We start from the raw sequence: 60,948 nt of genomic DNA, 5'->3' as shown, positions 1-60,948 counted from the left end.
CTTGTGTTGCTTGGTTCCCAAGCATGTTATGAAACCTCAATTAGATAAACTGGCCAGAGTTAAGGGTTGTACCAATGCTAGAAGTTGACATTGCTGTGTCGCACCTTCCTAACCTGTACAAACAGTTCTCTGCAGTCCGGTTTCCCAGACCCCCGCCTGACCCTTTATTGCGGGCCACCAGGCTGACTTCCCCCGCGTCTGGAGCTGGGCTGTCGCTATAGAGCTTCCGCCAACCCAGATACCCTGGGGTGTTGTTCAGTCAACCCTCGGCAGCCCGTTTGCTTGCTGGAGGCGGGAAGGTACGCTGTGGGCTCCACCCCAGCCAAGTCCCTGGGATTGGCGCGCCCGCGTTGCTACGGAGACGGGGCGGGGCCGCCCCCTGGGTCCCGAGCGCACGCGCCCACGGCCACGGCCACGTCCCGCCGCGAGAGGGGGCGGAGCGAGCGTGAGCGGCGGGCGCGCGCAGGCTCCGCGACCGATCCCCGAACTGCCTGTGTAGGGCGGCGTCCGTGGGATGGCTGCTGAGGTGAGGGCCGGGCCATAGAGGCGTCCCCGCCGGGGCGTGGGCCTGGGGCCACGGTCCTCCCAGGCGTGACCTCAGGGCTCCCCGCGACCCTTTCGTGGCCCCCTGCGACCTAGGCCACCCTTTGCATATCGTCTTGTCCACAGCTGGCCCCGGCCAGGTCCGAGGCCCTGACTGCGACTTTGGGCCAGCCCTTCCCACCTTAGGTCACCCACTATCTCAGTCGCGGGTACGGGGCTTGTCTAGGGGCAGTGGAGCTGGGGAGGAAACGGAGGCATGAGTCACCTTTCAAGTCCATCTAATTCACGAGGCCGCGCCTCGCCGCCCCGCTGCAAACTTTAATGTCCCTTAAGTTGCAGAGGTGCGTGGAGCTACAAGAGCCGTGAGCGGAGAGAAAGAGGCTAGACATATAGTCAAGGCTTCGGGCCAGCAAGGGCTGGAAGCCGAGAGCGAGAGGCGGCGCTCTCTAGAGCGCGCGGGCCCCTCAGAGCCGCTGTCTTGCCTCTTAGTTATAGAGCCAAAGTTTTGCCAGCGCGGGGCCCTTTAAGGCCGGCCGTCCAAGGACCGGCCCTCCTCCAAGGCGCATGTGAGCGGCCTCAGGAAGCTCGCGCCGGCCGCCAGCCCCCATGCTCACCCAGCCCCCATGCACACCCGCTTGAGTGGTTAGGCGCCTGAATCTGGGGCCTCTGATCCGAGGGTAAACTGAGGCCAGAGAAAGGGCACATCCTTCCCAAAGTTAGTGGCAGGGCTGTTTGGGCACCAAGGTTGGTGGCTGGAACCCACCAGGAAGAGGGGTATGAGGAAGGCTCTAGAGAAGATCCAGACGTTGTGAGGGTGGGTTTGGCTTCTGATTTCCCCGAGGATTTGAGTATGGGGTGGTGGGTGCTTGCAGAGGTCCTGGTGGGCTTTCCTTGGGAAGGGGTTAGTCAGGGCGTGGAGCCCTGCCCAGTGGTTATTTCCTGGGCTGGAGTGACTCTTCCTTTCTGCCCCCAGCACTGGAGCACTTGGCCCCTGCTGCGCTGGATGCCGTGAGTTGCTAAAAGTGAACCTGGCTTTTCAGGTGAGCCTCCCCAGCCCTTCTTTCCTTTATCTTTTGTGTAAGGGGGAAATTAACATTTCCCTTCTTCCTTTCTACGTGCTTTAAAGCTCTGCTCCCACACCCTGCAGGAACATTTACCCCCTTTCTGAGCGGTTTGGGAGAGGCAAAAGAAAGGTGGGAGTTAAATTCCTTTGAAATAGAGGTGTGCAGCAGAGAGTAGCACAGAGTAAGGGCTTGTCACTCCCAGAGCAATCGGTGTCCTTGATGCTGAGAGCTTCAGGTCTTGAGTTCAGAGATGTCCAACCTGGATTAAATGCTTGGGACTTTCTGGAAGCCAGTCATCAGGGAGGAGAGAGAAATTGGAAATGGGGGCTGGGTCATGCTGCTTGGGTTCCCATTGCTTACATTTTGGTTCAGGTGACTGTTAATACCTGTGTGATCTTGGTCAAGTAGCTTAATGTTACTTGAGTCTTTGGGTGAAGGTGATGGCCTCCATGATTCAGTAGAAGAGGCTAGCTAGGCCACCCGTCCCAAGATGACAAAGACTAGAGTAGGGGTGAAGAGCAGGAAAGAAACTTTAATGAGCATGGCCACTTAGGGAAGGACAGATATGAGGGTACTGTGACCAAAGGTTTGTTTTCAAGGGAAAATTTTAGGGTTTTAAATTTTAAGGGTCTTGCATGGTTGGGGAATTTGCATAGTTAGTGGAGTAAGTCATCCTAGTCAGGCCATGGTTGATGATTATCTGAGGACTGGTTCTGTGAACTTCCTGGAAGGTCAAAATTGTAAAGTCATCATCACTTGAACGGGCAGTTTGGTTCTCATTGTGAGATGATTACTCCTGCTTTGGGGGCAGCCTTGGTTTCCTCATGGAATAATTGTTCCCACTAAGAGGAGCAATTTCATTTTGAGATGATGCCTTGACTTTGCTTGAGGTAGTATCAGTCCTTTTTCATAAAGAAACTTATCAATTGAGCCTGTTCCTGGAATCCAAGGTAGCTGAAGGAGGAAGTAGCTCAGAGTGGGGAAAAAATAGTTAAAAGAGGAAAATGGAGTCAGAGAGGGACAAAATGAATTTAGTTGTTTAGGTTAGTAACTGGGTCCTCATTCCGATATTTCCAACCACTTGTTCCCTGATCTATACTTAGTTTGTTGAATTGTTCTGGGGATTAATGAAGTAGCTGTGTTTCAGCATTTCGACAGTGGTGTGTGTGTGTGTGTGTGTGTGTGTGTTAAGTACCCAAATCAACTGGAGATAGAATGAATAGGACAGGGAATGCATATAAAAAAGATAATGAATCTGATGGTCAAGAGCACCTGTGAGTGAGAAGACCTGTGGGAGGCACTTCATTATGATACAGTAGGATTATAAGTGTATGAGACTTCTTTGAGATGCAAATGCTGCATGCTCTTTGACTTGAAAAATAATGTTTTAACATACTCTCTTCACATTCACAACCTACAGGGACCAACCTTAGGGATAACTTTTCCATAGGGCAGAAGCATTGCCTTTTCAGCTCCAAAACTTTAAAATTTTAAATATTAATTTTATAATATTAATTTTAAATAATTGGAGTGGGAGTGTTCCCCCAGTAGGTCCCATGCTCCCTTTAAGTAGTTTTCTGGATACTGTGATCCCTCCCTTTATGTTACTGTGCGTAGCCTGTTTTAAAAAGCGCATTCGGCCTCAGTCTCTAAGTTGCTGGGAGGCCTAGACAATCTGTCTGACCTCTGTGGCTCTTGAGCCTATTCCTGTATAGCTTTTTTGCCTCTTTTGAGTAACTGTTACTTCCCTGTCTTTTTGTGTTTCTACTTGTACCAGCCTTTTCCTCTTACTTATTGTTTATATTCTGTGGGCTGGGAAAGAAGAGTGAAGCTGTTAGCATTGGTGGTTCGAGTATGGAAAGTTTAGGGCTGAACTTCGTTCTGGGTGCTCAGGCTGTTTTGCTTTGACTTCTCCTCTGGTTCTGGATGGGTGAGCTTGCTGGATAGCAGGGTCCCTGCAGGACAGATATACTTATCAAAGGAGAGTTTCCTATGAAAAGTCTCCTATGACACATTTTCCCCCTGGGGTTTTGTTCCTTATGATTTTCCTATTAATAAGTGTTTGGATCCTGATGCATGTCTATCCTCTGTCCTCTGAAAGTAGTGCCTGAGGCTTGGGGAGTCTGGGCTGGCAATTGGGCTCAGCTGTGGGAAGGAAGAGGCACTGTGGGGAAAGGCTGCATTGTGGTGTCTGGCCTATCTTAGGAGAGGCTGATCAGGGCCAGGAGTATATCCCTTGCTGATTCATTCTTCTGTCCCTCTATGACACAGTTTGCCCAGGTGTGACCAGGGCTGTTAGCTGCCCGACAGAACTTCTCTGAGAGCGTCAATGACTGTGATTAAGAAATAAAGAAGCTTGTGGCTTCAGTCATCCTTTGTAGCTCCCTTCTAGGTCACCCTATGTGTAAACACCTCTGGCCCCTCCCCCTTCTGGGTCAGAGCATCCAAGACAAGGCTAAGGTTGGGCCAGAACCAGCTGGTGGGTGGGTGGGCACAGTCAAAGCAGGCTACCAGCCTCCTCTCTCTTCTGTCTCCTTTGCAGCTGCCTTGGGGTGCTGTGTGGGAGGCCCAGAACCATGTCGGACCTGCTACTACTGGGCCTGATTGGGGGCCTGACTCTGCTGCTGCTGCTGACATTGCTGGCCTTTGCCGGGTATTCAGGGTTGCTGACTGGGGTGGCAGTGAGTGCTGGCTCACCCCTCATCCGCAACATAACTGTGGCCTACAAGTTCCACGTGGGGCCCTATGGCAACACTGGGCAGCTTTTCACGGAGAGCTGCAGTATATCCCCTGAGCTCCGCTCCATCGCTGTCTACTATGACCACCCCCACATGGTAAGGAGTCTCCATGGGATTCTACTCCACAGATAGACCTGGGTCTGGGCTTAGTGGGGCAGAGGAGTTTGGGTTTCTGGGGGAAGGGTGGGGAAGTCTTTGAGTTGGCCTTGTAGACCATCTCCTCTCTGAGCTTGAAGCCTCTTCCTTATTTAGCTTGGACTATTGCTTTAGGTATCCATTAGCTGACTTTTTATTTGCCCAGGTCTGGTTCCCTTTGCTCATGGCTACTTTTAAGTTATTTATTTATTAGTTGTAGTTGGACATAATATCTTTATTTTATTTATTTATTTTTATGTGGTGCTGAGTATTGAACCCAGGGCCATGCACATGCTAGGCAAGCACTCTACCACTGAGCCACAACCCCAGCCCGACTTGTAGATTTTTGGAATTAGTGGAATGTATTACTGTAAGTCCCTAGTTTCCACTTGTCCTTCTGCCGCCTCCTCTTGCTGTGCCTTTTCTGTGTCCATTTGGGGCCAGTGCGTTAAGGCCAGGCAATTCAGATTCTGTCCACTCTGGGGGATTACATCTTATTTCTGTGCTTTCACTCCTTCAGTTCTCCTGCTATAGTGAGAGGGCAGCCCCCAGACATGGGGCTTGGAATCCTACCTCTCCAGCCATGATAGTGTTTTCCAGTTCTCCTGATGATGTATTTCCTTAGACATCAAGCTCCTGGTTGAGAGTAAGATAAGTGGAGCCAGAGGAACTACTCAGAATGTCCAGGATGCTGGGGTCAGAAATGAACCCAGCATCACTGGCACTCTGTGGGTGTCTGGCTGTACTATAGCCTACAGTGAGTCAGGGCTTGCCAATGTAGCCTCCTGCCATGCTATGGGGTGGTACTGCCCACAGGTGGGTGAGCTGGCAGCTCTGCTAAGGGTTGTTCAGCCTTCATTTCTGAGCCATGCCAAACCAAGTATTTATGAATCCCTAGCTCTGATTTCCTTGTCTGGAGAGCACAAGTGAGCAAACATTATGGCCTACCCACTATTGGCTGACCGGGCATCACTGGAGTAATCGAATGAAACGGGGTATGCTGATTCCCTCTCTCTGCCAGGTTCTACTCTATACCTATACTCAACAGATGAATCAGATCTGGTCCTGACCTCAGGAGATTGTGTAGTTGGCAAGTCAGCCTTTTACAAATGATTCTTCAATAAGGCCTGGGTTCGGTGTCCATAGAAGTTTGAGCTATAAAGGCCTTGACTTTGTTGGGAAGATTTAGAGAAGAGGTGGATTTCAGTTGGGCTTTCCCACATGAGTAGAATTTGGCTCTGCTACAAAGAGCCACATGACTAAGAAAACTGTAGGAACAAAAACTTGGAGACATGGAATTAGAGGGGAAGTGAGGCCAGTGAGCATGTGGTGGATAGAGAAAGTAGTGGAAAGATTCCCTGATCCATGTAGTGGGGAGGTGCAGCTGGTTGAGAGAAAGGGAATGGCACTCTTTGCCACTTTCGTCTTGGGAAGCTAATTGGAGGACAGGTGGAGGATGGAAAGAGATGAGGCAGGGAGGCCATTAAAGAGATTGAACTGGGCCCAGGTGAGAGATGATATAGGTAGTTTGAGAGATGAGTAGACACTAAGGTTTCATAGTCACATGGCTGGGAGATAGCATTATATGAAGATGGGAGCATTGGGGCCCAAGTGGGATGGCACAGGTGCTGGGCTGTGGGCCTCACCTTCAACCCTGCTTAGGGTCTGTTGTGTAAGTCCCTGCCTCTCCTGCCACATCTGGCCTAGATAGAACCCCTCTGCAAGGCCAGAGGAGGGAGGAGGGAGGAAAATTCCTGTAGCTGCCTCTTTTCTTCTCAGTATATCTTCATGTTCTTGAAGTAGCACATTGCCTCTTTGGTAGGAGATCCTAATTCCAAGTTGGGAAGGGCCAAGGCATCAGATATTCTGGGGCCAGTGCTGGAGGCTGGGCCAGGGAAGAATGAGATAGAAGAACCCTGATAAGAGAGACTCTCCCCATGACCCTCTGGCCTGGCTACTGCTTCTAGATAGCTCACCATGCAGCTCTCCCTGAGATGTGGTGGACTCCATAGAGTGGGCCCTGGTTGTCCAGGGTTGGCTGGAAATAGTCTGACTTAGGTGCTTGTCTAGGGGGCCCTGGCCTGAGAGCTAGCTTTGAAACTGGCAGTCCTAGGTTCTGATTCTATCCCATTGCTATCCTGCTGTGCAGTCTTGGGTATATCACATAATCTTTCTGAGCGTCTGTTTCCTCATCTGCAGGGTAGTGGTAAAATACATGTTTCATAGGTAGGCTGACAAGGGCTTAGTTAAGTGATACAGGTGAGGTCTTCACTTCAGTGCCTGGTGATCAGTGGATGTTTAACAATGACAGAGAAAAAGGTGGAAAAAAATTAGCATGTGCTGAGGGGTCTAACCCTTTGTCTGGCTATAGACATCTGGCTAGCTGTGGACTCATCACAGACGATGAATGAGCAGGTGAAGGTGGCCTCTCTGATCCTGCTCCTTCTAGTACGGTCTCTCAAGAAGATCTTGTGTCCATATTCAGAGTTGACTCACACCCTGGCACTTGGGATGGCTCAGGGACACTTGGGTTTCTACCTACTCTGGGAGCTGGGCAGTGCCTTCTCTGCCTGATGGAGATTATAAAAGGTCTTGGGACCCATGAACTCCCAGGCTTTAGGTTCTCATAGCTTTCTGGTCTGGAGGGCTCTGAGGCCTCCTGGTCACACTTTGATACATAGAAGGAGAGACTGAGGTGCAGAGAGCATTTTCTTGTTTTCATTCAACAAACATTTGAATACTAGATGTGTGCCACGCTGTGTGCTGGGCAGTGATGTGCCATTGGGACCAAGGAGCCCAGCCTTTAGGACCTCTCAATGTGGAGGTGTCAGGGAGACCTGGAGGGAGGTCCCATTCCCATCCTAGGCTGCTTCTGCTAATTTGGTCCAGCAGGGGGCCCTGTGTATTCTGATTCTCTGAGAAAGACAAGATAAAGGCTGACCTGTTGAATGTCTCACCTCAGCTCATCCCTCCCCAGCCCAGCATAACAGGAGTCAGAATGTGGTTTCTGAGTGCGGAGGAAGGAAGGCTGTTTCACACTCTGAGGGTGGAGTAGTAACCAGGTAGACATACCACCTGGCTTTGGCTGCCCCCCCTATAAGATATGGACTGATAGCTGTGCTCCCTAGCCACACCCTTTCCTGGCCTAAGTTGGTCAGCCAGGAGATTGGTCCCTGAGAAAGGTCTGGCAAAACCCCACTTAGGCCAATTCTGGAAATGGCACAAGAAAGGATAGTGGCAGTTTCTGTGGACTCTTTTATATCAGATTCTGCTTGAACTCTCAGCCCTGTGTCCCAGAGTCCTGTATGAAAGGAGTCTGTGAGGTCTTTGAAAATGGTTTCTGTGAGGCAGAAGGAAGTTATTCCCTTTCTTATCTCTGAAGGCCGTGGCATGGCTGAGGATGGGGAAGGGAGGAAGGAGGGAGTATGTGTTGGGAAGTGGACAGGCCCCAGAAGTGGCTAAAAGTGTTGCTCTCCCATCCAGGGTCCAGAATTTATGGCCATTTTCTTTTCAAGGTACCAGAAGGGTTGGGGCTGGTTCCAGAGACCTGTAGTCAGGTGTAGGTGGACCTGCCACACCCTTCATACACACTAGTCCACACTATACTTGCATAGTTAGGTCCTGGCTAGAAAAATTGCTCTGCCCCCAGCTCTGCTTTCAAGGTAGGTACTGGGGTTTTGGAAATTGACTTTAGCCTCCTCTTCTGGGCCTCGTCCTCTGGAAGCCTTCAGTGTTGGAGGGGAAGGAAATTGCTGGGTGGACCTTGTACACTTCCCTTGATCCTGTCCAGCTCTGGCCTTGGACAGGCCCTAGTGTTTGGTGTGCTCTCACCATGCCTGTAGTCTCTCCTGTCTCTAGCCTGTGTCTCTACCTTCTTTCTCACCCTCCACTGCCCATCTCTGCTGCTGTGTTTGGGGCTTAAGCAACCTGCCTGGATGAGGCAAGAGGGTGGAACAGCCAGTTGCATTTACCTGGCCCAGGCAGGCTGCATCTGCTGGTCATATTCACCACTCACAGGTGATACTTTCCCCAGACTTAGAGTAGATGGGGTACTGTGATGCTTTGAGTTCTGTCTTTAGGAAGCTAGACTGTGTCATTGAAACTCCCTTTTCCTTTAGTTCACTGGCAGTCAAGATCTGGGGCCACCAAGTCTGCAAGGCCTGAGACTGATGAGAATTCTGAATTCTGTGTATGGGAGGCACTTAGGTCAGATAAAGTCTGAGAAGGGGTGAGGGAGTAGGATTTCCTAGGATTGACCTCCTCAACAGGGGCAAGAGAATATGGGCTGGGCTGATGCTTTCTGAAGGTTCAGGCTGTGCCCTATCCCAATTTACCCTATAGTTACTTTCTGCTAGGTAGAGCCCAAATCTTTTTTTTTTTTTTTTTTTTTTTTTTTTTTTTTTAAGAGAGAGTGAGAGAGGAGAGAGAGAGAATTTTTAATATTTTATTTTTTAGTTTTCGGCGGACACAACATCTTTGTTTGTATGTGGTGCTGAGGATCGAACCCGGGCCGCACGCATGCCAGGCGAGCGCGCTACCGCTTGAGCCACATCCCCAGCCCGAGCCCAAATCTTTGCTCTGCAGCAGGTTTACTGTGGGACTATTCTGAAAAGGCAAACCCCTCTCTTCCTACTCAATCTGCCCATGGGAGATGTTGAGATGAGGTATGAGAGGAGAGGGTTTTGAATTCACCCTTCTGTGCATACCTGTGTATGACACTAGATGTGTTACTTGGCTTCTCTGAGTCTGTCTCCTTAGCTAGCAGATGGAGATGAAAGAATCTCTATATTAGGGTTTCCTTTTTTGTTGTTGTTCATTTGTATGTTTTGGTGTTGGGAACTGAACACAGGGCCTCTTGCACATTAAGCACATGCTCTACTATTGAGCTATACCCCTAGCCCAAAGTTTTTGTTTTTGTGGGAACTAAATGATGAGGATAAGTCCCAATACCTGACCCCAAATAGGTGCATAGCACCCTTGACATCTATCCCTGCCTCTCAGAGCTTTGTAGGCAGAGCCTTTGTATCTTTAGGAATCCTGCCTACCTCCTGCAGGTTGCCTGAGCTGTGTGAGGAAACAGTTCAGGGAAAGGTCATTGTGCAGCCTGTTCCTAGCCAGAGCCTAATTCTCAGACTTCCAAATGGGAGTGGGTTGTGTAGTGCAACTCTGAAGATGGTCTGCTTAGATTTGAATTTTAACACTAACACTGTTTTGCTGTATGACCTTTATTGAGTGGCTTGGGACAGGGTTGGGTCTCAGGGGCAGGGTTGATAATAGCATGTACCACACATGGCTGTTTGGATTTGATGATTTTATATGTGGAAGGCAGCAGCTGGGGCAAAATGGTGAAGCATTGTTAGGTATCAGCTGTTGTTAGAAGTATGCTTCTTAGAGGGGCTGTTTCTGAAATAATTCTATGTGGGAACTCAAGAAGCCCCAGAACCCCGTCTTTGAGAGTTGACATCTTGCTGAATTCTCCCTTCTGTCCAAGCCTAAAGTATGTGGGTCCTGACTTCTGGCCTGGCTGACTTCATTAGCCCATGTGCTGAATGGTGCTTGCCTTAGTGTGCCTGGGCACTAGCTGCTCAGGGAAGTTGAACACACAAGGCTTAGTGTGTTGACTTGCAGCATCCATGACAATGAAAGAGGCCTACTGTCTAACTTGTGTAATGGGCAGGTGTTGCTGCTGTGTTACCCTGGGAGTACCAGTGCAAGTGAAGGGCACTGCCTCTACTTTTTCCTTTACCTTGGGTGGAACACTCTGAGTTAGGTGGGCTGGCATAGGAGGGATTAAGGAAGCCCTCTGGGCCTGGGCCTGGCAGATGTGGCAGCTGTCCTGATTGATTGTACAGGTTGTGGACCTAGATCTGTCCATTTCTACTGAGGCTAGTTAACACCATTTCTCTTTTCTGGATCCTGGAAGAAGTTTCTCTTATCTGGTTCTTATACTCAGTGACTTTCTGAGGTGACTTTCTTCATTGGCCTTACAACATGGGGTCATAGGGACCTGTGAGACCACTAGAACGGGTTATAGTGCCAGCCTTAGAACCAACTCAGACCTGGAAGCTTGAGGTTTCAGACAGACTGCCCTATTCTCACATTCCTGGGGCTCAGGAGACTGCACAGCCCAAAGGAGATGCATTGGGGCCTAACATGCCCTTGTCTCTTTCCTGGTATTCTTACTTTGAGGGCGGATCCTGGGTTGGCTTTCCTTTTCTCAAAGTGGTGATGGATTTGACCATTGCCCTCTTTCCCTGGTGTGGTTCCTGACTGGTACATTTCTGGTCAAGCTGTTCTTCTGTGCACAGGTGCCCAAGTAAATGGCATATATGGGGAAGAAAGGGAGCATGCAGATGGGAGGCCCAGACCTTTATCCTAGGGTTAGTTGCTAATAAGGGTGTTTCATTGAACCAAGGTGAATGAGGTCTCTTGTCATCAGGAAATAGGCCCTTGGCGACCTTAGTAAGCAATTTTCTTGGAGGTGTACCTGGGCTTTCCTGGGAGTCTGGGAAGCTTTTCTCTGTTACTGGAATATCCTTGCCACTCCCTGGATTATTTTAGGGCCTGTCCTCTCTTCCTTGCTCTTTCCCAACTCCACCAGCTGCTTAGCAGATGGTAGGCTTGCTGAGGGATTGCCTGTACTGCAACCAGCCACTGACTGGGGCCTGGGAAAGCATAAGAAATGTCTTAACTTATGGAATTAAGAGATTGCTCAAGCAGGAAGGGAGGCCCTGTGCCCTAGACACCTCCAGAATCCTGGGAGCTCTGTCTCTATTGTTTACCTCTCTTCATAGTGGCAGAAGCTCTTCATTTTCTTCAGGTAGAAGGAAAGGAGGCTTGATTATTGTGCACAGCTTATATGTGCAGCAGTGTGCATGTATGTACCATCACTGAGCATACCCAAGGGACTTTCTGTGTATTCAGGGATACTGGAGCTTTCGGCTTTGAGACCTGGAGTGTGGTGGGGAAAGATAGGGAGGCCTCATTATAATGTAGCTCAAGACCTGCTTCCTTGGTAGGTATTTGGGATCAGAGGAGGGGTAGCTTGGTGGGGAGCAACAGAAGGCTTCAGGGGGGAGGGTTGAGTCTTATAAAATGGATGGGAGTTTTCCAGGCAGAAGGGACTCTGGAATAGGGTGAGGAGGGATGTTTTGGGCAGAGGAAGTAGCATATAAGAAGGCAGGAAGCATGGGAGGACGTGGAATGTTTGACTGCAAATAGTTCCTTGTGGCTGTGTGTAGGGGTGTGGCAGGAGAAGAGGATGGCAAGGCAGGCTAGGCCAGAGCCTGGATCTGTTCCTCCCTCTACCACCTAGATACTCAGTGGGTGCTTGCCCATCTAGGTTCTGTCCCTTTCTTGGGTCTGGTGCAGCAGAAGGAATGTGAGATGAATGTGTAGACAAGTCCAGGCAGTATTGTATGGGCCACTCTAAAAGAACATGCTGGACTTGGGGGTTTGGTTTCATTTTAGAGGTAAACTGGGAGCCATTGAGAGACTCCAGTCAGGGTTATCTTGTATGTGTGTTCTTATGCCTTTGGGATATTGAAGAAGGTGTTGAGCTGGGTGTTCCATGATTTCCTGATTCCAGGAAAGACCTAGGACCCGGTTAAAGAGTAGAGAGCAAGTAACCTTCCACTCATTCATTTCTCCCTCTAACCTATATTGGATGTTTCTTTTGCATGACATTAGGATATGCAAGTAGGCTTTGTGACAGGTACAGCCCTTTAGTTTGTTAGTGGAGGCCTGTCAGCAGAGGCCTGTAGAGAATGCCTGTGGGAACCTTCTGCCCATCTGGCCATTTGCAAGTCTTAGGGCGTGAGTGGGACAAGTGCACCATCTAGAGACAAGAGGTGGTACTGCAGCAATCTCCTGTGCCTCTTGCCTGGGTAGAGTGGAAGGGGCTCCAGACCAAGAGAAGCGACTTGCTGTAAGTAGATTTGATAATGGGCAAGAGAGTTTACAGTAAAATATTGAGGGGTGGTATTTGGAAGAGGAGACAGTGCTAACAAGCTACCCTAAAAGGATCCCTAAGAGGGTGAGCCTTTGAACCAGTGGGTTCTGTAGGGATTGTATGTTCAGAAGTTAGAGTGGATAAGCATTCTAGGCCAAGGGACAGTTGTTGGGATGGTCATATAGCTATGAATAAACAATCAAAGTTATGGAGTACTTGGTGAATACTGGGCCTAGGCTAAGGCCTTATGAAGTATTTCCTTTAATATGATAAGTCTACATGTAGATATCAAGGAACTGAAGTTCTAAGAGATGTGGCCAAGATTACATGACTCAGGATTCACACCTTGGCCATCTTCTCTCCAGCTGTGGTTCTGACCACTGCACCATATTTCCTGTCACCAATGCTGTGAGCCAGGCTTGATACCATAGGATTCAAGGGGACAGTAAGGGAATTAGAGCCATATAACTGGGTGATATTCTAGAAATGATATCCTGGAATAGGCGCCCAAGTTCCAGGCAGAGCATGATTCTAAGACAGGGCTGGGTTGATCAGAGTAGAGGAGGTAGATCAGGGCTGAGAAAGCCCTAGAGGATTGCTGACAGGGCTTATAAAGGGCTATAATGGGAGGGTAGAGGCAGTCAGGTAATGACCTCACAGTTGTGGGAATGTGGGTTGAGGAGGAGGGTAAGTGGAGATAGAGGAAATGACTTGCTTGAATTTAGGGGTCAGTAAGCTCTGGGTATGGGGAGAAAGGAGCCTTTAGATTTATCAAAACCCAGAATTGAAAGTTCAAGAACTGTGATGAGTGTCCTGGAGTCAGGAACATGAACCCATGGGGGCCCAGCCTGAAAGCTGGTACTGACTTAAATGACAGGAAAGTGGACATGGGAAACAAATAGCAGGAGGTGAGACAGACTGAGGCTTCCTGGTGCTAGAAGAAGTGAATACTAGCCTTGAAAGCTCTGGGTCAGTCCTAGAAAGTGTTGGAGGCTCACATAAGAACTATGTGAACCTCTCTGTCCATCTGGCTAGGGCTTTTGAGTGCCAGGGAAGGAGTATAGGAGGGACAGAGAGAGAGAAGGATAGGAAGTGTAGACACTAGAGGCCAAGAGACTTGGAGGGAACCAGAATTCTGGGGCTTAATCAGGGAGGGACTTGGAAAGTGGAATAGGTCCCAGGATGGGGCATAGATTGGAGAGGAGGTCTGGAGGCCCTGTGCACCTGGAAGAAGATTCCCTTACAGATTTTTTATCTGCTACTCAGAGTTCAGTGTGATCCTACTTCCTGCAGAGTACTTTTCACAGTCCCTCCTCAACTATATGCCAGGTCCCCAGTCTGGCCTGTAACCTGCATGAGTACCTGTGTACACACACATACTTGCTTTCCTGGGACATGACTAGGAAAGCAAGCTGTGGGCTCTTCAGTTCTGCTCCCTTGCCTGCCATAATTTCTCTGCCATTGAAGCTTGCTTCTATAGGTAATGGGAGAGAAACATGCTAATTGGGCTGTGTTGGATCCAAACTTCAGGATCAATGGACTATAGTCCTGCTAGAACCCTACAATTGGGGGCTGATAGAAGGTCACATCAAAAAGATGGGAGTAACCTCTGAATCATGCTGTTGATGGGCCATTTTGAGGATGGCTCTCTGTCCTTCATTCTCTTGGGGTACAAAAACCAAGTCTGATTCCTCACTATGACCCTTATGTCTCCAATATGGGGCATAGCATATTTGTTGAAGGAGTAAATGAAGGGTGGAAGAGAGTCTTGCAGCAGGATGCATAGGTGGACCTTGGTTGGGTTTTGGCAGGAAAATGGCCAGCTTTATTCTGGTACCAGGGGCTTTGTGGCCTTTGGAAGCAGTTGGTTCTCCCAGGCCTAAGCTGGCACAGACCCGGGAGACAGGAGGTCTGAGGGTCTCCTTTCTTTGCCCAACTCTGACCCCCTGGTCTGCCTCCACAGGTGCCCCCTGAGAAGTGTCGCTGTGCAGTAGGCAGCATCCTGAGTGAGGGCGAAGTGTCTCCCTCCCCTGAGCTCATCCAGCTTTACCAGAAATTTGGCTTCAAGATATTCTCCTTTCCAGCACCTAGCCATGTGGTGATAGCCACTTTTCCTTACACAACCTCCCTGTCCATCTGGCTGGCTACCCGCCGTGTCCATCCTGCCTTGGACACCTACATCAAGGTGAGACACACTGGTATGTGTTTGTGAGGCGGGCATCAGCCAGATCCCTTGGGTGGGCATGGGAAGGACTGCCCAGGATGGGAGGAAGAGGTGGTTTGGGAAGAACAACACCCTAGGGTTCCATGAGAGCAGGTGCCTGTGAGACTAGGAAGATGGGCAGAGGCTATTGTCATCTTGTTCAGATGCCTAAGAACTTATAGGGACCTGAACATCTCCCAGGAGATAGTCAGTTTGGCTCTGGTTTGACAACATGTCTCTAGTGTTCATCCTGTACTCTGGGCTTAGATGGATGGACAGGTCCACTCTGTCCTGATTCTACTGGAGGCCTACTGAGCAAGGCCCTGAGATCTCCAGTGGCTAGGCAGACCCAGGTTCTCATTTTTTGCTCTGGCCCTGCCCCCCCCCTCCCTCCCCCCCCCTTTAGTTGTAAACGGACACAATATCTTTCATTTTATGTATTTATTTTTATGAGGATAGAACCCAGGGTCTCACACGTGCTAGGTGAGCACTCTGCACTGAGCTACAACCCAAGCCCTGACCTTGACTCTTTTTGACCTTATGCACCTGCTCCCTAAGCTCAGGACTGGGGCAGCAATAGCAAACCTCTCTCCTTCATTTCCTGATTTGGAAAGGAAGCAATGCCAGCAGCCTAGCCTGTGTTGAGAAAGGAGGAAAGCCAACCACCAGGAAACCTGACAGAGCTCTCTAAGTCAACAGAGTTCTTAAAAACTTGCTCTTTGTCCATTCTTGCTCCTATAACTTTTTTATAAGTTTAGGTGCTGGCAATATGATCTCAGTTTGGGCTTGGAAAAGATTGTTTAATCATTCATTTGACTTGTTTTTGAGTGTCTATATGCTTAATACTGTGTAGGTCACCATATGAAAAATTGGCGTATGGAATGGGCACTTATGGTGAGATGATTAAGTTAGGTAATTAACGTCAGACAAAAATGGGATACACACTAGGAAACAACAGGTTGGGAAGGTCAGGGGACCCACTTGGATGGAGTGGTCAGGTACAGCGTCTCTGTGAAGGTCATCTCAAGGCAGAGTCCTACAAGAGCCTTTGGAGAGGAGGGCTCTCCAAAGAACATTCTGGGCAGAGCAGGGTAAGGAACAGGATCTAATGCATTGGGGAGCCATGTCTGTACAAGGTGGGCAGGATGGGACTGGATCATGGATCAGGGTCGGTTGGACATGCTCAGAGGGCTGTCATAAATCCCAGAGTGAATGATAGCTACTTGGACTGGGCCAGTGACTATAGAGATGTGGACCAACATTGTGTTTGCTCAACTATTTTGTGATAGAACTGGTGGACTTGGGATGGGCTAGCTGTTCAGAGAAGTGGCAGTGTCACAGAGGGCATTGCTTCCCTTTGGCATGGTCAGGTGGGTAAGTGTATAGTGATGCTTTCCATTGAGATGTGGGGACCTGGCCTTGGGGAAAACTGGCTCTGTGGGTGTGTCAGGAAACACATGGTGTCTCCTATGCTTAGGAGACATATTGGTGGGGATGTGGAGAAGGCTGAGTGATGGTGATGTGTGTAGAGTTTGGAGTTGAGAGAGGCCTGGGCTGGAGAATATAGGGACATAAGCATATTAATGGTATTTGATTTGGTAGGCTGCTGTGTGCCTCTTTGCTTCTGTAGGGCCAGAGGGCAGTGGATAGCCTGTGGCAATAAGGGCTGTATAAAGGGCATGGCCACTGTGGCTAGGGTCAGGGAACAGGTTAAGAAAGTCAGCAGGAGTGAGAGCTTGGCAGATTTGGGGGAACCTTGTGACTTTGTTCTCCAGAACAGCTTGGAACAAGAATAGGGCATTAGTGATGGAAATGGGAGCTTAGACAGATCCTAGGTAAAGAGGTGCAAAAGTCTGATGTCAGGGCTGGGGAATGAATAAATAAGGCCCCAGGTCACTGGCTGTGGTCTTGGTGGTCAAGGACAGACTGATGAAGAAACAGTGGTAGGCAGACTTGTAAACAGGCAGACTGTCTAGGTTGTCCATGGTATTGTAGTGTTGTGGTGGTAGGGTGGAGGCCTGGAGAGGATTAAGGCAAATTTCTTTATGAGCTTGAGAGTGATGCTCAGAGAGTACTGGGAAGGATATGGTTTTCTGGGGCTGAAGTTGGACTAGAAGTGCAGAAATAGGGTGACAGTGAGTGTGGGAAGGAAGACATCAATCAGTGCCTTAGGCCTGTTCACATGCCACCTGAGGATGTCATGTCTTTCTTTTTTCATTCAGGGAGAGCTGATGTGTGGTGTCTCTGGTCCTGTCTGTGCCATCCTCAACTTCAGGGGCTAATCTTGAGGAGCAGCCCTAGGAAGAGACTCCCTGGGTTCCAGACCTCAGAACAGGGCGTGTGGCATGTGGTGTGGTGGCGAGCAACTCAGTCACCAAAGCCTTTTCCCAGCGTTAGGGATTTATTTTTAGACACCTTTGTCCAAATTTCCCGGCCTCTGACAGCTTCACACGTTGCCTGGTTTTGACGTCACCTCTTTGATGAAAGCCCTTCCTCCTTCCTCCCCCTCCTGTGGGAGCCTGTCAGCTGTGCTCCAGGATCCATTCTCCTGTGGTGGGGGCTGGGACAAGGAAGCAGGGGTATTAGGGAGAGCAGAGGGCTTCTAGAGATGTCTGGAAGGCTTATTTATGTGGGCATTGCCAGTGGGACAGTGAGAGAGAGGCCAGGCTGCCCACTGAGGAGGCATAGCCCAAGGTCTTCTTTTTGTATTGGTGCTCCTGTGTTTAGTCTGACCTTGTGGCCTGGGGAACTAAGCTGGGGGAGAGATGAGGAAGGAGTTGCCTCTCTTTGCTGGTTATAGCCTACAGTCAGTGGAGACTGGCCTTTTATCTCTTTTAGCCCAGGAGACAGCAATAATAGAGTATAAGGCTGCTTCCCATCTCTGCCTTCTTCTCCATTGCCCTGTGGTCAGAGAAAGGAGGCTACCAATGATATTCTGGATGCTTCTGACTCTCCCAGTGCTGACAGCTGACTGCCTTTAACTGTGGGTGCATACACACAACCCTTTCTCTCTGGCTCTGGGATTGCTTTGAAAGTTCTTCAGATGGAATGACAGCAGCCATCAGCATTCTGTTTGAGGATGGGGAAGGAGGCCAGGAACCCTGCTACTAGAAGAGGAGGGAGGTCTTGGCAAGCTCACCTTGCCTCTGTAGAGGTGAATGAGTCTCAGAGATCTTTGGGTCCAGAAGGTGAAGAGCAGTTGCAGTCCTGGCAATTGCAGGTGTGCTTGAGCCTTGGGACAAGATTGGTCTCATGGGGTAGCAAGGGACATGGGGGTCACTGTGAAGAGCCCAAAGAACAGCATTTGTCAGGCCCTTTTGGAAATTCTGGAAGGGATGTCTAGATCCCAGCTTTGTAATCTGAGAGACAACTTTTGGCTCTCTGGCCAGCCTTGCTCAGTTCTGCAGCTTGGCAGACTGAGCTATAGAAGCTGGAACCTTGCCTTTCTTCACATAAGCTACCGGATGCTCCCAAGCTGAGCACTCTAGAATAGTGTGTGTGAGGGGTCCCTAGATACTGTGTGACCATTATTGTATGTAGAAGATGCCCCAGCTTGGTTAGACTGCTCCACTGGAGTCCAAGGAGGTAGATTTTAGGGCAGGAAACCACTCTCTGAGTCCCAGGAAGGTGGCATCTTCTAGCAGCTATAGGAGGGAACTGGGCTTCATTGAAAGTGCAAACCTGCTGAAGAGCTGGGACCTACATATTATCCCAGAGTGGGTAAATGCCCCCAAATTCACCTTTTTTATTTTTAAACATATTTCTATAGCATTTTGTTTTATTATAGAACTAGTATTAACAATTGTCCAGGGAAGAGTTTGGACACATGGAGCAGACCAAAATCGAATGATTAACTAGGGATCCCACAAGTGGGATTGTGTGTAAAAGGCCCCTAGTGTGGTACTTGGCTCATGGCTGGCTGTAGCAGTTGGTAGGGGGACACTGAGAATGTTAAACTGGTCCAGCTAAGTCCCTAATGCCTGACTCCCCTCCAGGCAAGGTCCAGAATCTTTTCTATAAATCCCCTTCTCCAAGGTCTCTGATTTCTGAGAGTTCTCAGGGAAGAGTCCTTGTAAAATAGCTTGAGAAACTTTGAAGTTTAGGGAGACAGGGCATTAATTTGGTGGTTGATTAATTGGGGCAGGCAGGCCCTGAATTCAGACTTGGATTTCTCCATAGAATTATAGAGAAGGGTTGCTGGAGGAATTGCCAAAGGGGTGTAGTTTGCTCATGAGGGGAACCTGGTGGCTGAGTTCTGGGACAGCTGGTTTGACTTGGGTTGTCCTGCTTGGGATTTAAAAGAGGAGAGGGGGCCCAGACTCCCGCCCAGAATGTTCTGAGGTGGGAGTCTAGAGATTGTGCTGAGATGCTCTGTGGCAGGCATGCTGAGGTGTGGCCTGCACTAGGACCCTTCCCTGCTTCAACTGGAGTAACTCTGCCTTAGGTCCTACAATCCAGATAATGCTTTGGGATTTTGTTTGGAAAAGGGCTTGTAAATCTCAGTGGGCTTAAAGACCTTTGTCCTAAGACAGTTGTACCACCAGGAAGATGCCCTCCACCATGTTAGCTGCATGCTTCTTTGGGATATGGAGGATGCTGTAGCAGCTATAGTGCAAATGGAGCTGGGAGGCATTAGGCCCATCCTTGCACAGATTGGGACTCCCAGAAGAAACAATTCTTTCTGGGAGAGCCTCACTCTGAGTGAAGGCTGGATCTGAAGGGAAGCTCAGTGTAGCTACAAGCTGGGGTTCTCTGGGGTGAAGGTGACTGAACTCCCAATGGTGGGTGATAGCATGGTAGTGTCTTGGGACAACAAAATGGAAACCAGAAGCAGAGGCCTTAGCAGGGTGCTTGCAGAAGAGAGTAAGCTAGATGAGCTATGGACTAGGAGGAATCTCGCAGCATACTGGTCAGAACCTGAGTTCTCACTGGGCTCAGAATCCTGTGCTTGTTTCCTCTTAGCTTACCTCGGTGACTCTGAGCGAGTCAGTGGGTAGGGGAACCTTGGTGGCTGAGTTCTGGGACAGCTGGTTTGACTTGGGTTGTCCTGCTAGGGATATGCCAGAACCAGATCACCAGTGGAGGACAGCAGGGTACTTGCAGTGGGAACGTAGGTAAAGGAGCCCCATGGGAAATTTGAAGTCTGTGGTCATTTCTCTCTGTTTACCACTTTTGCCCAGCCAACATGGAAGAGTACCAAGCTTTATTTTAATAAGGGAGGATGGGTTGAGAATATAGCTCAGTGATAGTGTGTGAAGACCAGTCATTTCTCAGCACCCCCTCCCCACCAAAAAAATGTTGGGGAATGTGCTCTTGGCACCTTAGCTCAGGCTCTTGAGTCTTCCTTTGTCTGGCATTGTTCTGGGCATAGGATCCAGTAAAAAGCTCCAAATCAAAACCAGCATCCCCATTGTTTTGCAAATGGGAAGGCAAAGGACTAGAGTGGGGAGGTTTCCTAAGGTCAAGGATGAAGCAATGGCTGAAACCAGATTGGGTGGCTGGGGGTTTTTCTTATGGCTACTTGCCTTTTGCTCCTCTGCCCTGTGTGAATATGACTCAAACCAAGAGGCAGAGGACTTATCAAGAATTTGGGATATACTTGAGGCATGTCAGAATGGGCCTGGGATTGACAGTAACATGGCCCAGCAACTTCTTGACCCTCTGTCTCCAGCCCTTGTAGTCAGAGTTAGAGGCTGAGGCTGCTGGTCTCTCTGCCTATTTGCCCAGCAGGCACTCTCATTAAGGGTGACTTTGCAGCTGCTTCAGGCACAGGAAGCAGCTGCTAACAGCCACCTTGTTGGACCTCATGTCCTCATCCTCAGTAAGGTAGAGACTGCTCTATTCCCAGGGTTCCCTCACTGGGTCTGTAGCCATAGCCACCACTTGCTAATTGGCCTGCTCTAGCACTGTCAGGACACTGTCAGCTGCCCCAGGACCTGGGGCTTAGAGTGTCAAGCCTCAGAACTCCTTCCCGTCTTTCCTAGCCAGAGCTTAGCCATGCTTGAGGAGGGATGGGTAAGGGGAGGGATGGAGTCACTGGGAAAGGCAGAACAACTATTGTAGGGGGGGTGGCATTTGGGCTGAATCTAGAAGGATGGGCAGCATTCTCTAGGTGCGGTGGCAGATCAGGCAGAGGTACTGGCATTTAGTGAGACTGGAATGGCAAGGAGGAGCAAGAATCTGGGCCCAAGATATTAGGCTGGGTTCTCCAGGTACTAGGGAGCCACTGATGGTATCTGAACAGATAAGTAACAGTGTCTAGTCTGGGCTTCTGAGCAGAACTCTTGAGACTGGAAATGGGAAGAAAGAGCTTGAGGCCATAGCCAAACTTTGAATTAGGGAAATATTCTTAGCTGAGAATAGTTGTGACCCTTCACTCGTAGATATACCCAAACCAAGAGGAGACTCTCCCACCATACCAGGGCTTGGCTCCCCTGTACACCTTAGAGAACTCCTCCTGAAGGTTGGGGAATGGAAGCACCTACAAGAGGCCAGGCCTCTCCCCTCTGCTGGTCTAGGTACTGGAACCTACTCCACGGCCTCTGGCTTCATGCCTCCTGCTTCCCCTCCTCCAGGATTGAAAGCACAAAGCCAGCCTTTGCTGGGGTGGCGTGGGAGCCACCACTCTCAAAATATCAGCTTGGATATTGTAGCTTGGCAGCCCTGCAGGACCCTGGAGGCTGAGGCTTATCTAGATGGTGCTGTGGGGTTGGGCCATCACCAGTCCAGAGGGAGCTACCTTTCCTAGGCAGATGGGACTCATAAAGGAAGAATTCTGTTGTTCTTCTCTGGAGAGTTTGGGATTCATTCCTGGGAGAGGAGGAAGGGATTCTGAAGAAGGAACTTGGCCTGCAGAGAACTACTCTGCCCTTTAGCAGAGCCTTCAGATATGGAGAGGTGAACTGTTTCCTTACATACATAGGAATCCTAAGGCTTTAAGACTGGAAGAACTTCCCTGAGGGAGAGAGAAGAGTTTAGAGTGCCAGTTAAAAACTGGAAAATTCAAGTCCTTCTCCTTCTTTCCCTCCCTTTTGCCCTGTCTCCTCTCCATCTCACTTGTCTACTTGTCCTTTCCCTCTGGCATTTCCTGACTCTTCTGCCTCCCAGGTGCTTGACTTCATGGCTCCATCTGCCCTGAGCAGCCTTCCTGCTGCTGGATAATCAGTCAGCGACATTTTCCATCAGCTTGTGAGCTGGACAGAGCTCAAAGTCCTTGACTGCACAAACACTATAAAGGGCCACTGGATGGTGGGCTGTGGAGCCTAAAGTGGGAGGACATCATCTAGGAGGGACCCCCCCCCCCTGCAATTTGAAATGGAGAGCCATGGAATCCTGGGGCTGATGGACCTAGAAGTCTTACTCCCATGGTTCTAAGCCCTCTGGTCCTATTCCATAAGGGCCCAAGAAGGCCAGAGCAGGGCTGAGCTGGGGTTGTATATGGCCATCTGGGCCCTGAGGAAAAGAAACACTAGGCATGGCTGAAGATCTGGGGCTTCACAGTCCATTTGGGCATTAGGATACATAAGGACTTACGTTCCATGTGCCTATTTAGAGGGAATCATCCTTTTACTGCTCCTCGGTGCCCCAGCCCATCCCATGCTTGACTGCTGCCAGGGCCCCCCCTCCAAGAGCCTCCTGGGAAGCCAGGACCTGAGCAGCACCAGGGAGATGAACAGAAGTGTAAATTGTGTGGCGAGCTGCCGGCTCTGAGGTGAAAATGAAAAGTCTTCAGACAGCAGCAGCAGCAGGCACAGCAGGCTGGGGTGCCAGGCACTGCGCTTGCCTCCCACTGGCTGTGTCACACCTCCCCCTCTGCATCCTTCACCAGGCTCCAGCCTAGGCCTGGCCCTAACTGCCTGGCTCCTTTGCCATCCTGTGCCACTCAAGGGGCTCCCAGACTCCCTCCACCATCCCCTGGGTTAGACCTGACCTCAAGAGGGAATCGATCTCTCCATCTCTTCTTCTTCTTCTTCTTCTTTTTTTTTTAATATTTTTTTTTAGTTGTAGTTGGACACAATACCTTTATTTTATTTATTTATTTTTATGTGGTGCTGAGGATCAAACCCAGCTCCTCACATGGACTAGGCAAGCACTCTACCGCTGAGCCACAAGCCTAGCCCCTCTTCATCTCTTCTTGCTCCCATTATGTTTTGCAGTTAACTGACTAGTGCACAGGAAAATGAGCCATGCTTTAGTTGCCTTTTGACTTAATGTTTATGGTAGTTCCACTGTTGTTTCTTTTGAGTTTTCTAAGTATACAATTTTCTTGTCTTTAAATAATGGTGTTTTTATTAAGCTTTTCCAGTTCTTTACTTTTGAGATTATTTATTCTAATCCCTTTATTTCATAGTTGGGAAGATTGAGGCCCAGAGGGAAGCCACCCATTTGACAATAGCTAGGCCAAGGTTCTGGGCTTCTGCCTGGGGCTCTGTGTGCTATTTCCTGCCCTCTGTTTTCCTTTCCTGGCAGTCTCTCTGGCTTCCTCTCTCCTTTGCTTGCATTTTCAGAGATTTAGGCCTTCCAGCTATGATGGGAAAGGGGAGGGAGAGGGTGCTCACTAGCCCTTCTGCAGGCTCTCCCTGCTGACATGAAGTGCCCCAACAGCACCCCACAGACAAGTCTAGGTTCTGGGCCAGAGACTTAGGAGGCCTGGTGGGGATGAGAGGGAGACAGGGAGAGGGAAGTTGACAGAAGTTCCTGGGCAGAATAATAACAACATGCTGCTTTCTAGCCAAAACTCCCTGCTGTACCTCCCCCAAGCACTCTTCACATGCAGTGCAGACCAGCTGCCTGAGGGGCCTCCAGGGTCTGAGCCCCCACTTGCAAGGACTGCTGTGTGCAGGCGGGTTCATGTCTGTGTCTGTGTAATTAAAAATGTGTATGCATCACTTCACCCAGTGAGGAGATGCCACCACCTTGGGTGGGATGCAACAGCTGCTTGCTGATGTGTGGCTGCTTGGCTGTCCAGCCTGGTAGGGAGGGGTTGGTAGGACTGGGCAGCAAAGGGCAAAGAGAAAGCCCAGGTCCTCTCGCTCCAGTGAGGCAGGAGGTAAGGGGCCATGATGGAATAGGGATACATCCTGTGGACCTCATCCTTTTCTGGACCTAGAGCACATGTAGATGTGTGACCTAGTCCTTGGCCTGCACAAAGTGACACCTCCTTTCGGGCATTTTTTCTACCCAGCTATGAGCAAAACCAGCTCCTGGGCAGCCTGGGAGTAGCATCCATCTTCAGCCTCTAACCTGGCCCTGACCTCTTCTATTTTATATCCCCTATCCCCTTCATACCCATAGCTGAAGCCTGGGCACAGGGTGATGTTCTGAGAGCAGAACACAAAATGAGGATAGTTCAGTTCCTCAGTCTTACCTCCTTCCTTCCTCTCTCTGAATTCACTGAAAGACCTGCCAGGGGAGGTACTGTGGTTCCTGGCAGGGGATGGGGAGGGGAACCTCAGCCTATCATACTAGCCTTGTTTTTTTTGGGAACCCTGACCTGAGTACTTGCCCCCTGTGTCCTGGAGATGAGGTCAGGCTGCTGTGAGGAGTGTGTGATGTGTTCCTAAAGTGACTGAGGCAGTGGTACCATGGCAGCCTTATGTGAGATGGTGAGTTGCTTTTTCCCTTGTCTTCCTGTATTCCTGGGTGGATAGTCAATGTTGGTACAAGGTGGGTTGGTGACAAGGGATGTGCTGTTGGCTGTCTTGTAGAACTCCCTGCATTGTGGGTGATATTCCAGATACTTCTTTTGTTTGTGTTTGTGGAAGACCCAGGTGGGAGGAAAGACTGGAGGTATGTCTAAGGGACTGGGATTCCTGAATCCAGTTTCTAGCCATTCCTGGTGAGATTTTGGCATGATTCACCAACTTCTTTCTGTTAGGTGGAAAGGGCTGTGAATGTTGCATCTCTCCCTATCTTGGAAGAGGACCTGAGAGTCCCATGAATCTATGTGCATGAGTGAATTCTTTTGGGTTGTGGGTTTGTTAGATGGCCAGTGGGATCTAAGTGGCCAGAAGCAGGTTCCCCTGTTCTGGCAATGCTTCCATGTGGCTCTGGCTATCTGGGCTGTGGAAGGGGTATGCCAGGACAGGGAAGACTTCAGGCCCATCCAGGCTCCTTTACCCAGTATTACTAGCCCAGTGTGGCATTGAGCTGATGTCCTTGGCCATTGGCAGTCTGCTCTCCAAGGGCTCCCTGGGGCTAGCTGAGGAAGAGGCAGCTGGCCTTGCCTTCCTCTGATGGTTTTCCAATATTTACCTGCTTGTAGACATGCTGCCCGGACCCTAGTCCTGCTGTGTAGCAAGAACCTGAGAACCAGCCCATGGCCACCGTCTCCTCCCCCTAAGGTTACACCTGGCTGGGAGGAAAAAGGCTTGTCCTCTCTGCCTGATTACTCAGGGACAGGGCATATGGCAAGTCCTGCCCTCTTGCTCTTTATCCCCAGTCTTCACTAGACTTATTCCTGCTTAGAGGGCAAAGCACAGAGGGGAGGAGGTTCTCCAAGGAAGAGGACTTCAAGGACAATGATAAGTCCCATAAGTCCCTTCCCTGCTTGTGGGCTGAGGTTGGAAGTTTGACTTTGCCTTCTTCCTGCCCCTTCTTCTCTGCCCCTGAGTCTGAATTTTGAAAGGACCTGGTATGTCCTGGGGTTGAGCAGTCAATGGGATTTTTTTAATATTTATTTTTTAGTGGTATTTGGTTACAATACCCTTATTTTTTATGTATTTATTTTTATGTGGTGCTGAGGATCAAACCCAAGACTTCGCACATGGGAGGCGAGTGCTCCACTGCTGAGCCACAACCCCAGCCCCAGTCAATGGGATTTTAATTAGCTCTGCGCTTCCCTCTATTAAGGAGGGCCAGGGACCCCTAGGCAGCAGCAGTTAGGATCAGGCTGGATTTGAGTTTGAGGCAGGGCTGGGCAGCTGGTGCTCCCTGTGTAGGAGGCTGCAAGGGGGTAGGGATGGGCAGAGTAGCTGGGCTACAGCTTTTTCTTCATCCTCTGTCTCCCCCGTTCCTCTGTTCTCCCCTATGGCTTTGAGATGAAGGCGACGGAAAGGATGGAGGATGCGGTTTCCATGGTAACAGGGCTGTCCATAGCCAGGCAACTTCAGAGCAGGGCTCTCTGGAGGAGGCAGATGTGCAGAGCAGCCGCAGAGCTGCCTCCTGCCTGCCAACGAGGGGGCTGGCAGAGCAGGTGGCATAGGGTGGCTGCCTGGTCCTACCCATCCTGATGCCCAGTCTAGAAGAGAGAGTGGAAAGATCACTACTCCCTTTTTTCTGTTACTTCTAAGCTCCTCTAGAAAGGAAGCTAGGGAGGTAGCCTGAGTACCAGCAGGGTTTGGGGGTAGGGGTTGCATCTCCATTGTCCCTAATCTCTGAATAGACACAAGCTTTAGTCTCTGGGAACGTCCCACAAAGCCAACTTTCAGTAGCTCTTGAGGTGGCCAGTGGCCACTCTGCTACTGCTCTTTGGACCCTTTGAATGCCCAAAGCATGAGGATGGAGGTGAAGGTCATGCCTTGACTAGATTTGGAGACCCCTTTTTCCCCCCTCTGACAACTAAGGAAGGACCCAGACCTCCTTCAGGAAGCCTCCTTGGCCCTGACCTCGGCAACTTGGCCCAGTTTGTTGAGTTGGACTCAGGTTTGGCAGTAGGCCCTCCTGATGTGCAGGCATTGGAGAGAGCCTAGAGCCTGGTAGCTCCATTTCCTGATGTTGTGTTCTTGGAAGCTTCTTCTTGAGGACTAGGCTGCAAGTGGGCTTGTGGGAGGGTGGAGAAACAAGGGCAGCCATCAAAAAAGGCAAAGACAGGGGTCAGCTCATGGACTCATGAGGTGGAAGAGGCCTGGAGAGTCACCAGGTTGACAAAAAGATTGGATTCAAACATGAAAACTAATGACTTTCTTTTACTGACCTTGGAAGCATCAGGGCCAGGGTGTTTCCCTCTGAAGTTGGACACATGGAAACAGGATGAAAGGCTTTGCTGGGTCACCTATGGAGTTTGAAGATGAGCTGCACCTGACCTGGGTGGGCCATCTTTCTCCCATGTGACCTAGGTGCACCATTCTTCTAGCAGGTGCTGAGGGTCCTCACTAGATACACCTTTTCAGGCTTATTCCTTCTCCCCTTTTCTTTCCATGGGCTCTCTTTACCCCTCTTTACTGGCTTTAATTGGAAGAGATTCCTCAACCCTCAGGTTGGCCAGGAAGGCGGACAAGTGGAATCCTGGAGTGGCGTTTCCCTGCCAGGCGATAAGTCTCTCATTACCATTAAGTGGAAGGCTCATTTCAGAGCTCATGGTGAGAGCTGGCGGGTGCTATAAATAGCCGTGTTGTGAAGGTTGGCGGGTGAGCAGTGACAGGGCAAGGGCCTCACAGTTATCTTGGTGGGTAATTGCACTCCAGCACAGGAAAGGGGGGCGGGCTCAAGAGCGATAGACACTTGACCCCTGTTCTGATTGTTCCTGCCTGTCTCAGAGCAGCTCTGGCATTTTGTCTGCTGGCTTCCTCACACTGGGGGATGGGGAACATTGGGGTCTGTGTCCAGGCATAGGGCAGCAGGGTGCCTGTTAGAACTTCTGGCCCTGGAAGCTGATACTTCACCTCATTGGTTAATGTTCATTGCTAGACTCATGTGTCCTGCCCGCCTGTCTGCCTCCTCTACGTTGTCCGAAACCCTGGGCCCACGGGTGAGGATGTTTGGGAACCATGTTTGAAAGTCTCAGAGGTTTACTTAAATCTAGGAGGGGAAAGGGAGTGGAAAGCAGGGTCCATGGGAATATGTCTGCAGTCAGAAGTCCAAGGCCCTAGTATCGTCTGATATATCTGGATCTGTTAGCATTGCTTAGGATAGAGAGGATGTCAGAGGCATAGGGTTCTAGGATGGAAAGTGTGATGGGTTACACTTTGACTTGGGTACCTGGGGTTCTAGTTCATGGCATCTCAGTGCTGGGTAGTCTAGGTGTGCTAAGTTTCATGGCTGTATGAGTCCATCCTTTTGGTCCCAGATATACATAGAACTAGTAGTGTCAGATTCTTAGGTTTTTTTCCTTAGACTGCTGCATGCTAGAGAATGGGGCCTTGCTCTTAGGGAGGTCTGCATGTGTCTCCCTCATGAAATTTAGAAGAGATTGGGGAAAGATACAGCCAGCAATAAACAGTTCCTAGGGCCACCATGGGACAAAGTGAGTCAGGGGCCCTGTAGTGCTCATTCTACCTTTTCTAACTGGTTAGGAACGGAAGCTGTGTGCCCACCCTCGTCTGGAGATCTATCAACAAGACCAGATCCATTTCATGTGCCCGCTGGCACGGCAAGGTGACTTCTATGTGCCAGAAGTGAAGGAGACAGAGCGGAAATGCCGGGGGCTTGTAGAAGCCAGCAATGCCCAGGTGGATGGCACAGGTATAGAAGGTAGGGGAATAAGGGTGGGGTCCTGCCTGGAGCCACTGTTCTGGATACCTAGGGGCATGGTTGAGAAGGCTATTTCTTCTGGGATGGCACTGTGGATGTCAGGCTATGCTTGGCAGAGGTAGGAAGACATATGCCTACCCCCAGAACCCACATTCAGAGTGCCTGTTTCCAGACATGTGGATCTATGTGCATGTAGATTCACACATATTCCCCTGACAACACAAAGACCCTGTCTGGATTCCCTTCAGATGCAACAGGAGTACCTTTGGAAACACAGATCACTGATGGATGTTCATGGGAGGGGGCTGAGGCTACTCAGGAAAAGAGTCACTTGGGTGGGGCTCAACAGGAAGTAAGATTGGCACTGGATCTGGAAGGTAAGGAGGTGAACAAAGTGTTCTCCTGTACCCCAGTATGGGGCCCCATCCAGAGCCAACTGCTTTCTCCCTGCTCCTGCTGCTAGAGCCTGCCCACTTACCTGCTGGCAGCAATAATACCCCAGGTCCAGGTCAGCAGGCTGCTTGCCTGTTCCCAGCCTGCCCCTCCACCATGACCTTTCATGACAAGTAGGAAAGGGGCCTGTTGGTTAACTTCCCAACAATCTTTGGCCATCCTGGTGGAGCCTTGTGTGACTCTGGAAGTCCATGATTTCTAGGAGTGATGCAGGGCTGTGGGGAGAGAGACTGTCTTTTTCCTCTCTAGGAGAGTTTGCCTATTCAGTCTTAAATAGCCAAGGTCACCCTAGAGACACATGTGTTGGAGGGGGCTAAAAGGGAAGGGTACTGGGAAACAATCTATACTCCCTAGGGGCTTATGTCCAACACAGTTAACTTCATCTGCCACTTAATTACCTCCATGGGGTACTGCTCCCTTCGGCCTAGTAGTACCCAGCAGACACTCTTCAGTGCCCCTACTGTGGGCATAAGACATGGTACAAAGTCATCAGGCCAAGGCAGTCCCCAGGGCAGGAAGGAGGAGGACCTTGACCTTCCCTGCAACCGTCCTCTGCTCCCTGCCTTCCCCCTCCTTGGCCCACCCATCCAGCTTCCTTCCCTCCCAAACACTGCCTGCCAGGGGGTGTTAAAGGACTGCTTGGCACCTGCTACAGCTGGCTGCAGCCGCAGCAATCACACTTCCCAGCTCTTTGGTCTGCCCGCCCACTCCCTGGTGTGGGGGCTGAGGGTCTGCCCACTTCTGACGGCCTGTCCTGACACTCAGGGCGGACTCTAGGCGTTCACCCACCAGGTGCATGCCATTTAACACAGCAGTGTGTAGTGGGTGCATGGTGGGTGCCTGACCACCCAAGGCTTGGCCTGTCCCTGCTGCTTCTCTGCCGCTGCCCCATCTTGGGCTGGGAGGTGAAAGGGGGTGATTAGCTGCCTTGTGCCTGTTATTACATTGATGTATTATTTAGCTCCTGAGAGGCAATGAATATTTGATCTACTTGCACTGACTGTGGGCAGAGGAAGGAAGGACTGGGGTGAAAGTTTTAGCTTCCATGCCCTGACCAGCAGTCCTTGGGATTTAGGTGCTGTCCTGCCTTGCCTGGCAGTCTTTCCCCAAGGATACAGACTTAAGACACTGTGGGTGGGCCTTGGTGGGGCTATAAGGGTACCACTCCCCTGCATTACACCTCTTTGTCCTGAAGTCTCCTATGTTCCCAGAGGCTATCTTTATCCCAGCATGCTGAGCCCAGGGCAGAAGGAGGTACCCCTGAGCCCCTTCCTCTGATCACCCCTAGCCTAGGAGTGGGGAGGGAGAAGGCATCCGACTGGGAAGCAGGCAGGTCCTTGTATCTCTGGGTCTCAAGAGAACTAGTGGGTGGATGGGCTGACAGAATTTGACAGTAATGGAGCCAGGAAGGAAATATCCCCCTTGTGCCTTTCAGGCTTGTAGTCCCTGGGGCACTGATCATCATTTAAGGAGTGAGTGAGGAGCTGGAGTTCTGTCCCAGGGTCAGAAGGAACCACCCATAACTCAAGGCTCAGCCTGGGCTCCCACTCCACTGTGCTCACATTGCCTCCATGCTGGGAGCCATGCCAGGGATCCCAGCAAAAGAAGGGGCCATGGGCTGGTGGTCTGGCACTTCCAAGGCTTACTGCACATCTGCCAGTAGGGCTGAAAGGGAGTCTTCTGGGGGCCAAGTAGATTGGGGGAGCAGGCTCCCAATCCCAGTTGAAGTTCAAAGACGGCTCCAGGCCAGTCCAAATGCCCATTAGTTCCCAGTTGTGCCCTGTTCACCTCTCTATCAAGAGATAGGAACTGGGGTTGCCTTCCTATCCCTTACCTTCTACGATGTTCGACAGCTGCTCCCTTCCCCTCACATAGGAAGGGTGTCACATCAGTCTTTTCCCAAACTGGATTCCTGCACAGTGTGCCTGAACTCCTTGTTCCTCCTTGCCATCTCCCAACTGCATTTAGTGATTCTGATCTGGGAAGATGAACTGAGGGGTTGCTTCTGGATAGGGCAGATGAAGAGCCACTTACTCGGAGGATGTGTTGGATGTGCAAGAGCCAGTTATGGGGGACTTGGGCCATCAGCCAGCTCAGCACTGTTTTGATGCTCCCCAGCCACCAGCAAAAGTGCTCTCATAGCCCTTTTTGCTAACTTGTAACAGAAGTAGTACTAAAAGTTTGTGGATAAGGTGGGGTAGGTGAGGGTTCTTCTGGGTTGACCCAGGCACAGCGGGAGAAAGTCCTTAAATAAGCTTTATCCCTGCACCCTCCTTCTTTGCAATGTGTTTCTCAAGATTTTTCTATCCATATCACTTAGCCTTCTCAAGTGGGGATGCAGTGAGGCCAGGGGTAGGGACCAGCTGATTTCTTGGTTATAGCTGCTCCTTGAGGAGGCCTGCATGGGGGTGGAAGCTGGAGAGTAGACCTCTTGGTCCATTCTTCCATCCTCTTGCCTTATGGGCAGTGTTCTGTAGCTGACTGGACAAACTTCTCTCCAGACCTGAAATGAGAGGTGAAGGGGATAATATTGGGTTTCTTTGTTCTATACTCAGTTCCTTACCCTAGGGCTGAGTGGCTCTTAATGGATGAAGGGGTGGAGGGTAGCAGGCTTTGTGGGAGTGCAGGGAGCTGAGGCTAATTCAGTGAAAGGAGAGGAGTAAATAGCCAGCTGCTCCCCTCTCCCATTCCTCCCTCCCTGCTCTCTCCCTTAGTCTTGTCAGTACAGCCCCAGTTAGGGCAGAGGGCAGCTAGAATGGGCCTCCTGAGCCAGGATGGCTATATAATTTACGAGGGGACTGTGCACACTGAGTTGCTGAGCTGGTGCAAGTCCCTGCCCCTGTCCCTAGAGAAGGGAGTTGGGGAGGGGATGGTGGTGGTCTTGGCTAATCTATGCTCCCTTGTCCTGGCCCTAGGAGCTGACACAATGAGTGACATGAGTTCTGTAAGCCTGGAGGTGGGCCCTGGCAGCCGGGAGACTTCAGCCATCACGCTGTCCCCTGGGGCAAGCAGCCGTGGCTGGGATGATGGTGATAACCGGAGTGAGCACAGCTACAGCGAGTCCGGTGCCAGTGGCTCATCCTTTGAGGAGCTGGATCTGGAGGGCGAGGGGCCCTTGGGGGAACCACGATTGGGCCCTGAGGCCAAGCCTCTGGGTCTGTTTCGGGAGCCTACTACCCCTGAGAAGGATGAGGAGTAACTTGCATCCTGCACCATCCTGTGGGTACTGTTGCTGAGGAACTGAGCAGATTGTCCAACCCTCTTCCTTCTTCACCTCTCCAGCCCAGACTATGGCTGGGGATGCCTGGGGGAACCTGACTTCTACCCCAGGCCTCTAGTTATGCCTTCTCCTCACTGCCCTTTTGGTTCCCAGGGCCAGAGGAGATAGGGACTGTTACCTGTACCAGACTCTTGGGCTGCCACCCCTGTTGTCTTTTTTCAGATTCATGTTAGAGCGCTTCCAGAACCCAAAATAAAGCAAATGATTTTCTTGTTTCACCTGTATTTGGACTGTGTGTTTGTTAGTTCTATATTGGGGAGATAGGCTAGGAGTAGGCAGGAGCCTCCCAAACCCAAGAGGAAAGAACCCTGGAGTTGGGTGAGGAGGATATTGAAGGTTTTCACTCCTTGCTCTGTGGCCCCAGGGGACAGTCACCCCTGCATTGCAATAGCCCTAGGAGCTTCCCAGGCTGCTGAAGAGCAGAACAAGGGGTGTGAGAGCCAAGCAGAGTGTCCTTCAGGGCTCCGGAATGGAGAGCTTGAATTCTGCCTTTGTTTGCTTCCAAAGGAGGCCTTTGTGTCTGTCTTGAGTGTGCCTGTGCTCATGCTGGGACCTTCCCAGCAGGTGAGGCTGTCCCTGCTGTGACTGCCAGTGCCTTTGAACCTGGGTATGTTCATGGACACCACAGATAGGGCTGCTGGTGGTATTCCTGGGTGAGGCTGTGCCCAAGTAAGCATCAGAAAGGATGTGATTGTGGCTGGGCATGACTGTATATGTATGGATGACTATGTAGCTATGTGTGTGTGGTGCTTTGTTTTGTGTGTTTACCAGTATGTGGTTGCATTATAGACGTGTGAGGCTAGCTGGCTGGAAGCATCTTTGGGGGGCTTTGTCTATATACAGTTCTCTCTTTGTGGCTATGTATGTTCATCTGTGCATGCATGGTTATGTGTTCATGTGTAAAGCTATATGTTTTATTATGTATCATTGTATAAAGCTGTGGATTAGTGCAACTGTAAGCTCTTATTACAACTATGTTTGTGAGCATATCTATGTGCATAGCTATTTGTATGTGTCCATATGTATGTCCTGCTAAGGCTATGTGGGTGGCTATGTCATTGTGTATATATGTAGCTGTGTCCACTAGTACTGTGTGGGAGCATTGCATTTACTTTTGGGTGTTATCTACATATACAGCTTTATATTATGGCTGCACTGACCTTTACAGTTACGTGTGTGGCCAGGTCCACTTGTACAGTTGTGTGTGTAAGGCTATGTGTATGTATCCAGTTGGAAGTGGTGGCCACACAGCTGTGTGTTACCATGTGTCTGTGCTGCAGTGGGACAGTACAGCTCACTTGCTGCAGGCCATGTGATGGACTTCTTGGGCTGCTGTTTGTAGCCATATCTGTATAAAGTCCTTTGTCTTTTGTGGGGCTCTTTTGGTGAGTTGCCTGGATGTGTGGCTGGGATTGCTGTGCGGTTTCTTTTACCTCAGTACCCTCCTGCAGTCAGCCTCTCTGCTACATGAACCCAGCCCATTGCTTACTTACCCCAGGGAGCAGTCTCTCGGAGCCAGCTAGAGGGTAAAGGCAGCCGGTGGCAGAGCCAGAGCTGGAAGACAGCATGTCTGTCTCTCCAGCTTCTTCTGACAGCTCTGAACCCTTATCCCACTGCCCATTGTGATCTCATTTGCATTTGGGTTTGGGTTTGATGTCTGTTTTCTTTCAAACCTGTGTTATTTCCAGAGCAGTGGGGCATTAGGTTTGGGTGTACAGGGAAATAGTTGTTCTTGTGATCCCCTCCTATATGCCATACATACATATTGTGGGGGTGGGGGTGTGCTTAAGGGACCTGGGCTAGACATTTTCATCAGCACATAGCTGACCTTACTTCCACTGACACCTGTGGAAGAAAGGGCAGTTGCCAAAGGTGTGTGTAGGGTTGCGTGCCCCTTAGCACTTGTTAATGTATGTACATGTTGGGGGTAGATAACACAGGCTCTTGACCTAGATCTAGGTACAGCCCTTTCCCCAAATCCTTCAGCATAGCCAAGCACTACAACTTATCCACCACCCCTACCCAGGGGCATCCTTCCCCATCCTGCTGGGGGAGGGAAGAGTCAAGAGCATCTTCTCAGAGCTGTCCTCCCTCTGCTTGGGCTCCAGCTCTGGCTTCCTCCTACGCAGCCAGTTCCAGAAGTCTTTCCTCAGCCCCCTCCCCTCGCAGATCCCCCTGCTAGCCCTAGCAGATTCCTCAGGGTTGACCTTAGTCCCTGGTCCTGAAGGCCCCGCCCCCTACAGTATCTCTTAGCCATAAATGCCCTTTGTGCATAGAAGTGGAGGGGAGGGGTAGCAGCTGTAAAGGTCATCTGCAGGAAGGAAGGGGTGGCCCCATCCTCTGACCTCCCCCTCCCCACTGTCTTCCTCTTAGTTATTCAGGCCTGCTCTGACATGGAGCCTGGTATGTGGTCTCAGCTGCAGTCGCTGGATGGAAAGAATGGATGTGAGGACAGGGACAGACTTGCGGCAACAGGCCAAGGGCTCCACCTACCTCACACGTGCCCTTTTACCTGTCCCCCACTGTCCGCTGACAACCCTAGGGCTAACTCCTCCTCTCTTACACATGGGAAACCATATCAGCGTATCAGCGTGCTCATTTCTCCAGCCTCAGTGACCTTCCCAACCCAGTACCCCATACCTTGTACCCACCGCTCTCTGGGACGCAGTCTGACTACGAGGTGGTGGGGGTAGAGAGGCACCTACTCCAGCACAGCGGGAGCACGAGGGGATTCAGCACCACGCGGCGGACAGCTCCTGGTCCGGCGAGGAGCCCGAGTCGCGGAAGGCTTTGGGCAAGGAGTCCTGGAGGTGTCCGAAAGGAGGCGGAGGCCAGATTGGGAGGGGGATACCTAGAGTGGGGAGGACCGGAGGAGGGACTGGGGGCGGGCCGGGGCCGGGGGCGGGGCGGGCCGCGATTGAAAGCGGCAGGGTGAGCTGGCGGAGAGCGCAGAACCAGCGAGCGAGCGAGCGAGCTAGCGAGCTGGAGCCGGGAGCCCTGCGCCCCTTGCTCCACTCCGATTCTCTACGTGCTGGAGCTGGGCGCGCCAGGTAGGGTGAGCCTGTAGTACCGCGGCCGCTGCAGACCTTTTTAGCCCTGACCCCACGTCCTGGCGCCCCCGGGTCCTCGAGTTCTGGGGCACCCAGGCCGGGGCGTACAGACCTGCTCTCTGGGAGCTTTGGGAAGCGGGAGGACAGCCCAGGGCGTCCCGCCTTTCTTCCCATAAAACGCAAGACCTGCGTCCCGCTCCTCGGTTCATTCCTCGTGTTCCAATGTCCTCTGATTCTTTCTGTCTGTGCCTCCGTCTTTTGTCTCAGCCTTCCTGGACTCTCTTTTGCCCCCTGATCGGATTTGTGGCCCTGGCCTCCTGGCTACCCGATTCCGGGGTTCTGTCCCCTTCCTGCCTCTGGTCTTTCATCTGGGCCTCCCTAGTGCTGAACCCTTATTTGCGTTCCTTTCCATGAGTGTTGGTCTTCATTCCGGCTTCTCTCCTGTTTGCCTGGTTGAACTGATTCTTTCCGGTTCCCATGGGATCCCAATCCCCTTGTCCCAGTACCAGTGGGAGATTTAGCTCTGGGGAAATGAGGAGACAAAGTGAGAAGCTCCAGTCTATATAGCCAGGACATGAGATCCATGAACTAGTTGCTGTCTGCTTCAGCCTTAGTTTCCTTTCCTGTTCTGAGGAAAGATTTATATCCCTCCCCCAGCCTTTTTAAGCCAGCATGATTGTAGGAGCCTGTGTGGGGTGGGTGTTTGGGAAGGCTACTGGGGGTATAGATGATAGAATGTAGAGTGGAAGACAGAGAAAGTGGGTGTCTAAAGGCTAGCCTCAGGATGGACAAGCCCCTGAGACTGAGAATGGGGAGGTCTGGAAATGGTGACTTTCTCTGCTGTATTTGAAGTAAAAAGAAAACAGAGGCAGAAAGTCTCAAACAGTATCTTACACAGAGCTAGAGTTCAGAACTCATCCTCAGCACTAGAGATTCTGACCAGATGAATTGTTCCCCAACCTATGACACATGTACTTTCATATGTACTTGTCCTGCTCATACAGGACCCATGGCCGCTTTGGTGCCTTCCCTGGGGAGTCTCATTCAGGGCCTATGGTCTCCATTTCTTTCTCAGTCAGGTAACTGTAGAGATGGCCTTTTAAGAACCAGATGCTAGCACCCTTAGGTATTTATCCAGGTATGTGGAGGCACCCAAATGAGGCCTGGGGAGGGAGGCTGGAGGTGGTGCCCTAGAATTCCTGCTAAGCAGAGGCTCCAGTACTGCCCTGCATGGAAAAGGGGACCAGCAGCTTCTTTTAAGTAGCTTTTTATAGAAGACTAAGAGAATACTCTGTCATGTTATGGGGTCTCCCTAGGATTGGAGATTATCACTTGGAGACTCTTCCCTGGTAGGTCTTCAGACAGCAGGGTCCCCTCTCTGAAAATCTGAGGCTCAGGACAGGGACTGTTTCCCTGAGTTTGTAACTTTGACATGGCCTCTGCTGAAAAGGTACTGACCTTGAGATCTTGTGACGTTTGTGTAGAGTCTTGGACAGACACCCTTTAATTTATAGAGGGCTTGGCATGGGTTGGGTTCTTCTGACTTCTTCCTGGGCCTCCACTCCCTGTCTCTTTTCTCCTTATGCTGAGCTTGGTAGGTGTACAGGGCCCATATCTAGCCCAAATCAGAGCAGGGTTGAGTGAGAGACTCAGGGAGGTATCCCAGGAGCTTCTCAGCCTAGTTAGTTAACACCACTCTCCCCATGACCCCTGAGTCCCTGGGAATTGGATGTGAGGAGGGACAGAGTCAGAAGGGGAAGCTGGGGAAAAAAAGAGGCAGCCACTTTTAGGTTCCACTTTTCTCTTTCTGTTTGTCTCTCTATTTCTCTGCAGGAGCTGGGTCCCTTCTCATCCCTCTTCCTGTCTGTCCTTTCCTGGTCCCTTTCTCCTCCTCTCTTTGCCTTTGCTGCTTCTATCCTAATCCCCTGGAGACCAGCGTCTGCTGGACCTATCCATCCCCTTTGGAGCCATGGGATCGCTGCTTGGGCTCCTGGCACTGCTGCTGCTGTCGGGTGCTGTGGCTGAGGGCCCGGCCAAGAAGGTGCTGACCCTGGAGGGGGACCTGGTGCTGGGTGGGCTGTTCCCGGTGCACCAGAAGGGTGGCCCAGCTGAGGAGTGTGGTCCTGTCAATGAGCATCGTGGCATCCAGCGCCTGGAGGCCATGCTTTTCGCACTGGACCGTATCAACCACGACCCCCACCTGCTGCCTGGGGTGCGCCTGGGTGCGCACATCCTTGACAGCTGTTCCAAGGACACATATGCCCTGGAGCAGGCACTGGACTTTGTACGTGCCTCTCTCAGCAGAGGTGCTGATGGCTCTCGTCATATCTGCCCAGACGGCTCTTATGCCACCCACGGTGATGCTCCCACTGCCATCACTGGTGTCATTGGCGGCTCCTACAGTGACGTTTCCATCCAGGTATGTGGAGGCCACCCAAATGAGGGCTGGGGAGGGAGGCTGGAGGTGGTGACCTAGAATTCCTGCTGAGCAGAGGCTCCAGTACTGCCCTGCATGGAAAGGGGGGACCAGCAGCTTCTTTTAAGTAGCTTTTTATAGAAGACTAAAAGAATGCTCTGTCACATAATAGGGTTGATTTCTAGAGATTGTGTAAGAGAAACTCCCCTAAGGAAAAAAAGAAAAGGGAAACACCACACACTAAACACACACACACACACACACACACACACAAACACTGTGATGATGTTAAACAACCTGAGAGGCCAGACCTCTGGAGTCAGTTTCTGGGTTTAAACTCTGGCTCTCCCACATGCTAACTTGCATGACTCTAAATAGGGTTTTTTTCCCCCCCTGTGTCTTAGTTTTCTCATAAAATGGAATTTATAGCTGGGTGTGGTGGACATGCCCATAATCCCAGCAACTTGGGAGGTGTAGGCAGGAAGATGGCAAATTTGAGGCCAGCCTGGGCAATTTAGTGAGACCCTGTTTCAAAATAAAAAGTGCTGAGGATGATGCTCGGTGGTAGTGCCTAGCATGTGGGAAGCCCTGGGTTCAATTCCCAATTTCCAGTACCAAAATACACACACACACACACACACACACAATTGGATTCAAAATATTTTCTACTTTTAGGTTTCTAGTGAAAATTTAATGAGCAAAGTATGTATCCAAGGGCCTGGAAAGTCATGAGGGCACAAAAAATCTTAACTGCTATTGTGATTAACCAGTTTTATAGATGAGTAAACAGGCAGAGAGAGAGGACGTGTCACAAGCCAAGTTGTGGCAAAGGGGAGATGCAAAGTCAATGCTCTTAGCCCAATTTTTCAAGACCATCTCTTTCTGGATTAGAGCAAGGTAGGCAGATAGAACCCAGGAGAAGCCAGAGGAGAGAAATAAGATGGGTAACCAGGAGGAAGAAAAACAATGTGTGTGGAAATAAGGGATAAGGTACCCTAGGGTCTTTGGAGGTGAAAGATTTGAGGAGGTAATATGAGGAAATATTCCTCACCCCTGCCCCTGCTCTGCCCTCTCACAAGGGGCCAGCACAAGGTGTATTGTTGTGTTGCTGGGCTTCAGCAGAGGTTGCTGGCCCAGCTAACTTCCCTTTGCTGCTTCCTGGGCCGTCTCCTGGGCACACCTGGTTGATTTGACCCAGGTGGGATTCTCTTGCTCCTTGACTGCGTCCAACCTCTTGCCCAGATCCTCACTTGCAAGTGCCCTGTGTAGGCTGTTGGAAGATGAGGCCAGAACTGGGGCCCTGGCTGGGGACCATATGGGGGCCTTGGCTAGGACCTCAGCTTCCTTTAGGAGACCAGCAGAGAGCATTGCTATTAGACCCCTGACCTGGAATGCTTGTTTAAGAGAAATGAAGCAGAGGCAAGAACCATCGAGTGGTCCTGCTAGTCCCAACTACTGGGAGTAACTGGATGGCAGTTTGATCAAGGGTGAGTGTGCCAGCATCTGCAGCCCTGACTGGGGACAGGGGTGGGTGGGCATCCTCCCATCTGTTGATGTCTTCATTAGGGGCCTCTGAGGTGCTTTCCCAGCCCTGCTCCTTTACATAGTTCTTGTCAAGGGCCCATGAATTTATTTCCAGGAGCTGGGTTACCTGCTTCCCATCCTAGGCTGCCAGCCTTCTGTAGCAGGGACCACACATCAGCATTCCCATCTCTTCTCTCTTGCCCATATCCCTATCAGCTTCCATATGCCAGGAGCTGTAGTGTCTGTGCAGTATCATTTTTATGTGCTCAGCAGCCTTGAAAGGATAAGAAACTGAGGCTCAGTGTGCAGCTAAATGTCAACCTTTCTTAGTCCCCTGCCTTGCATCTGGTTGAGGTGTGATTCAGGACCCTGGGGCCTTAGCCCTGGATCTTCTCCCTCATCCCTTGGGAAGGAGCAGAAACTTCCCACTCCTAGGTTGAAGACACGTCAAATTAAGATTTGATTTTAGGTGCCCCTCTGTAATTCCAGGAACTTGGACTCTGGGACTGAGGCAGCAAGTTTGAGGCCAGCTTCAGCAACTTAATGATACCCCGTCTCAAAAAATGAAAAGGACTGGAGATGTAGTTTGATGGTAAAGCACCCTGGTTCAATTCCCAGTATTGCACACACATACAAAAAATTAAGATTTGGCCTTTTGAGAAAGGGAAACTTCAGGGCTATCCTGCGTGGATGCTTAAGTGCTAGATGTGGGGATTGCCCTGTTTCTAGTGTTCATTTGATCTGTTCTCTTATCTTTGCCTTCTCTACCCTGCTTCCCAGGTGGCCAACCTTCTGCGGCTATTTCAAATCCCACAGATCAGCTATGCTTCCACCAGTGCCAAGCTGAGTGACAAGTCCCGCTATGACTACTTTGCACGCACAGTGCCCCCTGACTTTTTCCAAGCCAAGGCCATGGCTGAAATTCTCCGCTTCTTCAACTGGACCTATGTATCCACTGTGGCATCCGAGGGTGACTATGGCGAGACAGGCATTGAGGCCTTTGAGCTAGAGGCTCGTGCTCGCAACATCTGTGTGGCTACCTCAGAGAAGGTGGGCCGTGCCATGAGCCGTGCAGCCTTTGAGGGTGTGGTGCGTGCACTGCTGCAGAAGCCCAGTGCCCGTGTGGCTGTCCTGTTCACCCGTTCTGAGGATGCTCGGGAGCTGCTTGCTGCCACCCAGCGCCTCAATGCCAGCTTTACCTGGGTGGCCAGTGATGGCTGGGGGGCCCTGGAGAGTGTGGTGGCAGGCAGCGAGGGGGCTGCTGAGGGTGCCATCACCATCGAGTTGGCCTCTTACCCTATCAGTGACTTTGCCTCCTACTTCCAGAACCTGGACCCCTGGAACAACAGCCGGAACCCCTGGTTCCGTGAGTTCTGGGAGCAGAGGTTCCGCTGCAGCTTCCGGCAGAGAGACTGTGCAGCTCACTCTCTGCGGGCCGTGCCCTTTGAGCAGGAGTCCAAGATTATGTTTGTGGTCAATGCAGTGTATGCCATGGCCCACGCACTGCACAACATGCACCGTGCCCTCTGCCCCAACACCACCCATCTATGCGATGCGATGCGTCCTGTCAACGGGCGCCGCCTCTACAAGGACTTCGTACTCAATGTCAAGTTTGATGGTAATAGTGCTGGCTAGTGTCCATCAGCTTGCTGACTCTCTTAGAGGAAGAGGGAAAACAGATTTTCATGTTCTATTACTTAGCTAAGGAAACATAGCATAGCACAAGAAGAGAACTCTTCCAGGGGGCTGGTGTCAGAGCCAGGACAAGGACTACTAGGCAGAGGGGACTAGAACTGGAGCCTGGGCTGAGGTTTTGCTTCTATTCTTTTTGTAGCACTGGGAATTGAACCCAGGGCCTCATACATGCTGGGCAAGAGGTCTACCACTGAGATACAACCCCAGCCCTTTTTATTGTTTAGTTTTAGATATGGTATCGCTAAATTGCCCCAGCTTTCCTCTAATTTGTGGTCCTCCTAACAGCCTCTCAAGTAGTTGGGGTTACAGGTGTGTGCTGTCACACCTGGCTTGCTGAGGTTCAACTTCCTGAGAGACCCTTCGAGATAGGAGACCTCTGGCCTGTTCCTGCTACTTTGAAGGTCTTTGGCTCCTGCTCGGTTCTTGCCCTGTCTCCTGACTCCTTATCTTGCTTGGGGTGGAAACCAGGGGATTCCAAATCCATTCTTTTTTTTTTTTTTAATATTTTTATTTTTTAGTTATCGGCGGACACAACATCTTTGTTTGTATGTGGTGCTGAGGATCGAACCCGGGCCGCACGCATGCCAGGCAAGCGCGCTACCGCTTGAGCCACATCCCCGGCCCTCCAAATCCATTCTTAGATAGCTGCGAGAGAGTCTGAATCAGACTAGATTGAGGGCAAGCATTGAAATGACATTCTATTTAGGGAAAACTTCTATTCCTAATCTTTATTTGCCATCTAAAGTGGTCCTGGTGTCTTCAAATCAAAAGTTAAAATGCTTGTTTTAAGAACAATGAGAATCATTTAGAGTCATCACTAGGTTTCAGAAAGAATCATTCTGGGAGCAGTGAGAGAGGCTGCCAGAACTGACATAGCTTGGAAGCACTGGCGCAGGGTTAAGACAAAGAGTACAGTCATCCTCAGTATCCATGTTTCTAGGCTCTCTATGGACACCAAAGTCTGGGGTTGTTTATCCCTTATATAAAATTGTGTAGTATTTGCATATAACCTATATCTGTCTTCCTGTATACTTTAAAATATCTCTCAATTACTTATAATACTAAATGCAATGTAAATGCTATGTAAATAGTTGTTATATTGTAACAACAACAACAAAAAGCCTGTGCATGTTAGGTATAGATGCAACCCTCATAGAACTAATTGATTTTAAAAATTGTTATTTTGATTCTGGGTTGGTTGACTCTGCCGCTATGGAACCTGTGTCAACTATAATTTCAATAAGATTGATGTTCAGAGTTGTGATAGAATGAGAATAGAGGTTAGAGTTGGAATGTGGGCTCTGATTGAGTGGATGTTAAAGGAAGGCTATATTCAGTCTACTGGGCGTGGATAGAATTATGGTTGGGCTAGAAATGGATTTTGAGAACTTTGACACTGACTGGAAAAAGTAAGAGTTTGGAGGATCTTGGGTTTGAATTACAGGCTGAACCATTCACTCATGGAGACTTAAGAATGTTTTCTTGAACTCTGATTTCTCACTGGGATCAGGGAAGGTGTAGTCCTGACTCCTGAGCCTGGCTGAGCCATGTGAGGTTCACAGGGGATGAAGTGGGGGTAGAGAGTGGCAGTGACCATTCTGTGAAGGGAACTGGTTGAAGGTGACACTGAGATTGTGATTCTATTTGTACTGGAATCAGTGTTAGGGCTGGTGGGGGATGGAGCTGAGGTTATTGTTAGGATTAGTGGGACCTGGATTGCACCTGAGGCTGGACTTAGCTTTGGGTTCTCTGTGTTAAGTTTGAGGAGGGAGCTGTGTTGTGATAAAGTTGGGGTTTGGAGCCTGGAGGTTGGAAGGTGTTAGAGACTAGGTCTAAGGTTAGATTTGGCAAGTCATGGTTGGGGATTGGTATAGGCATTAGATTTGTGGAAATCACTTGGCTTTAAGGCTGGGGTTACCTTTGGAGTTTAGGATTGGTGAAGACTGAGGTTTGATGCTAGAATTTAGGGGTTAGAATTTGTTGTAACCTCCTAGAAAAGTGACTAGGGTTAAAATGGGCTTTAGTATTGGGGTGAAGATTGGAAGAGCTACTGATGGCCTTAGCTTTGGGATTGGATCCATTTGAGGGTGAGGGTTGAGTTTCCATTAGGATAACCCACTGATCCAACCTTTTCTTCCTTCCCTCCCCCATCTCAGCCCCCTTCCGCCCAGCTGAAACTCACAATGAGGTCCGCTTCGACCGCTTTGGTGATGGTATTGGCCGCTACAACATCTTTACCTATCTGCGGGCAGGAAATGGGCACTATCGTTACCAGAAGGTGGGATATTGGGCAGAAGGCCTGACTCTGGACACCAGCCTCATCCCATGGGCCTCACCTTCTGCTGGACCCCTGCCTGCCTCTCGCTGCAGTGAGCCCTGCCTTCAGAACGAGGTGAAGAGCGTGCAGCCAGGTGAAGTTTGCTGCTGGCTCTGTATCCCCTGCCAGCCCTATGAGTACCGGTTGGATGAGTTCACCTGTGCTGACTGCGGTCTGGGCTACTGGCCGAATGCCAGCCTGACTGGCTGCTTTGAGCTGCCCCAGGAGTACATCCGCTGGGGTGATGCTTGGGCAGTGGGACCTGTCACCATCGCCTGCCTCGGTGCCCTGGCCACCCTCTTTGTGCTGGGTGTCTTTGTACGGCACAATGCCACTCCTGTGGTCAAGGCCTCGGGTCGGGAGCTCTGCTACATTCTGCTGGGTGGTGTTTTCCTCTGCTACTGCATGACCTTCATCTTCATTGCCAAGCCATCCACGGCTGTGTGCACCTTACGGCGCCTTGGTTTGGGCACTGCCTTCTCTGTCTGCTACTCAGCCCTGCTCACCAAGACTAACCGCATTGCGCGCATCTTCGGTGGGGCCCGGGAGGGGGCCCAGCGACCACGCTTTATCAGTCCTGCCTCACAAGTCGCCATCTGCCTGGCACTTATCTCAGGCCAGCTGCTCATTGTGGCTGCCTGGCTGGTGGTGGAGGCACCGGGCACAGGCAAAGAGACAGCCCCTGAACGGCGGGAGGTGGTGACACTGCGCTGTAACCACCGTGATGCAAGCATGCTGGGCTCTCTGGCATACAACGTGCTCCTCATCGCACTCTGCACGCTCTATGCCTTCAAGACCCGCAAGTGCCCCGAAAATTTCAATGAGGCCAAGTTCATTGGCTTCACCATGTACACCACGTGCATCATCTGGCTGGCATTCCTGCCCATCTTCTATGTCACCTCCAGTGACTATCGGGTGAGCTGCCTGCTGCAGAGGTGGGAGGGGATGGGATGCTGGACTCTTGGTTTCCTGGTATTTCATTTCATCTCCTGATAATTGATGCTCCAAGAGCTTATATGTTCACTCAGGGACCCACAGCTTAGGAAGGTGAAAGGGATGAGTAGGGACTGGGCAGAAAAGTGCGGAACTCAAGTTAGAGTTAGAAGAGATGTCAACCAGGCTTGGTGGTACACGCCTGTAATCCCATTGGCTTGAAAAAGTTGAGGCAAGAGGATCATGAGTTCAAAGCCAGTCTCAGCAATTAAGTGAGGTCCTAAAGCAACTCAGCAAGACCCTGTCTCTAAATAAAATATATATGGCTCTAAATATAAACATATGTATGGCTGGAGATGTGACTCAATGGCTAAGCACTCCTGGGTTCAATCCCTGATACCAAAAAGAAAAGAGAGAGAGAAAGAGAGAGAGAGAGAGAGAGAGAGAGAGAGGTGTCAGTATTCCAATGTCATTCCTAAACTGGCAGGAGATGGGGTGCAGAAATATGTTCCAGGGGCTTAAGGGTTTGACTAGAGAGGAGGTCTACAGATGAAAGATGAAGCAAAGAAGGTAGGGGGAGGAGAGGTAGGGTTGACAAAGGTTAAATCAGATGAAAGGTATATTCCAGTTGGTGGCTTCCAAACAAATTTGGTTTCATCTGACACTGTCTCAGTGGGTATCCTCAGCTCCAAGGGGCAATGGATACTTTAAATGGGGTGAATAGAAAAGGCCTCTCAGAGGAGAACAGGTGAGCTGGCCTCTGACTGACAAGAAAATCATCTTGGTTAATCCTCATGACTCTGGAGTAAGCTCCATGGCTCTCCCATTTTACTGACAAAGAAACAGGGCCTTGGAAAGTCAACCCTGTGCCCGAGGTCACTTAGCTTGAGAATGCAGTGTAGGGTCTGAACCGACAATCTTAACAATTAAAGGAGCAGGAAAATTGTGGCAAACATCCTGACAAAGGTTCTTTCCCCAGGACAGAAGTGTGGTGGTGCAGTGCTGGGGCCCAGGGATCTCTGGGCTTGGCTGCTGTGCTTGCAACTGCTGGGCCACCACCTGGAGGCTAGGGTTGAGAGGGAATCTGCTTTGACTTAGCCTGAATGTGCATATAATTTGCATTTTCATGCCAATAATAGCTAAGGACTCACCCAGGGCATACATATACACAATAGTCAACCATGCATGCACAAACACATATACCAGCACATATACATACAGACACATATACATACAGACACATGCATGCACATTTTTTTACACATCCTGGCACACACACACAGTTCCCTCCCTACACACTCCCTACACAGTCCATACCCATATATCCTACACCCCCAAACACTTGTACACACACAGACCTGTACACTCACTACTGCATATACATACATACACTCAGATATGCAGTGGTGGACATACCAGCTCCTCCACATATGCATACGTCCCTATATATACATGCACCCCAGCATGTTCAACCCCACAGCTGAACTTTGGGATCCCTGGGCAAACAGTCTACCAGGACAGATGCTGGGACTGTGCCCACCAAGGTCCAGTAGATGCTTACTGTCTCTCCCACATCCTGGGAAGGGGGTTCTAGGGGCCAGGCCCAGCCTTTGGGACAGACATCCTTGACCTGTGCCTGCTTCCCCACTCAACCCCTGCAGGTACAGACCACCACCATGTGCGTGTCAGTCAGCCTCAGTGGCTCTGTGGTACTTGGCTGCCTCTTCGCACCCAAGCTACACATCATCCTCTTCCAGCCACAGAAGAATGTGGTTAGTCATCGGGCACCCACCAGCCGCTTTGGCAGTGCTGCCGCCAGGGCCAGCTCCAGCCCTGGCCAAGGTCAGCATCATAAGCACCCCTTCCTACCTGAGTTCCCCCTCCCAACCCATCTCCTCAGGTGTGGTCTACTCCTCCATTGCTGAGATTCCTTGTTGGGGGATGGGGTACCCTCAAGATGACACTGAACATGAGAGGGTGGCAAGGGGACATGCTTCCCTCCACAGCTCTACTTTCCCTGCTTCCTACTTTTTATGGAGGATTCAGGGTCATCTCCAACTTCTGGTTTTCTTTCCCTAGGGTCTGGATCACAGTTTGTCCCCACTGTTTGCAATGGCCGTGAGGTGGTGGACTCAACAACGTCATCGCTTTGAAGACCCTACACTTCTGCCCTGATATGGCTGTTCCCTGGAACCCAATGTAGATAGTGTCCATGGTCAGGAGGAAATTGGCTGGAGCAACGCAATAATACCCACCCCATGCCCACCCCAAAGTCACTTACCCACCTGCTTGTCCCAACCCTTCAGAGTCAGAAGTCAGTGTCCTTGGCCAGGGGGCCTTTGCAATGGCCACCAGCTGCCCTTGTAGCTGTGTCCTCTGCTTGCCAGGCCCAGGGTTCAGAGGGGAGAGTGCCCTGGCACGGGGTGGGGGAGGTGGGGGGAGTGACTGAGGATCATAGGCCCCAATCCCTAATCAGCAAAGGTGCTTCCAGCCCAGCTCCTCTCCCCCCTAGGGCCTTTTTAATTTTTTATATGTTACTCTAGGATGGGCAGGGTGGTTGTTGTGGGGGCTGTCCCTGTCTCTGAACAGTAGTTTGTCCTGTGGTTTATTTTGTATTATCTGTAAATAAAGTGTCTTTATTTAAAAAAAAAAAATCACTCTTAATCCTTGACCCAGAGAAGCCCTGTCCCCTCTCCCCAGCCTCCCAAGTCTTTATTCTGCTAGTATTTGCCTCTGTACTCTGTTCCTGATGTTAGGATTTGGAAGCCACTAAGACAAACCCAGCCCTGTCTTTGGAGAGGTTGAAAATGAATAAACCATCTTCATTTTAAAGGAGACGCCACAGGCTGGCCAAGGCATACCTGGTGTGAGGGCAGGATGGTGTGGAGTGACTGTGATTCTGGGGATCAGTGATCTTTTCCATGGCTGCCTGCCTGGTACTTAGAGGAGCCAGGTCAGCTCAGAGCCAGGCTGAGTGAAGAGGGAACCAAGAAGCAGCATGGGACTGAATGTCATGTGATCATTTGGCACATACAAAGGTAGGAAGAGCTCATAAAGGGGGGCAGATGAAGCAGGGAGGGCAGAAGCTGGGCAGTTTGGAGAGGCCATCTACTGCTGGGCCTGGCAGGAAGTCAGAGTCTGGAGCGCTTCTGGTTGCAGGACTGGGGTGAAGTCCTCCAGGATTCTCTATTTGGAGATCACCAGCAGAGGGCGCCAAGGCCCAGCCTAGGCCACATGGCTCAGGGCACTGAACCCTAAGAAGATGGCAGCTTCAGAAGGGTCTGCAGTATCTCAGAAGGATGGGCAGGCCAGGGACATTTTTTGTTTCTGGTAGCTTCATTTGCTTCTGCAAGCTGGTGAGATTGGAAATTTGGGTTAATAATTCAAAAAAATGGAAATAAAAAAATTTGCAGGAATGACTTCTCCTCCTCAGTCCATATCTGGTATGCAAGAATGGCAAAATGTAGAATACTCAGTTAACTCTGAAGGTCATAAACAGGGATTTTTTTTTTTTTTTTTTTTTTTGGTATGGATATGTCTTACACAATATTTGGGATGTATCTTATATGAAAAGTTTTTGTTTATCTGACATTCATATTTAACTATGCATTCATATTTCACCTGCTAATGTAGGCAACAAGCAAAGGAAAGACCAGGGTTTGTGAACTCCCCCCACTCCAAGTTTTCCTTCCAGTCATGGATGACCTGGGCTAATGTCTGGTTTTCCTTCTCTCCAATGCCACACAATCCATGACCCTGAAAGTTCTGGCACCTCTGCCTAGGAAAGGAAAGGGGTGTTGGGGTTTCTGCTGGGTCTGTTTATGTTAAACTTGAGTTCCCAAAGGAGAACCCTGCTTCTTTTGGGGATGGAGGATCAAAGATGCCAAGCATTTGGGATTCTCCCTGGAGAATCCCATTCATGACCATAACTACCAGGTGCTCTGTCTGAACAGCCAGAGTTTACATTGAGGCATGGGTGTTTCTCCTGTGGCTTTGTTCAAAGGCCCTCCCAGCCCCACTTCTATCCTTTCATCCATTCCTTCCATTGGTTCTGTGAAAACTCCATGGTAGACCTCAGCCTGTGTGGGCCTGCCTCTCTTTTATTCAACAATGAATTCCAATGGCTTGGAAGAGAATGGTTCAGACCTCTTTCTTTTCTTGTCCCTAGTCCTGGCATGGGGGTGAGGGTATAATACAAGGGCAGCTCAGATGAGAGATGCCTTCCCACATTTGAGCCCTTTCCAGGTGCAGACCCCTGAGACAGAATATCAATATCCAAGAGGAAGTTGGTGATGTATTAGGTAAAGGTTCTGGGGACAAAAAGTGAGGATGACATAGAGCCAAGAATAAGATTCAAGTTTTTTGATTCCCCAGAAACCCGTGGGTGAAAGTTGCCCAGAGTGGCATTCAGGCCAGTGCTCCCTCTCCATTGTCCCACTCTGCCCTAGCTGCTCTTGCCTCCTCTGCTGGTGTGAGGGTTCATGGGAGGGAAGGGGAAAGGAGGAATCCCTGAGAGCCTCAAAACCCTCTAGAAACCCCCCACCCCAATTCCAGCAGAAAAAGGAGAGGAGCCCACCCTTCTTGCTCCTGTGGGCTAGTGGGTTTTAAGCACTGAGATGGATATTCTCAGCTTGGAGGAGAAAAACTGGACCTGGTGAATGCAGAGGAAGGAGAAAGGTGAGGGATGAAAGGGAGGGAAGAGAGAAATGAGGGACTTGGGGGAGAGTCGTGGGAGCAAAAGAAAGAAAGTGGAAATGAAAGCTCTAAACCCTGAGGGCTCTTGTCAAGATGTTAGGGTTTTTAAAAAAAAAATAATAAAATTATTCTTTCTGTGAAAACAGTTGTATGCTCCCTATAAATGGTTTAAGCATTGCAGAAAAGTACAAAAAGAAAATAAAAGTATTACCTCAAGTTTCATGATTCAAATATAACCATCATTAACATTTCTGGTACATCATGCTAGACATATTTCTATGCATTTTTACAGATAGGAGAGATAGAAATACTTTCATAAAAATGGGATCATACCATATGTCTATTTTCTTAGTGAAGATTTAATTTTACTTGACTCTAATTGAAGAAAATGAATCTGAAATAAAAACTGAACTTCCCAAACATTTCTTCATCACTAAAGATATTTCCTCCCCTGAAATATCCCTCAAGTTTAAGAAAGAAGATGGAGTTCCATTTAGAGGCAAACATTCTTTCAGTCTCATGGGATTTGAGGAGAGTCTGACCTGTTGTCAACCTTTTTGCACCGGAAATGGAAGGACTGGTTCACTGGGGCAGATGGAGGTCCTCATGCACAGGGCATGTGGCTCTGGATTGTGGCCTGTACATGGGTCTCTTTTTCACTGTGGCCATATTCAACAAAGAGAGGAAGGTAAGCACTGTATTTAAGCATCTCTATAGAGGGATGGCCCGGAAGCTACCTACTCTGCTGTTTTCAGATAACACTTCTCTATTGATTTTTTTTCTAGACATTTTACAGATTTAGTTTTTACATTGAGGTCTTTCATCTTTCTTGAATTTATTTTTGTATGTGGTGTGAGATAAGAGTCAATATTAATTTTTACCTAGATGGATACTCAGTTGTTTCAACATTGCTTGTTGCAAAGATTCCCTTTTCCTGTGTTGAAATATATTGGCACCCTTGCGTGAAGTCAGTTGGCCATAAGGGTGCTCTATTTCTGGATTTTATTTATTTATCCTAATGAACACCACACTGTCTTGATTACTTTAGCTTTAGAGTGAATCTTGAGATTAGGGAGGGCAAGCCCTTCAACTTTATGCTTTTTAAAAAAATTATAATTGTCTTGGTTGTTCTAGGTTCTTTGTATTTTAATATAAATTTTAAAATCAGCCTTTCCAGTTTTGTGGGAAAAAATCAATTTGTGGAAAATTATAATCTTAGAAAAATATTGCCATTCAGTTCATAAATATGGTATATTTTTTCATTGATTTCAGTCTCTAATTTCTCAGCATTGTTTTGTAGTTTTCACTGTAAGAGTTTGGGAGTTATTGTATTAAGTTTATCCTTAGGCATTTTATTTATTTAAAAAAATTTTTTTGTAGTTGTTAGATGGACAGAATGTCTGTATTTTATTTATTTTAATGTGGTGCTAAGGATCAAATCCAGTGTCTCACATATGAGAGGCAAGTGTTCTGCCACTGAACTACAGCCCCAGCCCGGCATTTTTTTTTTTTTTTTTTTAATGCTATTGGAAATGACATTTTAAGTATCATTTTATTTCTCAGCTGTTTGTTTCTAGTTTTTTAGAAATGCAATTGGTATTTAAAATTGTGGTAAATTACACATTAAATTTACCATTTAAAGTATATTTTCATCACCCCACATAATTATCGTGTGTGTGTGTGTGTGTGTGTGTGTATGGTGAGATTTCTTTTTAAGTTCTTTCATCAATTTTCAAGTATATGATTATTATTAATATAGTCATGGTGTTGTATCACTGTGCACTAGATCTCCAGAACTTATTCAATCTGAAACTTTGTGCACTTTCAACATTTCCTTATCCCTGTTCCCACTCCCAGGCCTTGGCAACTACCATTTAATTTTATCCATTTCCATGAGTTCAGACTTTTCTAGGTTCCACTTACAGGTGAGATTATACAGTATTTGCCTGGTTTATTTCACCTAGCATGAATGTCCTCCAGGTTTATTCACATTGTATCAAGTGACAGAATTTTTTTCCTTTTTTTATAGCTGAATAATATGCCATTGTATATACACAACTCACTTTTAAAATTCATCCATCTATCAATGGACACTTAGTTTGAACCCATATCTGGGTTGTTGTGAATAATGCTGTAATAAACATGGTGGTGCAAACTTCTTTTCAATATACTAATTTTTCCTTAGTGTATATACCAAGAAGTGCAATCGATGAATCATATAGATGGTTGTTCTATTTTTAATTTTTGGAGGAACCTCCATACTGTTTTCCATAATGGCTGTACCAATTTACATTCCTAGTGTATGTGGGTGTTCTCTAGTCTCCACATCCTCCCCAACTCTTAATTTGTCTTAATGATAATAGCCATTCTAACAAGTATGAGGAGATGCTTCATTGTGGTTTTCATTTGCATTCCCCTAATGATTAGTGTTGTTGAGCACCTTTTCATATACCTGTTAGTCGTTTGTATGTGTTCATTTGAGAAATGTCTATTCATGTTCATTTTTTCATTGGGTTCTTTGCTTTTTTTTTTTTTTTTTTTTTGCTATTTCATTGGTTCCTTACGTACTTTGAATATTAACCCCCAATCAGATCTATGGATTACAAGTATTTTTTCGCTTTCAGTAGGTTGCTAGTTATTCTGTTGATTGTTTGCTTTGCTGTGAAGGAGCTTTTTCATTTGATGCAATTCCAATTGGTTATGCTTGTTCTTGTTGACAGTGTGCTTTTGATATCATATTTTATAAATCATTGCCAGATCAATGTCTTTCTTTTTCTTTTCTTGAGAGATGGGGTCTAACTATATTTCCCTTGGGGCTCAAGTGATCCTCTCCTGCCTACCTTGCTGGGAGCCAGGATTACAGGTGTGTACCCAGTTCCCTGGCTAAGAAGCTTTTTTCTCATTTTCCTCTAATAGTTTTACAGTTCCAGTCTGATGTTTAAGTCTTTAATCCATTTTGAGTTGATTTTTGTGTATGATGTAAGAATCCAATTTCGTTCTTATGCATATAGACATTGAGTTTTCCATACATCTTTGTTGAAGAGACAGTCCTTTTCCCATTATGTGCTCTTGGCAACTTTGTTGAAGATCAGTTTAATGTAAATGTATGGATTTATTTTTATTCTATTCCATTGGTTGGTGTGTTTTTTTATGCCAGCACAGTGCTGTATTGGTTATTTAAATTTTTTTAAAATTTGTTTAATTAGTTAATATACATGACAGTAGAATGTATTTAGACACATTGTACACATTAGTTAATATACATGACAGTAGAATGTATTTAGACACATTGTACACAAATGGAGCAAAATTCTTCCTCTGGCTGAACATGGTATAGAATCACATGGGTAGTGTAATCATACATGTATATAGGGTAATAATGTCCATCTCATTCCACTGTCCTTCCCATCCCCACACGCCTCTCCTCCCCTCACACCCTTCTGCACAATCCAAAGTCCCTTCATACTCCAACCCACCCCCATGTTGGTTATTATTTTGTTTTATTTATTTATTTTTATGTGGTGCTGAGGATCGAACCCAGCACCTCGCGCATGCTAGGCGAGAGCTCTACCGCTGAGCCACAACCCCAGACCTCCCATGTTGGTTATTATTGCTTTGTATATTTTAAAATCAGGCATTGTGCTGCTCCCAGCTTTGAGTTTTTTGCTCAAAATTGCTTTGGCTACTTGGAGTCTTTTGTGGTTCCATGAGAATTTTAGGATTTTTTTTTCTATTTTTGTGAAAAATGTCATTGGAATTTTGATAGAGAAAAGTATTACATGATTATAATGGTGAATACTTCAAGAAAACAGATACAACAATCCTTAATATGTATGTGCCTAACAATTGCAAGTGTGGATCACTTTGGGTAGTATAGGTATTTTTTTTTTTCAGTCGTAGATGGACACAATACCTTTATTGTATTTATCTTTATGTGGTGCTAAGGATCGAACCCAGTGCCTCACACATGCTAAGCAAGTGCTCTACCACTGAGCCACAGCTCCAGCCTGGTAGTATAGGTATTTCAACAATATTAATTCCTTTAATCAACAAATATGGGTATGGGTATCTTTCAATTTATTTGTATCTTCAATTTGTTTCATCAGTGTTTTATAGTTTTCAGTGTATTGATCTTTTACTTTTTCAGTAATTTTTTTCCTAAATATTTTTGTTCTTATGTTATTATAAATGGGATTGTTCATTGATTTTTTTTGGATGTTTTGGATGTTTGCTGTTAGTATATAGAAATAATATATTGATTTTTGTATGTTGATTTTGGATCCTGCAACTTTACTGCATTTGTTTGTAAACTAAATGATATTTTGGTGAAGATTTTTTTTTCCTTTTTTAAAATTCATGTATAAGATCTTGTCACCTGCAAGGAGAGAAAATTCTTCTTGTTTTGTTTTTATGGTACTGGGGATTGAACCTAGGGGCACTCTATCAGTGAACTACATCTCTGATCCTTTTTATTTTTATATTTTGAGACAGGGTCTTGCTAAGTTGCTTAGGGCCTTGCTAAATTGCTGAGGCTGTCCACAATACGCTGTCTCAGTCTTCTGAGTTTCTGGGATTATAGGTGTGCACCACAGCACCTGGCACAATTTTACTTCTTCCTTTCTGATTTCAGTACCTTTTCTTCCTCTTGACAAATTGCTCTAGCTAAGACTTCCAGTTGATGATGTCCAGTTGATATGTGGTCTTAGAGAGTTCAGCTATGCCCTTACTGATTTTTTGCCTACTGGTTTTGTCCATTTCTGATAAAGGGACATTAAAGCCTTCAACTGTAATAGTGGATTCAACTATTTCTCCTTGCAGTTCCCTCAGTTTTTGCCTTATTTATTTTACTGGGGATTGAACCCAGGGGCACTTTACCACTGAGCCACATCCCCAGCCCTTTTTATTTTTTATTTTGAGACAGGGTCTCACTCTCACTAAATTGCTGGCCTCTTACTTGCACTCCTCTTGCCTCAGCTTTCTGAGTCATTGGGATTACAAGTTTAGACCACCATGCCTGGCTTGCCTCATGTATTTTTATGTTCCATTGTTACGCACATACATATTAAGGATTGTTTTATCTGTTTTCTTGAAGTATTCACTATTATAATCATGTAATACTTTTCTCTATCTATAATATTATCTTTGTTCTAAAATTAATATAGCTATTCCATATTTTTTGATTAGTGTTAGTGTAGTATGTTTATATCCTTTTACTTAAAATTTTTATTTTTTTAATTTTTTTTAAGTTGTAGTTGGACACAATATCTTTATTTATTTTTTTAATTATTTTTTTAATGTGGTGCTGAGGATCAAACCCAGGGCCTCGCACGTGCTAGGCGAACGTTCAACTGCTGACCCACAATCCCAGCCCCCAAATTTTTTATTCATGCATTATAGTTATAAATAATTTTGGGGTTCATTTTGACATAATTATTCATTCTTTTACTTTTAATCTATATGTTTACATTTAAAGTGGGCTTCTTATAGACAACATATAGTTGAGTCTTACTTTGTGATCCACTGTTTATTTTAAATGCTATGTTTAGTTCATTGATGTCTTAAATGATTGCTGATATAGATGGATTAATATCTACCATATTTATCACTATTTTCTATTTGTTTCCCTTCTTTATCCTGTTTTTGTCTTCTTCTTTTTCTGCCTTGTGTTTTAATTGAGCATTTTGTACAATTACATTTTTATCATCTTACTTAGCATATCAGTGATCCTTTACTTAATTTTTTTACATTTTAAGTAGTTGCCCTAGAATTTGCAATATATCTTTACAAATAACCCCATTCTACTTTTAAATAAACTGTATCACTTCATGGGTGTTCAAAGTACTTTATAATAACAAAATATTAGGAATTTCTTCCTCCTCTCTCTTGTAGTGCTGTCATTCAATGTTTCATGTCTACATAAACTATAATCTTTGAATACATTGTAACTATTATTAAACAAACAATTGCCTGTTAGATTAAGAATTAATCAAGGGGCTGGGGTTGTAGTTCAGTGGTAGAGTGCTTGCCTTGCATGTGGAAGGCACTGGGTTTGATCCTCAGCACTATATAAAAATAAAATAAAGGTATTGTGTCCATCTGCAAAAAAATATATTTTAATAAATAAAGAATTAGTCAAATTAAGGTGGTTTAGCTCTGTGTAGTGGTGCATGTCTGTAATCCCAGCAGCTCAGGAGGCTGAGGCAGGAGGATTACAAGTTCAAGCAATGCCCTAAGCAACTCAGCAAGACCCTGTCTCTAAATAAAACATAAAAAGGGCTGGGAATGTGGCTCAGTGGTTAGGTGCCCCTGGGTTCAATCCTTGGTACAAAAAAAAAAAAAAACCCAAAAAATAATTAAGGTGGCACTGTCTTTTTATTTCTTCTCTCTCTCTCTCTCTCTCTCTCTCTCTCTCTCTCTCTCTCTCTCTCTCTCTCTCTCTCTTGCTAAGTTGCCCAGGCTAGCCTCAAACTGGCCATCTGGCCTGGAACTCTTGGTGTTCCTACCTCAGCCTCTCAAGTAGCTGAACATGCAAGACTAGGCCAGTACACAGCTAAAGTTTTTATTTTACCTCCACTTATTCTTTAATGTTCTTTCTTTCTTGATGTAGATATGAGTCTCTGATGTATATAATTTTCTTTCTCTCTGAATAACTTCTTTTAACATTTCTTGGAAGGCAGGTCCACTAGCAAAAAAATCCCTTCACTTTTTGTCTGAAAAACAAATCTTTAAAGGAAAATTTTATTTTTTAAAAAGTGTTCTTTTTTTGGTTGTAGTTGTACACAATACCTTTATTTTATTTATTTATTTTGTATGTGGTGCCGAGGATCAAACCCAGAGCCTCGCACACGCTAGGCAAGCATTCTATCACTGAGCCACCACCCCAGTGGGATAATTTTACAAGGTACAGACTTCTAGGTTGGTGATTTTTTTCTTCCTTCTTTTCCTTTCATCCCTCCTCCCTCTCTCTTTCCCTTCGCTCTTTTTCCCTCTTCCCTTCCTTTTCCTTCTTTCTTTTTGCAGTGGTGGAGACTAAAACCAAGGCCTTATGCATGCTAGGCAAGTGCTCTACCATGGAACCACTCTATACCGCTCTTTTCTTGCTTGCATAGTTTCTTCTTTCCTTACTACCCCCTCCCCCATTCCTTTCTTTCTTCTCTTCTTTCCTTCCTTTCCGTTTTGATATAAAGGATTGAACTTTACCACCGAGCCACAGCCTCACCCCTTTTTATTTATTTTTTAATATATATTTTTAGTTGTAGTTTGACACAATACCTTTATTCCATTCATTCATTTTTATGTGGTGCTGAGGATGGAACCCAGGGTCCCGCATGTGCTAGGCAAGCAGCTCTACCGCTGAGCCCCAGCCCCAGCACTCTTTTTATTTTTTAGTTTGAGACAAAGTCTATCTAAATTGCTAAGGCTGGCCCTGAACTTGCCATCCTATGGCTTCAGGTGCCTGAGTTGCAGGGATTACAAGTCATTGCACCCAGCTACTTGCATGGTTTCTGAGAATTAGGATGTAATATTTTGCACCTGGGTTTATAAGTTTTTTTCCCCCCTTCTGATTTCTTTCAAGATTTTCTCTTTGATTTTTCTGCAGTTTTAATCTGATAGGTAGAATTTTTGTTTTGTTTTATTTTTTATTTTTTGGCATTTATCCTGCTTGGTGTTCTCTGAGTGTACAGAAAAACTGTATAGAAAGTGGTGTTGCCCTATATCCCTTTCCTTCTCCCTCCACACAATACCTATTCTTGACATCTTGCTTTAGAGAGGTGCATTTTTACAATTGATGAACCAATATTGATACATCAAGATTAATTAAAGTCTACAGTTTATGTGTGAGTCCATTCTTTGTGTTGTATATTTCTTTTCTTCTTTTTCTTTTTTCATTTTTGGTACCAGAGATTGAACCCAAAAGTTCCCCTCTATTTATTTATTTGGTATTGGGGATTGAACTCAGGGGCACTCAAAACACATCCCCAGCCCTATTTTTTTTTTCTATTTTATTTGGAGACAGGGTCTCACTAAGTTGCTTAGGGCCTCACTAAGTTGTTGGCTGGCTTTGAATTTGTGATCATCCTGCTTCAGCCTCCCAAGTAAGCTGGGATTACAGGTATGTGGCACCATGCCCAGCTCTTATGTTAATTTTGATGTTGCATATTTCAAGGAATTTTCATTTTATCTAAGCAATCAAATTTGTGAACATCAAGTTGTCAATAATATCCTTTAATTACTTTTAAAATGTCTATAGGATCTGTATTGATCTCTTATTCCTGTTATTGGTAATTTGTATTTTATCTTTTTCCCTTAAATGTTTCTAGCTGGAGGGTAATCAATTTTATTCATTTATTTTTCATTTTTTAATTTTAATTTGTTATACATGACAGCAGAATGCATTACAATTCATGTTACACATATAGATCACAATTTTTCATATCTCTGGTTGTACACTAATCAGTTTTATTGATCTTTTTTGTTCACTTTAATTCACTATTGTCCATTAGTTTTTCTATTTTATTACTATTTATTCCTTTTCTTTTTATTATTTTAAAATTTTTGATTAATGTGGTTTAACTGTACATTTTACTGGTAATCAGAACACATATACATATAGCATGTGCTGATCATATCCAATCACCCTTTTTTCACTCCTTTCTTCCTTCACATTCCATATCCCAACTCTAAGAATTACTATTTTACATTCAGGTTACTTTTTTTAGCTTCCAAATATGAAAGAGAAATTGAAGAAGACACACAAAAAATGGGAAGACCTTCCATATTTATTAATTAGAAGAATTGGTATTGTTAAAATATCCACAATACTCAGAGCAACTTACAGACTCAATGAGTTCTCCTTCTCATTTTTGGGAGGTGTAATTTCTTATTTTTCTAGTTTCTTGTGTTGATAGCTTATTGACTTAAATTTTTCCTACTTTTTAATATGTGCATTTAAAACTACATTTTCTTTTATTTGATGAATTCTTTGTATGTTGTAATTGCCTTATTACCTGGTTAAAAGTATCTCCTAATTTCCTTTTTGATTTCTTCTTTCATGTGTGGGTTTTTTTGGAAATGGGTTGTTCAAATTTGGAGCATAATTCAGTGTTAGAGTACTAACATAGCATACACGAGGCCCTGGGCTTGATCCTCAGCATCATGAAAATAAATTGAAATAAATTTCAGATATTTGGGGGGATTTTCTGGGTATTTTTTAAATTATAATTCCACTAGGGACCAAGAATTTTTTTTGTGTGAATTCAATCTTTTGAATTTATCAAGGTTTGGTTTTAGAAGACTATTCCCCTACACTTGAAAATAATTACTATTCTGTCATTTTCATTAGAAGTAGTTAATAATTTTTAAAAATTTTTTCCACATACCTACATTTTTGGATTTTATTAATTATTGAGAAATGACTTCAAATTTTAAACTTTAAATTCTGGATTTATATATTTCTCCTTTCAGTTCTGTCAGCTTTAGCTTTAGGCATCTCAAAGGTCTATTGTTAGGTTCATACACATTAAAAATGTTATGTCCTTATGAAATGAACTTTTTATCACTTATGAGATTTTGTTATAATTCTTACCTTGAAATTGACATTGATATTAATATAGACACACCAACTTTCTTTTGATTAGTGATTTCATAGTGTATCTTTTTTGAAAAAAATATTTATTTTTTAGTTGTAGTTGGACACAATACCTTTATTTTATTTATTTATTTTTATGTGGTGTGGAGGATCAAACCCAGGGCTTTGCATGTGCTAGGTGAGCACTCTACTGCTGAGCCACAATTCCCTCCCTTCGAAGTGTATCTTTTTCATTATTTTCCTTTTAATGTATTTGTGATTACATTTAAACTGTGTCTCTTAAGCAGCATAATTGAGGTGTGTGTGTGTGTGTGCGCACATATGCATATTCATATGCTGCTCAACACCATCTATATCATCCAGTGTCACTGGCAATGCCTTTCCTGTTAGACTCAAGGCTTTTTTATGGGGCCACTTAATGGCTGCAGTAACTTACCTGCAGTTCCACTTTGAGATCATCAACTCCTAAGGGTTGGCAAGAAAAGACATTGTGTCTTCTGTCACCTGTAAAGGTCTAACCTAGTCTGAAATGACTCAAACTTAAGGACTTGGACTCCTCTGCCTCTTCTATTCCCAGAAAAGGGCATTGGTGTGTCTTGTGCTCTGCCTATTGTCCCTGCTCTAACTTGATGATGGCTCTATTCCACTGAGTCTTTCTTTAAATTGAGGCCTAACTCAGTTCTGATCAACTACAGAGAAAAAATTCCAGTTCCTTGACCCAGTTCACAAGTTTCTAAAGTCTATAGGCTTGTTGTAATATCTAGTGGCCTTTGGGGTCCTGCTTTGCAATTTGGGGAGTGGGTGCTAGGCAGAGGGTACTGTGTCTGCAATACCTGGGAGGTGAGGTAAGGGTCTTCTAATAGAAGTACAGTCCCAGTGCAGCCCCAAGCAAGAGGCAAGAGTCTGGCCATCATAGAAGGTAGCAAAATGGGTAGTAAAACTCATGTTTTGAGGGACATTGGTAGAACAATGACAATTCTACAAAGAGCAGACATCAGCATCTGTGGACAAATAAACTGCATCTACCTTCTACTGCCCCCAGCCTCTGACTTCTCCCTAAGTTTCCAAGCAACTGAACGAGCCCTGAGGAGAAGAGGTGGAATGTCAAAAGATCCAAGAGAAGGCAAGAGATGCTATGTGTTGGTTAAAATGAGCTGAATTTTAATGTGGTTAAAAAAACAAAACAAAACAAAACAAAACTCAAAATCTTGGCAGCTTAGTACAACAAAGGCTTATTTCTGGTTCATACTCTATGTCTATTGCAAATCAGCTTGGGAATCTTTCCATGTAATCTTCACTCTGGAATCCAAATTGATGGAGTTATTTAACCAGATTAAAATGCAGTATTCTTTAGAGGAAAATAGTGCAATATAAAGTCCCTACAATATGTCATCTATAATTTCTCAGATAATTTTAAAAAATTAGTAGACACTTTAAAAAGAGGAAAATGCAACACCAAATAAGAGAATTATAAATAACCAGGAACAGATTATCAGATGATTCTGATGTTGAAATTAGTGGACAGAAAATTTCAAACAGCTGATATTAGTGTTTAAATAATTTACAGGGAAAAAATAGAGATAATGGTGAACAGTTGGAGAATCTCAATTGTTAAAGGGAACTCTAAAAATGAACCTAATGGACAATCTAGAATTGAAAAATAAAATATCTAAAAATTAGAAATTTAAAACTGGGCAGAATAACAGAAAACTAGACAGAGTAGAAAAAAACAAAACCACAAACAAAAACACCCAACGACTTCAAAGACAAGTTATTATCAAACTAGAAGCATAGAAAGAAAAATAAAGGAATGGAAAAACCCAAACATCAAATAATCTAAGATATGTTCAAAGTCCAAAAATGAAAGGAGAGAAAGGAGCAGAAAAAATATTTAACAAGATAATAATTTTAAAATTATTCATATGTGCATTTTTTAAAAAAACGACATTTTCTTTTATTTGCTAAATACTTTGTATGTTGTAATCGCCTTATTACCTGGTTAAAAGAATTTCCTAATTTCCTTTGTGATTTCTTCTCAGCAGTAGAGTGTTCACCTAGCTCATGTGAAGCCCTGGGTTTGGTCCTCCGCACCACATAAAAATAAATGAATAAATAAAATATCTAGGATCAATGAAATACACCAAACTACAGAATCAAGAACCACAGAAACACCAAGTAGTATTGAAATTGAAGCTTCACTGCCTCCTCTCTTGCTATGGCTAGGTCATCAGAGATGCTCCCAATCTTTTCTCCAGGTGTCTCCCACTACCAGCTGACACAAGCTCTGAATGATGTGTCCCCTGGGGGTTGTAGGCAACAGAGCCCTGCCCCCACCCTGGGCTGGCCCACACACTAGAGGTACTATACCAAAGAGAGAATGTCCTATCACTCATTTCAGTCCCAGGGTCTCTCTGGAAGGAGCCTACATTCTTCCTCTAACATTCAGCCCTTCCTCGGGAGTTATCAGGCCATTCACTGAATGGCCAGGATACCTGAGGTAGTGACCCCTTTCTCACTGTGGGCATATCACCTTGTTCTGTGAGTTTTAACTTCTCATTCTTTCTACCTTTGGGGTGTTAGATCTGGAAGACATGACATGAATGCAAGGAATTTCTTTGAGCCCACCTCCATAATTGCAGGTCACACCCCATTCCTCTCAACTCTGTCCATGGTACTGACCTTCTTATTTGCTCTGCTTGTTTATGGCTAATTTACCGGTCTCAGTTCAGGGCTTCTAGATTCCTACATGTTGACACATATTTACCCAGAAGGCTTTTGGTCTCTTAAAATCCTTTGACCAATTTCTCTTTTCTCCTCTTTACTCTCATTCCTTCACCACCTATGTCTATCCCAGGGGACTCTATTTTATTTCAGTCTAAACTGCTGGGGTTATATGAGAGCCTGAAGTGCCTGGGGGGGAGGGAAATTAGAAATTTAGCCCTGGGTAGAATA

General features: G+C 47.3%; 2 protein-coding genes across 7 annotated transcripts; both read left to right on the top strand.

Annotated features, from left to right (window-relative positions):
• The first annotated feature begins 405 nt into the window (after positions 1 to 405).
• Positions 406 to 32,001, top strand: Tex264 (testis expressed 264, ER-phagy receptor). 5 transcript variants are annotated; one of them, XM_046431747.2, is made up of 6 exons: positions 411 to 526; positions 1,517 to 1,583; positions 4,150 to 4,441; positions 14,395 to 14,616; positions 27,867 to 28,044; positions 31,413 to 32,001. In XM_046431747.2, exons 3-6 carry the CDS (start codon positions 4,184 to 4,186, stop codon positions 31,694 to 31,696), a joined length of 942 nt encoding a protein of 313 aa, XP_046287703.1. In that variant the 5' UTR covers positions 411 to 526; positions 1,517 to 1,583; positions 4,150 to 4,183; the 3' UTR covers positions 31,697 to 32,001. The 5 variants fall into 5 exon arrangements, with proteins under 5 accessions (XP_046287709.1, XP_046287703.1, XP_046287707.1 ...); XM_046431751.2 differs by having other exon boundaries at positions 412 to 526; positions 27,867 to 28,035; XM_046431748.2 differs by lacking the exon at positions 411 to 526 and adding an exon at positions 1,078 to 1,220.
• A 2,700-nt stretch (positions 32,002 to 34,701) lies between these two features.
• On the top strand, positions 34,702 to 46,318 carry Grm2 (glutamate metabotropic receptor 2). Of its 2 annotated transcripts, XM_046431962.2 has the most exons (6): positions 34,702 to 34,827; positions 36,661 to 37,246; positions 39,548 to 40,385; positions 42,619 to 43,694; positions 45,374 to 45,554; positions 45,792 to 46,318. In XM_046431962.2, the coding sequence occupies exons 2-6, from the start codon at positions 36,797 to 36,799 to the stop codon at positions 45,863 to 45,865; spliced, it is 2,619 nt and encodes an 872-aa protein (XP_046287918.1). In that variant the 5' UTR covers positions 34,702 to 34,827; positions 36,661 to 36,796; the 3' UTR covers positions 45,866 to 46,318. The 2 variants fall into 2 exon arrangements, with proteins under 2 accessions (XP_046287918.1, XP_046287917.1); XM_046431961.2 differs by lacking the exons at positions 34,702 to 34,827; positions 36,661 to 37,246 and adding an exon at positions 38,772 to 39,359.
• Positions 46,319 to 60,948: the final 14,630 nt, after the last annotated feature.

Source organism: Marmota monax, unplaced genomic scaffold (assembly GCF_021218885.2).
Source record: "Marmota monax isolate L192 unplaced genomic scaffold, Marmota_monax_Labrador192_F-V1.1 WCK01_AAM20220418_F8-fsc00022, whole genome shotgun sequence".
NCBI classification, from domain to species: domain Eukaryota; kingdom Metazoa; phylum Chordata; class Mammalia; order Rodentia; family Sciuridae; genus Marmota; species Marmota monax.
This window is presented reverse-complemented; position numbering and strand designations above follow the sequence as displayed.

What these genes read in the sequence shown, in the direction of transcription:
- Tex264 (XM_046431747.2), top strand. Translation starts at nt 4,184, where the DNA reads ATGTCGGACCTGCTACTACTGGGCCTGATTGGGGGCCTGACTCTGCTG. An exon ending in CCTTGGACACCTACATCAAG is followed by an intron (nt 14,617 to 27,866) that starts GTGAGACACACT and finishes CTAACTGGTTAG; the next exon opens with GAACGGAAGCTGTGTGCCCA. An exon ending in GGATGGCACAGGTATAGAAG is followed by an intron (nt 28,045 to 31,412) that starts GTAGGGGAATAA and finishes TCCTGGCCCTAG; the next exon opens with GAGCTGACACAATGAGTGAC.
- Grm2 (XM_046431962.2), top strand. Translation starts at nt 36,797, where the DNA reads ATGGGATCGCTGCTTGGGCTCCTGGCACTGCTGCTGCTGTCGGGTGCT. An exon ending in ACAGTGACGTTTCCATCCAG is followed by an intron (nt 37,247 to 39,547) that starts GTATGTGGAGGC and finishes CCTGCTTCCCAG; the next exon opens with GTGGCCAACCTTCTGCGGCT. An exon ending in CAGCTCCAGCCCTGGCCAAG is followed by an intron (nt 45,555 to 45,791) that starts GTCAGCATCATA and finishes TTCTTTCCCTAG; the next exon opens with GGTCTGGATCACAGTTTGTC.